The sequence below is a fragment of the Aplidium turbinatum genome, chromosome 1 (assembly GCF_918807975.1).
Source record: "Aplidium turbinatum chromosome 1, kaAplTurb1.1, whole genome shotgun sequence".
NCBI classification, from domain to species: Eukaryota; Metazoa; Chordata; class Ascidiacea; order Aplousobranchia; family Polyclinidae; genus Aplidium; species Aplidium turbinatum.
In genome coordinates this window covers 9,398,521-9,452,031 of record NC_137472.1, presented here as the reverse complement: position 1 = coordinate 9,452,031, position 53,511 = coordinate 9,398,521, and the positions used below count along the sequence as shown (strand labels likewise).

Below are 53,511 nucleotides of genomic sequence, written 5' to 3'. Positions count from 1 at the left end.
GATTAAAAAGTTCACGCAAGATTCAATTTAAGGGAAGTAAACCCTTTTTGCCTGTTGTCTGCTTATGGATATCATTGCTTAAATCAGTTTGGAGTTCATAGTGTTGTCCACTATGAACTATCATATAATTTTTGGAGTAATTGATCGACTGTAAGCTAAGCTTGTGTCATTTTCCATTGTAACCCGGCCAGATAGAAAATTCTGAAGAAAGCTGTCTCATCTGAGCAGCCTACTTTCAGCAGTTTCATATCTATGCTTTGTGATATTGTGACAATGTGTTGTTACATTATAAGTGGGAAACATTGTTTTCTGTCGTAAGCGCTGAACCGTGACTGTAGGCCTACTGGCATTCCAAATAATAGACATGAACTGACAACTGTGCATGTTTTAAGCACAATTTATGCAATAATAATGTAACATGATATGTAAGACCTTTCAACTGCATCTTGGCAGTAGTCTCACCATACAGTCGTTAGGTTTTTTGTATAGCAGGATCTTTCGCCAAAAGCCATATTTTACTTGCACAATTAAACTTGGCGAAAAACAAAACGAACTAACATTTAAATTGGTACCAGTACGTCAAATGAACAGCTTACCACATAGAATCTGCAAAAAATCCTTGATATTTTAAATGAAACATGCAAATGCACCAAAAGCGACACACCAAGTGATTACTACCTTCAGGGTGCAGTTGGAAAGTCTTACATATTACATTATTATTATGTAAACGGTGATCAACGTACATTCTTAATCTCTGGTTGAACAAGCCAAAAATATGTTTAGGTTCAAATATTGCTTATTTTACTTAGCCTACTACGGTATTGGAAATGGGAAAATGATAGGTTCCCAATTTTATTGAACTGCTTACGTACACAGGCAGTGCCGTTCGGATCGTGAACGCACGCCCTTTGGTAGGCTACTTTTGAGCGACAACCCTAGGGATTTTACTGTCATTACCCCTGCCTCACTTTTGACTAGGGTTGCCATACCGTCCGGAAAATTCCGGACATGTCTGGAATTTAGGGTTAAATTTTGCGTCCGGGAGGAATTTAAAAAAATGCTCAAATGTCCGGAATTTTATGATGGGCGTTTTTGGGGAATTAAAATTGCGGGCATAATCCTGTAAATTAGGGGTGTCCTAGAAAATTTGCTCAGCCAGCTCATTTTACTGCATCTGCAGTCGTTTGTTTATTTGTTTGTTTTATTATCTTTATCCTGCATTGCGGGAAAGCGGACTTGAGCGCTATGCATCGGTGTACGCCTTCCGAGGTACACCTGACCCACGCTGCAGCCGACTGCAATGTCTGTTTCCGATTGTCTACTCTGCGTATGACTTAAATTTGGTCCTACCCACTACTCGAAATCGATCATTGGGTAGAGGCAATTATCGTAAAGTTTCTTGCCCAGAGAAACAACAGCAAGTGCGAGTGGCTGGAGTCGAACATGCAGGCTCTCGACTGCGAGCCCAATGCGCTAACCACTCGGACACTGCTGTCCTTGAAAGTTAAAAGGCTTTTAGTTGAAAAAAGAGAAGAGGGATATGAAGATGAATGTAACAATTTTCTTTCCAAACCTCTATGAGAGATGCTTGGACTACCTGTGCATTTGTGTGCAAATGGATGAAACCAATGGAAGAGTTTGCTTGTTTCAAATGGATGACCTTGAACAAGATACCAAGTTGGAAGGATTTAGAGCCTTGCCTGGAATATTTGATTGGTAAAGGGGTTGATGTGGACGATGCAAAGTGCTTTGACCAAATCTGTAACTTGAAGCAGTTTGTGGAAAAATACCTACAGGGCGAAGAATTTGTTAAATTGCCAACGCATAAGAAATGGTGCAAATATTTCGATCAGTCCACGAACATCACATGCCACTCAGAAATTTTAAGGATTGTACAGTTTTTCTTTGCTGTTACATCCCACAATGCCAATGTAGAGAGACTCTTTTCACTGATGCAAAGTCAGTGGACTAAAGAAAGAAACAAGTTGAGCGTTGCGACTATGAAAGGCATATTGACTCTTCAATATAATTTCAAAGATATGTGCTGTAGGCCTAGTGAATTTTTCTCATTTTTGAAATCACACAAGGCCCTATTGAAGAGAATCAGACCTTCAGAAAAATATGCATGGTCAGAAAAGTAAATTTGTAGTGACTTGACTTACTAGCGTGTCTAACAAGCTTACAAGCTTAAAACAAGCTTACAATTTGTTTTAAGCATGTAATTGCTGTTCTTCCTCATTCGGTACAACCTAATTCTCATTATTATTTTTCACTGTAAAGTTGAGATTTTTTTCAGTGACGGTCCGTAGCTATATTTAGAGAGTGCTTACACTGCCTGGTGTGAGATTCTGCTCGTGACAGGACAATACTTTTCATTTCGGTAGCTGGCGCTTTAGCATGAGTATCGTGCAACGTTTGCAGCTTTAGCATTTCGGTAGTGCATATATATGCTTATATGGTCTCATGAAAATAGTCATGCACTGTCCGGAATTTTGCTTTTTCAAATATGGTAACCCTACTTTTGACCCCATATTGTGCTGTTTGGCAACCACATGATCGTGACCAACTAAGAAGGAATTATTGGTTCAATTTGTCACTTTCTCAGGAGTTTTGGAGTAGCCTACCGTAGGCTAAATGGATAGATTTTTACTTGCCAGGGCTTCAGGGCCGGAAAAAATGGTTAAAAATGGCCGAGAATTTGGAGCCTGGTCAATAGGGTGGGCCGTTTTTGACTTTTTTTCGAAATTCAAAAACGGCTAGTCATAAAAAGTGGCACATGCATGAAAAAATTACGTGTGCAAAATTTTGTCAGTTTGGGGGTGCATCTTCTGCCCCCGCAGGGGGGTCAAACTTTCAATTTTTTGAAAAAAATGGAAAATTTCACTTTCCGTTTTAACATAATTTTTTTTATAATTTTTCTACTGGCTAGTTATAAATTGTAAGTGGGATGTACCCAGAACTTTCCTATGTAAAGGCATGTTCGAAGCTTAAGGTTTACTGCCCCCGCATCGACGACCAAAATGCTGAATTTTCACCAATTTGAAATGCTATTTTGTCATTGCTCAATAAACAAACTTGTCGCAAAAGGGCGAGATTGTGTTAACGCTGTACGCTCATTTATGTTCTGTCCACTAACTTTGCAGGGTGATGCGAACTGACAAACTATAAGACGTAGTCTTGCTTAAACTAAAAGCAATAGTAGGCTAGCCTACGTTTGATCAGTTGCAGCTATAAAACGCAACTTATAATTTACTTCAGAATAAAAGTAATATGATCTGCAGGTTCCGTAAATGGAATGTAGCCTACTGTACAGTTCCACGTGAATTGTTATCATGATTTTGTTTACACAAATTTGTCATTTGCAAACATTTACAAATGTTTTCAGGATGAGGATAAAACGCATTCCTTTATATTACTTTGTTGAGGGTATTGGGGGTTTATTCGATAGCTTCTAAGCAGAGTGTAGAATTTTAAAGAAATGTTTTTGTCCATTAGTGAAATTGCTTTCCTTTACAATGGCAAACCATACTGGAACATAAACATTCATAATATAGTCCACACGTTCCACCAATACAGCTGACGCGTTACATGCAACATATAAACGTAGAATTCTATTGGCAGTGTTCAACCATCTTGAGTGGTTCTCATACCTGGACTCCTATATGCGAAGTGAATTGATATATCTCCAATTTTCACTGCTCTGTGCATGTATAGAAGATATTTTTGGTCAGTGCTGAGGTCATTTTCATCAATTTCAATCTCTGGTGCAGGAACCGCTTTATATTTTACAACATCTAGTTGTGTGACAGTGGCTAGCTGCTTTATAATGGGCCCAGTGAAGCTATCAGGTCTGCTAGTATTGCCATATCTTTTATAAGATGCCTAAGAGGCAATTCATTACTATGGAGTAGGCATATTAACCATTGAAGTGGCTTTTGGAAATGATTTTCCAGGAGCTTTATCACGACGCCTTTTTGACCTGTGTTTATTGCGGTTCCATCGCATCCAATCGCCATTACATTATCGTAGCTAATTTTATTGGATCCAAGATATTCAAGAATCCCGGTAGCTATTGACACATTAGATCAGTTGGCTGCAGTAAAATAACCAATGAAATGATAACTTGGCTCCTCAAGTAAAGTAATGTGTTCTTCAACTGAGAAATGTTTTCGAAGTCGCCCAGCAATTTCATTTTGTTTGATGGTTTAATCTTTTCGACCATCAAAATATATGCTTTGCAAATTTATGCACAGGATAGGCCTACTTTCCATTTGAGTTGTAAACCTCATTTTTTTTCTCGCTCTTCTCCCTTTGCTTTTATCTATGACTGATTGAGATTCGCTATCCGTTACAACTCCCGCATCTTGTAGAAATGATGAAGCAATAAGTGCTGCAGACCTACCTGAAATACCAGTACGATCGCATGATTCAGCAAATACTACTAAACTGGAAGTAACCTTGCTTTTTCTGGGGTTTTCCGAGGCAAAACTGGGATGATAATCAAAATCTTTGCAGCGTTCTTCATTGGATGACAAAGTTTCTGAGCTTGAATAAGTTAAAGGTGTTTTAACCAAAGCGCTACTTGTGCCTGCTCCTGGGTCTTCACGTAAAGAACGGAATTGTTCTGATCTTGCGACTCTCCTCGGAAAACGTTTAAAATTAGATTTTGTGGCCGATTTATCATGTTTATCAATCACCATTATGCGAGTTGTTCTTTGATCAAGAAGGAACTGTTGTTCTGTAACAGGGACACGATTTTCCTGCGGGCGAGTAGATTGCAGAAAATTGGAACACTTAGGCTACAACAACCGATTCCAAATATTTTTACTTTGCAGATTCTTTCATTTGGTCCAAATTTTACTGAAATTTAGGCCCACCTCTAGAATTTGACATCAAAAGGTTATTCATTTTTTTGTAACTCTTTATCATAAATATGTACTGATGTTCGTACCTCATTCGTATCATCCTGCAAAGTTAATGGACAGAACATAAATGAGCGTACAGCGTCAACACTATCTCGCCCTTTTGCGACAAGTTTGTTTATTGAGCAATGACAAAATAGCATTTCAAATTGGTGAAAATTCAGCATTTTGGTCGTCGATGCGGGGGCAGTAAACCTTAAGCTTCGAACATGCCTTTACATAGGAAAGTTCTGGGTACATCCCACTTACAATTTATAACTAGCCAGTAAAAAAATTATAAAAAAAATTATGTTAAAACGGAAAGTGAAATTTTCCATTTTTTTTCAAAAAATTGAAAGTTTGACCCCCCTGTGGGGGCAGAAGATGCACCCCCAAACTGACAAAATTTTGCACACGTAATTGTTTCATGCATGTGCCACTTTTTATGACTAGCCGTTTTTGAATTTCGAAAAAAAGTCAAAAACGGCCCACCCTACTGGTCAACTTGTAGTGGTGGGTTCTTTTCAAGACATTGGTAAACGTGGGAAGTATGAACTTGGGAGGGTGCATGAGATGGTCCCACAAATTACGAAAGGGAAGCCTGTGGTTCGGAGAGCTAAAGTTGCCGTTTGCAACTATGATGACAGTACGGGGGAAGTGAAAGTAGACTACGTGTTGAGGGATATTTCGTGCCTCGCCCCCGTAAAGAACACTTAAGATCGAGTTAGGGTTTGGGCCTAGTTCTGTTTGCGGTGGCGACATTTGTCTGAGCCAAGAACAATCGGTTATTATCGCAACCATTGTATATACCGTGTAGCCTACCTATGGTAGGCTACAAATTTCATGTATCGTCGTGTAGCCTATTATTCCTATATTGTTGTTCATTCTTTGCATGCCCTTTGTATTTGCGTATTAACCTAAACGTGAGTGATTCAAACAATTTGTGAATCGCGTGTTTTTCTTTTATTGTCGTCTATTCTTTTTTAGTTATGCCATGTCAGACTGTCATAACTAGGGGTTGTAAGGTTACGGACAATCGTTCCCCGAATGAAACGTCAAATAAAACCGTTAAGGTCTCTTACGTAATGGAATATTACTAAAAAATGAGCAGAGATTGCAAAATCTTTTGTAACACCTGTAAAACATTGCACAAACCGTTTCAACACCTGTGGGAATTGCTTCACAATGTTTATCACTGTTACGTCACAGAAACATGGTTACGTGCGTTGGAAATATTTCAAGTCAGTTTCGTCATTTTAGAATTGAATACGTGAATTCAAAAAGGGCCCAATTCCACATTTTGCCAATTTTCACTTTTTTGTGTTTTTCTCCTCTTCTTGGTGTCCTCTACATGATGCGTGCAAAAACAGCCGATTTACTATAACCAAAATGTGAAAAATGCTCGGTCAATATTTCTACTGAATGCAACAAGGGCCCAACTGGTGGAATTGGGCCCTTGTTGCATTCAGTCAGCTAAAGCGAAAACTATGTTGGCTTTGTGTAGTCTGCCGGACTTTGCTCGTGGGACTTTTACAGCTGTAGCTAAATATAGCAACAGCTTATTATTTATGTATTAAACATTATTTTTGCATTTTTAGATTACTTTCCTTTGAATAAAGATTAGTAATATTAGAATTGGCAGCACTAGTTTAGTTTGTCATACAGTCTACTGGTCTGTGGTACTGGTTGAGTAGCCCACAGCATCAGCCTTGTCGTTATACAGTAGCCTTCAGTTTATCTCTGAATAAAAAGGTTAATTCCTATAAAGATGTCTGAACCAACAGTTACTGATGCAACTTGTGAAGAAGCTAGTGAAGTAAGAGGAAGAAAAAGAATGGGGTCGGAATGTTGCTAAAAAAATGAGGGCTGAAGGGAAAAGTTACTCCAACAGCAAAGGAAAGAAGATCGATGCTAGAAAAACTGGAAACAACTGCAGGTATAATAACTTAATTTCTGTAGCAAAGAACAACTTATTGTTTATGGTTGAGTTTTTAGTTTTAGGCTAGGCCTAGCCTATAGCTTACTTAACATTACAGTAACTTACGTTGGCCTATGTCATGGACTTCTAAATAGTAGCATCTGGACTGAAAACTCAGTGGGCAACAGTAGGCCAAACAGTTGGTACAACAGTTGGCCAACAATGGGCCAACAGCCAAGTAACTAACCCTGTTGGCCCACTATTGGCCAACTGTAAGTTTCCAGTCCAGATGCTACTATTTAGAAGTCCATGCCTATGTGTTTAATTTGGTCTTTCCTTTCAGTACTGGTAATCAGTTTCAGCAATATTTTTTGTTTCTAGTTGTGCTTATGTATCATGGTATAGCCCTTCATGCAGCTATTAAGTACCGGTATCTTTAACTGTCACTACAGTAGGCTACTATTTGTTGGCACTGATAGGCTAAAGTGTTTGTTATTCTTTTATTAGATGCAAAAGAAGATGCATTATTGGGCTAACTGATGCCACAAAATGTTGGATGCCAAGAAACCACACCAAAGGACAAAAGAGGGAAGAATGGCAAACAGATTACTAAAAGTGATGATATCAAGCTGAAAATTGATACTCATATTTGCAGCTTCCCCTACCGGGTATCTCACTATGGTGGTCACGGGAACAAAAGGCGCTATCTTGGGTCTGACCTCAATGTCCTTAAGATGTATACTTTGTTTCTCGAGAAACATTATCCACAACATTATGCTGAGTACAAAGATGGTAAAGACCCACAAAAGCTAGACTGTGAAGTGAAGTATCAGTACTATTATGAGTACTACAAACTAAATTTCAACTATGGCTTTGGGAGACTAAAGACAGATGTATGCACAGTGTGTGCTGAGCATGAAGCAAACATAAAGCTTGAATCAAACGCTGCGGCTAAGAGAGCACTGAAAGTCAAACTTGATATACACAAGCAAAAAGCCAAAGAATTCTTTACGGCACTGAAAAAAAAACTGCACTGGTGAAAGACCAAGAGGACACAGAGTGTCTGTGTTTTGATTTTAAGCAAAATATGCCATATCCACACATTGCAACAGGAGATGTGTTTTATAGCCGGCAGCTGTCGTTATTTGTTTTTGGTATACATTTGGCAAAAACTGGTAAAAGTCGAATATATACCTGGCCTGAAACAGAGGCTAAAAGGGGTGCAAATGAGGTCTTGAGCTGCCTTCACGACTACATCACTAATCACCTTGATGCAAATGCACGCAAATTGCATGTATTTACCGATGGGTGTCGCGGCCAAAACCACTACAATACCATGGTGCAATACCTGCATACTTTAGTAGCCTATTGAATGGCAGATTTGACTCTGTAACACACCGTCTCCCCATGCGCGGTCACAGTTACCAACCATGTGACCGACAGTTTGGCATTATCGAGAGGATGCAGAGAAGACGAGACCATGTGGAGTTGTACTCCGGATGGAACGAAATGATACGCGAGCGTTTCCAGCTAACAGTCATGAAAGGAAATCAAATGAAAAATTTCAAAGCTGCACTTGGTTAATGCTACAAAACCAACGTGAAGGACTGGAAAATAACACAGTACAAAGTTTTTAACTATGATGCTCCTAACAAGCTACAAATCGTAACCTCTACAGATATGAATAGAACGATCGAACAAAAGTTTCGCCTTTTAAAGCCAGCATTCACCCGGGTGGAATACCCCACTGAACCCCTACACAGTGGTCCATGTTCAGTTAATCCTAAGAAAGTAAAAGATGTGCAGTCACTGGCACGATATCCGGGAGAAGAGGGAAGAGAATACATGAAGACCTTGAATATGCACATGCCTCACGGTGAACCTGAAGAAAAGTCCGATTATGAAGAGTGACCATGACTTTGAAATGTTGTAAACATTGCTGCATGATAGTTTTGCCTTTCTCTGTGTAGTTGAATCAATCTTATTATATTCTGTGCCCATTTTCTTATTAATAAAATAGTCAAAAAAGAGTTGGTAGCACATATAATCTTGTTGATTTGTAAAAGGGCCCAATTTTGGTGAATTAACTTCCCCACAGTTTCGTAGCGGAACCTCCCCCTGATGAAATTTTCATGCTTATTACTACTTACCAGTATATTTAAACATATAACCAATATTGAAGTTCCAGCACTAAGATAAATGGCAATAAAAAATAAAACGCGTTTATCTCAAAATCACATTTCTGGTAAATGGGCCCTTATTGAATTCATGTATTCAATTGTCATTTAAAAGGTTGGTCAAATATTAAAACTGTTTTGCTTGTGCTTACCCACTAGACGAAATTTCCGTTTTTATCCTAGTAATTTGTATTGCGGTGACAAGTTTTAGTGGCGTAGGAGAAGGTGGGGTAAGTTGAGCAGGTTTTTATAAAAGCGCGTTTCTTGCAAATGTGTCAGGCTTCAGAGAATATTTTTGTCATGGATGAGGTATGCTCATTGCTCATTGGCCCTGCTTCAAAGCAAAAATATTTTTCTTGTCTCTTATATTTCCTCTGATCTGAGTAGTTTTGTAAAAGTTGCTCAACTTACCTCACCCTTTTTTTAATAGGGTAAGTTGAGCAACACCATGGGGTAGGTTGAGCAATAGTGGGGTAAGTTGAGCAACAATGAATTAAGGCGTTGATTGCTTAAATTAATAAGAAATCAAGACAACTTCAATTTTTTAAGTTGCAGAGTTAGTATTATTACATGTTTTTATTTCAACTGAGCCATTGATTTACCACTCACAATATGTTTTTGGTTTTCGTATATAGGGAGGGGTGGTTGCCCCAGTTTTCAATATATCACCATATAAACTATTTAAATGTTAGTCTATAAGTAGAGAAAAATCTCTTGCAGACCGATGACGTATTGCGAGAGAAGAAAAAGGGTTGCACCTGATGTTAAAGATGTTAAGTTGGTTTTAACTGTTGTATGGCCTTGAGCTTTTTCTTTTCAAGTTTTTATTCTTTGCGTTTGTTTTGCAATGCAATTTTGCTTTGCCGTTCATGCCAGCGAGCTTTTATGGCATTTTTTTCTGTAGTGTCTGTTAAAATGGCAGTTTTTCCTCTACGTCGCTTCCTTTTGCTCTTTCGTGCTGCTGCCTTAGGGAAGGGAAATATATCTGATGGTGATGTATACACTGTTGTCTCAGTAGGCCTATCAGCAACTCCTAGACTGGTGAAAGGACGCCTATGAATGGATTCACTTTCATCAAGATGTGCTGCTACATCACCAGTTACATCATTGTTATCGGCTGATTCAGGCTCAACTGTGCAACTGTCAGCAGTAACAAGCCCATTTTCCTCATTGCTAAGTAACATGGCATTAGACTGGCCATCATCAATAGGCATAGGTCGATCAGTGACCATGCTCGAAACAAAATCTGCATCAGGAAAAATGTCCGCATTGAAGGGATAAATTCTTGTGGAATGAAAGCCAGATATAATGTTACTAGGAGTCATTGCCAATAAGTAGCCTAAGCAGATTTTGCAATTCCGGAAACATTATAAATTGTTTTGGTTTTGCCTGGATTGTTGCGAATCCAATTATCCATAAACCTGCTGTAGTACGATTTAAACGATCCGTAGCCTACACAGCCTTGTCTAGAGGCTGTAGTTAATGCGATGTGTGGGGTGGTATGGTTAGCAAAACCATACCGCTAGCTCTGCATAGCTCTACTGACTGAAGTCACATTAACGACAGTGAAAGCATTCTTCACTCGATTCATGTAACGAGTCAGCGTCATCCGTTTAATACCATGATCAATAGAAGCAGTATTTACGGATTTTCCATTTATAACATCATCTGCTGCACTCCTCAGCACAGCATCTTGAATGTTTCCCCTGTTTGTTTTTCTTTGATACCTATATTTATATAGGCCTAGGTGGCATTGTATTTAACTGACCAAGCAATATATTTGAAAAGGTAACCTGTACAATACATCAATTGCAGCTTTAACATGAAAAGGAAAGAAAAAAAAACAGATAATTAGCTGGCTTGACCTGATCAGCTGTCTTAAGTTATTTACTGGGGTCAGTTGAGCAACTGCTCAACTTACCCCAAGAGCAATTGCTCAACTTACCCCATCTCCACCATTTTTAAAAAAAGTTATTTTTTCAAAAATTGCTAGAAAACTAGATTGGATTATTGGCTACAAGCCGAGACAGATGCAACGGGTACCTCTATTGCAAAACGAATTTCATCTATCTCTACTAATAATTCAATAAACAGAAATTTCCACCGCTGCCGAATATTTACTCCTAAGCACCTAAACACAAAAAAGTGCATCCATTCCTAAACAAAGCTTCCAGTTGTTTAGATCGATACAGTGGCTTAAAAGGCATTATAGGTAAAATAACGTGGTGACGGAAAAATTAGTTTTAGCTTTTCCGTTTTCTCGGAAGTAGGGGTTGCTCAACTTACCCCATTGCTCAACTCACCCCACCTTCCCCTACCGCGTTGCGACTCCTTTTCGACAGCCTGTGGCTATTTTTTCTTGAAATACAATTCGTGAAAAGACGTTTTCAAAAGAGTATTTTTTCGGTATCATCGCATGCAGACGAAAGGATCCGGGAATTTTATGTTACAACTTTCCCACGAAGATAGGCTATTATGGTTTTCCGCTGTGACCAGCGTCCTCAAGGTAAAAAAGCATTTAACTTTGATTTTACATACTCATGCTTCTTGCATTTGGATGCAATGAACTCCGTAAAAGCTACAAGATAGACAGCTCTCTTTTTTAACACATAGGCCTACAAAGTAGGTGCTGTTTCGATCATCATGCTAATGGAGCCAGTTGTATTTTCTCTTACCGTCATCTCCGGCAACAGTTCAATTTTACGAATAGCCGCATCTTCTCCCTTCGCTGTTGGGACCTCGCCCTCCTGCATGAGAGAAGATGGACCGCTCAACCACATTTCCTTGGAGCCTGTTTTGGTGATGGCTTTCGGTGATGGCATTCGTGCCAACGTCTGCCGAGTTGAGGTAAGTCGGACAGAAATGCCATTTGCTAACATATGTAGGCTAGAACGCTAAGAAGACGCAAAACAACGTGTCGTACGTGTTAAACTGCCGAAGGCAAGAATGCGCTCAACTTATGGTGATTGGTGGCAGTCCCAATTCCTAAAAAGCACACAAATACTTGGAGAAATGCACAAATATTTGAAGAATTTCTAGCTAGCGCTTCAAATTTCTAATAAACGAAACCATGTCCTAAAAAAAACTGCAGGAAATGAAAGGCCTCCAGGTTTCGCAACAGCAAAACAATAAAAAACACATAAGAAGAACCGCAGGACGCTACAGTTCAAACAAAGAAAAATAAGTTGAATCGATTTTAAAATGAATTTAGGAAGGTTGCATGGCGTCAGTGGACGTTCTTCGGTGGGCATCTGGCAACACTGATTCCCACAGTCGCCAGGCAAACACCACTCAACTCAAACAGTTCCATTTGATTGATTGATTTGAATTTTTATCCTCGGACTGGGGAAGCTTCTTGCAGAGCTTAATCCTGGCAGTTTCGCATACTTGTAGAGGCTTTGAATCACTGACGCAGGCCCGGTCACCGAGATTGACAGAGTGAAGTTTCCGATTGTTGAATTCTTGTTACTGGGGAACTATTCCATCCATTAGATGCCGCTGAACGGAGAGCAGTGCGTGATAATTTAGTCCACATTTTCGCTGCAAGTTGGTAATGATCAGCTGTATTTGAAGCACCGCACTTGGAACCTGACCCGACCTGCGACTGCTGGAAGAGTTACACCGTAGTTTCTCACGTCTATTTTTGGTGTGTTGAAAGTCTTGGGCAAGATTGCACTATGGTATACAGTAGCCTACTGCACCAGCAATAAAGCTAACATTTTGGATTTGGTCAGGTCTCATTGCGCTCAGTTAAGTTTTAGGCACAGAAAATGTTTTATTAGTCAAAATTTAACAATGAATGAATCGTCCATGGATTGTCAGACTGTTCTTACTGATGATGAGGAAGTTGTCAAAGAATTCTGTGAGCTACTTGAATCTTCTAAACAACTTTTTAATGGATTACGGTAAGAAAGTATTATGACTAAAACATTTATTGTATAATTGTAGGGATAAGTGGTATATATGTCAGTACGGTACTTCGCAATAAAGAAGGTAGTTTAAAATCATGTCAATGTTCGATTTGCAAGGTCTTCTATGCTTAGAAACACCAATCTGTGACTCGCATGACTGGTAATGATAGAGAATTCCGACAATTTTGTTAATTGTGCACTTCTCTTGTTTGGTGATAATGTGTGTCTTTATAGTTGGATATGGCCTCATGCACAGTGAGCCTCCACAAGTCTACAATTATCTTCAGCAAGATTTAGGCTATCCAATGTCTATGGTACTGTCTAAGTTACCGTACATAACTACAGTGGTCTTTTAAGAGTGTCCTTGAAGCACTTCTACGGGCCTACCAACATTGCAGTAGCCTGTGGAAAGCCCTTCAAACAAGGTTTGATTGATTGCTTTGATCTTTATCCTCGGACTGGAAAAGCTTCTTTGGCAGCTTAGTTCTGGCAGTTTTGCATACTTGTACAGGCTTTGAATCACTGATGCAAGCCCGGCCACTGAGATTAACTGTGGAGTTTCTGATTATTGAAGTCTTGTGAGCTGGTACACAAGTCCCCCCCCCCCCCCCCTGGCAACTCATGACAAAGAGGAATTGACCAAAACATGTGGATTGAAGTGTGTGAACAGTAAAGCAAAGGTAAAGTAGTTTCACCCTTTATGTTTGGTTGAGTCCTGTCTTTGTCATGAGTTAGTAAGGGGGGGGGAGGGGGCTTGTATACCAGCTCCAAGTCTTGTCTTGTTCATTTATACCATCCTGGAAACATGACTGACCCAGAATGGAACCAGCAGCTACCGGTACGGTAGGCCTATGTCCTGGAAGTATTGAATTTGTCAGCACAGATGTTTTCAAAACAATTTCCTTTTTTGTTGTCTGGCAAAATTTTAATTTGTCATTTATTTTTTGAGTTGTACTAATATATTTTTATATTTTTTGTCAGAGATTTACCCCAATATGGCCAAAAACAATGGCAACCTTACTTTGCAAAAACATTTGAAACGTACACAAAGCTATGGAAGTTTCAACAAGAAAATAGGTGAGGATACATTGCTTTGTAGGCAAGGTTACTCACAAGCAACATATTTACAACTGTTTAGTGTTTACCACCGTAGTATTTAACAAAAATTATTTCCAAATTGTCTTAGTCCTTGTATTATACAATAGTTGCTGCATATAAGTACCACCTTTATTTCAGGAAAAATGGGTCCTACTAGTGGCTGATTCAATAAATGGAAGATCTAGTTATTGATTCCATATGACTTTAGCTGGGTTAGCACACATTGCTGTTGACTATATGATGTAAATAAATGTTTGAAATAACTCATAGAACACAAAAATGACATAATAATCACAACTCTTCAGTCTTCATTGCATTCCTCGTTAGGAATGGTATACACTTGAAATGCGTAAGATATATAATATACATATCTTGACCCAAAATGTGTTTTGTATATATATATATATATATATAGGTTTTTTATTTGTCTCGATGGCAGTCAATTTTTTCATCTATAGCTTGTAAACCGATTCACTTCTTGCAGTTTCTTTCCTTGAACTTTTAACCAGCAAAGTTTGCACAAATGCAAAATTACCTTTTGCACTACAAGTTTCACTGGACAGTCAATGCATGTTTTCAAAGCATACTAAAAAAAACTACAGTGTCTATTACTTTACACTGGCTTACTTGTCAAAGCAGATTAGATTGACACGAAACATTACAACAATTGAGGGAAAGCATTTTACTACATTTGAGCAGTTTATTACATTACTGCCTGCTCAAACATTGGGAGTAGATCTATTAAACCAGAACTTCCTAACTTAGAGGTCGTGACCCTCCACTGGTTGCACAACAAGTTTAGGGGTTGTAAGTGCACCTGTTTCCCATAAAGTGTTATATTTCATGCATGTTACATACAAAATTAGAGTTACCTACCATTATGTCTTTCTGGAGGACAAGTTCTTTATTTTAATAAAAATATTTTATTCTCTAAGGACGTTTTAAAGCCACCAAATATTCTTTTTGCATTTCAAATATTAGTTAAAACAGAATTCATCCAGCTTAAAAAACTGTCTATCAATATTTGTAAAAATGGAATCATAAAATGTGTAAAACAGAGATTTAAAAGGATTTAAATTTTTTTGAATTTAATGTTTAAGGTTAGTTTCCTTGGCTTGATGTTTGCGGTTTTGTAATAGTCTATTTTATTGTATTATTAAAACTTCTCAAAACAACAACTTATATATATAATCCAATTTTGCTCAAATAATATTGCAGCCTAGTAATTTTTATGTCTTAAAATACTGTTTTTATCAATGTAAATTTAGGATTGCAGAAACATTTTACAATTTAAAAAAATCGCAGGCCATTTGGGAAGCCCTGCACTTCCTCTCCTTTGTGTATGATGCCTGTTTCAGGTTTAGGCGTTCATGCATAGTTCTTTTCATTTATCCAGGTATTTAACTGTATATATCAAAAATTAAAAAATTGTTGTGGTTGTAACGTGAAGATGATCCTTAAGGCTTGAGAAAGTGAGACTCTGTTTTCTAGACTGCTCATTTTCCTTTGATCTTTCCACAAAAAGCAGTGTATTCTAATTGTTCTTTCCTATTGACATGGCCAAAAAATTGTTTGTTGCTTGATGATGTTTTTCAAGACAGAGGGTTTGTTGCCTTCATTGAACAAAGTATTTTGTACGGCGTTGATATGTAGAAATTCTGTCCTATGACATTTATTCACATATATAATAATATATATATATATGTAATATATATATAATAATATATATATATATATATAAAAAAACAATGAAAACTATCAATACTACAAAAAAGTGCTCAATGCTAAGCAAAAAAGCAAAGCAGAGCAAATTAAATCAAATATAGTTATTACTATCTGAAGCCTTTACAAATTGTTTCACCTAACGGATCATCAGAAGGTCTTATTCAAATAGAATCAAATAGAATCAAATTCAAATAGATTCTATTTGAATAAGACCTTCTGATGATCCGTTAGGTGAAACAATTTGTAAAGGCTTCAGATAGTAATAACTATATTTGATTTATATATATATATATATATATATATAATAATAGAATATATAATAATATATATATATATATATATATATATATATATATAATAATATAATATATAATAATATATACATATATATATATATATATAATAATATAATATATAATAATATATATATATGTGTAGAAAACTTAGGAACATACATTTTCAGTATTCTCGTTAAGAATTTTATGCATTGATTTTAATTGAAATGTAAGCATGTTTCGTACCTCTTTCTTTAACATGAAACTGTAGAAGATGCAACCTAAACAACTGTTTATGGAATGGTTATAAATTTCTTGCAATGTCTTTTTAGATGAATAAAAGTTCAGTGTTACAAACTTCCTCATCAAAATATTTTTTGTTTGTTTTCATGTAGATAGTCTGCCCAATTAGTCCATTGGTTGCATGGCTGAGTGGTGACAACATCTGTTTAACTCTCAAAAGGACTTTAGTTCAATAATTGTTCTAAAGCACATGACTGTGACATTTAATGGCTTGCCAAAATAATGGGAGCAGCTGGCACAATGACTACATGTCCCTTCTCTGCTTTCTGTTGCATCTGTGATCGCTGTGTACTGTATGTTACTGCTATGGCCATGAAGTCAAACTTATGATTCTTATTTTTTGTTAAGGTTGGCATTGGACAGGAGCTATCCTTTGAAAAGGTGGCAGATTGGAGAAATCGCTTCTAAAATTGGACAACTTTATTATCATTACTAGTAAGACGTTTTTTCAATTTTTGACTTTTTTCTTAAGTATACATAAAAACTACCGTAACCAGTGTGATCAACATTTAATGGAAAATTGACGTTTGGAAACGTCAATTTTCTGTAAAAATTGCTTTCTGCTGTTTCATAGTGATGCATTATTGAGTAGCTCAGTGGTTCTCAACCTTTTTACTTTCGTGGCCCTTTTTCACTGCACAAAAACTCTTATGGCCCATTAATTGTTTATGCAAGAAAAAACTGCAAAATAGATTTTAAAAAACACCAAAAAATATTCCAAAACAGATTATACCGTGCATCAATGAGATGCGTGCTCTTGAACATTATTGACCAATTTGACCGTGGTTCTCAACATTAATGCCGTATTCCTTCTTTGAAAGACACAACTATTGTCAATTTCTCCCCACAATAATTCACAAGAAAATACTAAAAACAGATCTTCACAAATTTCATATTATTAGAATGGAAATTACCATTCTGCAACAAATTACAGCAGCACCATTCATTGATACTACAATCAAAACAACTAAACAAAACATACAAGTGTAAAATTAACTGTAGTAGCACAAATGAAACTAAATTTTTTTTATTAACTGTGGCAAATTTTTAAATAGGTCTGTGGCCCACCTCAAAATCTTTCTATGGCCCACCAGTGAGCCATGGCCCACCGGTTGAGAACCGCTAGAGTAGCCTAATTGAGTTTTTCTACATAAAAAGGTGAAGGATTGAATATCCACAGCATACGCGCCGACTTCCGGGGGGCGGCGCCCCCCGTAGGTTTATGGTTGAGGTTGAGGGGCAACAAAAATGGCTATTCCAAGTGGTGTTTCAAAGACAAAATACTTCGCGAGAGATTTAGATCATTTAAACGGACTTAAAGAGTGCCGAAAGCGGAAAACAACCTGCGTTGCTCTTGCCCGCAAAACAGCAGCTGATCGCATGGCTTTCTCTGGAACGTGAATTACTACAGTACTGAGACGCGCACGGCAAGCACGCTTACAGTCACACACTGCTTATCTTCCCGCGCGTGAGGAGCAACTTCAAAGTCAAAACGCGTGGTAGCGTAAAAGCGAATGCGAGGGTGAATAATTATTCTCATTTCACGAGTTATCCAAACGTCCGTTAAACTTTTTGTGACTTCAAACATGAAATCGATTTTAGCAAACTTTATCGAGTTGAAACTACGACACACCGAACAATTACGTGAATACAGCTTGGAAATCATACCCTATGGAAATTTCAAAGTAGAGCGTAGAGCAACTTACGCTGCTGGAGTAGTCACGTAACTATTCACTGCAGCATTAAGTAAACACCACCTAAATTAGACGCGCTATATTCAACGAGGTCTTCTCTCTGTAAGATCAATTATGATTCAACAGAACGCATTGTTTTGTTCGAAATGTGTGAGAATTTTAAATCGAAAACCGATAAAAGAAAAGGTGTTTAATGGTCTTGGTCGCAGATATTGCCTGCATTAACGACGTCTCTTACCGCTATTATCACCTAGCCAACCTGACATCATTGTTTTATGCGGCCGCTAAGATTTGACATCGACTTTAACGATCATGGAATGTTACGTAATAAGAACGATTATATCCTACAAGCAAAAAAAAAAGATCTTTTAAAACAGCTCTTTTTGCTGTTTTATCTAGTGATCTTTGCATATTGCTTAAACAGGTGCATAAAGTTTAGAATTGACAAGAAATCATTAAATTTGAAAATTAAGTTTGAATCTTTGCAAACAAACGTATTCAAAACGTTTACTTCGGCTGACGCCATTTCACACTCCGTAATCTACGTCGGCAATCATTTTGCCGCAGCAAAAATGCGTTAATTTTGAAAACTGTCGAGCTGGGGACAACAGCTTGTCCCGTGTATAAGTTGAACCTGTCTTTTTGAGGTGAAAATCACTTGCGAAAATCTCGATCTATACTCGAGTATATTATACGGTATTCGATAAAAGACTATATATATATAGACTTTCGATAAAAAGTATAAGCAAAAACACTTCGGCGTTGTTAACGCTTTGAAGGTAAGTAATTAGCAAAACGAGCGAAACGAGGTTAATAAAACTGATATCGGGTTTCCACTCTGCTTGAGATCATGATTTTTTGCGTTTTATTTCGATAACTTCACTGTCTTGATCGTTGTTATTCACTCGCACGAAAAGGAAATGAATCGGCTTGTATTCCAACTGTTCCAATTATGAGCTAATAATATCAAAATTTTTACGACTAGGCGTACTGCATGCGTAAAACTAATCGTTTCAAGCAGCGGTTCTAATAAATTCGGTTTGCGACCTAGGTGTCAATATAAACAAGACACTAAGCTTAATCAAAGACTATTTTAGTTGAGTAAAATAGCGTTATAATTATGACGTCATCACCTTTCTCGCCCCCCCCCAAGGTTTTTTGAAATGTATCATATATATATATATATATAACATAATTCTGACAACAATAATTATAACACATGATATACCGGTATTATATAATAATAATAATTTATTTCACTCTCAGTTATAAGGTGTAAAATAGTGTCTGCAAAAAGTCTACATGATTAGCAATTTTCAGCCAACTGTCGGAGTTTTTCCGGGCTGTGCTTTGTGAGAGATCGAACCCTTCGCTTGAATGTTTCTGCCGGTCTTGGTTTGGTTGCTTGGTTTTGAATCTTTATCCTCGGACTGACAAAGCCTTGATAGGTTATTCCTGGTAGTTTCGTATACTTGTAGAGGCTCTTGACGCAGAGTCGGTTACCGAGATTGACAGAGTAATGTTTCCGATTGTTGAAATGTTGTTGCCGGGAAATTATTCCATTCACTAGGTGCCGCTGAATGAAGAGCAGTCCTGAAATGGGTTGCTCAAGCGCACACCCCGAGAGTCGAACTTGCGCCGCGTGATCTTGAGCCGGGCGCGTAACCACTGAGCTAACGGGGTGGACATCTATGTTGATTTCGTTTGCCTTTGATCAGTTTCAATAATAGGATAGTTTCATTATAAACTGTGTGTATTGGATGTCGTATTTTATGTCTCAACCAGGGAAAATAATCATAACAAATAGGTTATATAATGAAACAGCACTAATAGTAAGCTATGTATTTATGAGTGTCCTCAAACCAAAGAGCGTGCTCAAACCTTTATAGCTGTGAAGACTTTAGAAATCATTTTTTTAGACTTTTTGCATGACGCACTAGCTTTACATATTCAAGTGAGAAAAGCACACGATTTCAATTCCATGCAACCTTATTTTTAGCCTTCGTACCAGTGAAACAAATTATTTGAATGAAGCATATCAATTTTATTCAGCTATTCGTGCTAGAAATTACTACAAGAATGTTCACAAAGAAAACATGTAAGTGTAAATAAGGTATGGATGAATTTCATGTTGAAGTTAATTTTAGTGCTATGTATAATATTTATTGTATGCATGTAGTGTCACCACAGTGACATAAAGCGTTTACAATTCCATAAAAATTTTGTTGTAGGTCTTATTATATAATATATATATATATCCGCTAAATACATCAAATGCTGAATCACTTTTTCAGATTGTTTTTTTCTTATATTTTCTCTGCGTGTAGCATATGGTACGTCGTTTGCATGAGTTTTTATTATATATTTGGTTTCTGCAAAAAATTAGAGTTTTTCATAAATCACTTTACAGTACTATTTCATTTCATAATTATGATCTAATTTATTCCTAAGCTGCTGAATACTAAAATATAGCTACAGGTACACCACACTTCATTTAACGTGAGAAGCAACTTTTTTCAGTAGGCACACATAATTTTGTTGTTCGGTGCCATCTTTGAATTTTCCAATTGCAAAAGTAAATAATGTGCGATGACGTGTGAAGAGCTATTGCTTTTGTTTTGCTTAAGTTAACTAATTTAATGATGTTAAGATCCGAAATGTCCAACGACGCGGAATGGCCCGTTTCGGTGAGTCCGATTCGGTGAGTCCGATCCCTATTCGGTAATTTTTTCAATTTTTTTCTGAAATTATTGCATACCGTAGCCTAATTATCATTGCCGTTTTAGGGTTAGGGTTAGAGGTTAGGAACTCACCGAATCGGACTCACCGAATAGTAGCAGAGCCGTATTGGATATGAGGAAAAGATTAAACTGTTTACGTTCAAACTCTGTTACGTTCAACCTTAGTTTAATCTTTTCCTCATATCCAAAACATCGTGCTGACTGCTGAGATAGTTTTTCCAAAAGCAACGCATTCTAGATAAGCTTGTCGTCGTCGTGTGAGCCCCTGGGGCCGAGGGTCTATCCTTTTACCAACCCATATTCACGATGTTCCCGGACTAGAGAAGCTTTAAGCCACGGACTCTGCTCTGGTCAGAAAGAACTTCCCGCTTAGTTATTGTTAAAGTATCGTCCCCAATAAATAATTTCATTCCCTAGGTGTCGATGAATGTGCTGACGTTGAAGTGCGTTGCCTAACTTGCTACCCACGCTGGGAATTCAACCATATTATCATTATCAATACCATATAGCTTTATTATCACTACTTTTGGAGGTAGGGTTGCATAGTGGATAAGGGGTTGGTTTTCCAACTATGTCGTTTTGGTTGGACTCCAAGCTCAGCTGGTTGATGAAAACACCGCTCACCTCTACCCAGGGTGTAATAAATTGGGTGGGCGTAGTTACTGAAAGAAAGGCGGCCGAGAGAAAGGAGCTGGCCATCCTACTCTCGTTAGTGCTGAAGGCTTATCTCATTCCCTTGTTTTTATTACCACGTATGGAAGTATGGAAACCACCTATATTTTTGTTGGCTCAACTGCGTGTTTATTGATTGAGGTGTTGGGGGCGCATTTTACTAGGAGTTGCGTGAAGATAAGTTGTCTCCATGACTAACCTGCTACGAAATCCATAAAACCTCTATTTTTGCAATGTGTTTTATTCTTCATTTGACTTAGCTTGCAAACTAAAGTCTGAATAGGCCGTTCCCTTCACATTATTTTCCACGAGGCCGACACTAATGCATCGCGTGGCTGTCTCTGTATTGAAGTGCATCAATTATTAATATGTTTGCTAATTATCCTGTTATGCAGGCTACCGAGTGTTTGGAATCTTCGTTAGTGGCTACAAAGCTTACATGAATATGCTTTATACAAAATTCTTTAAACTAAATTTAGTCGAATGTTTTTCTCTGATCTGTGCGTTATTTTCGATTTATCATTCAGTTAACCTGCCTCTAAATGTGTTTCCACTAACAGGGTTTGCAACTTTGAAGTGCAAAATTAAATCGATGTTGTTGTTGTTTTTATGAAAACTAAAAGCTGCACGTTTTCTGTTTGAACTCATTTCAAAACCAAACCATATTTTTGAAGATTCTTCGCTATGTATAACTTATAAAGTCTACCGCTTTGGCATGGTTCGGCTGTAAAAACTATTTGTAAATATGTAAATTATATTGTTATAATAATCAATCCTGTTGTGTTGTCCCTTGCTTGTCTGTCGTAAGAAAAGAGAACTCTCTCTTGAAGCTCTTTAATAAAATGTTTTTATGGCCTCTTTGCTTTTCTTTATTGAAAAATTGAATGCAATCTTGTAGATTGTGCATCCATCTTAGGATTGCCAACAAGCTCTGTTGTTCTTAACTGTTTGTTTATATGCAGTGCTGATCTGATGTTGAAGAAACATCGTTATTGCGTTAGATTCATTGTGGTCTGCCTCCTTCTAAACCACAAGCAAGACGTCAACGACTTGATCAAGGTCGGTCGCGTTTATTGTCATTGATTGTTATGCAATAATAACGTTTGTAACCACTGGCGCCGACTTACGGGGTTACGGGGTGGCCACGCCACCCCGTAACCGCTGTGGCGGGGTGGCAGCCACCCCATTTAGGTTACATTACTTACTGCAAATAAATGTAATTTGAACGGACGTTTAAATCTTTTTTTGATCATTTGTTTTCGCTTCAAGTCAACGTAAAGCAAGAGATGAACCAATACAGTATTGCGAAGAAAATGATTGTTTTTGTCACAAGCATGATACTCGCGTAACATCAAGCAGGCTACGCGAAGATTACGCAACACGTGGCTACGAGTTTTTTCCTTGTTGTTGTTGTTGCGATCGTTTTATTTGTTACTTGTCATAAGTCATTGTTACACTTGTTAGGTTTACAATGGGATTTATTAATCAATAAAATACGATCTTTCCCTTGCCTCCCTCAAAAATCTTTTTTGAAAATTTTTAAACTGCTTATCATATCGCTATAAATTATGCCAGCTATAAAATACTTGGAAATAAAATTATCTCGATGATTGATAGCTCCACCCCCTAAATGAATATCAATTTTCAAATTTCATTAAAAAAATGCAATTTTTGAAACTTTTTGAGTTTTATTTAAAAAGTGCACTTAGTAAAGTAGCAGTTTTAACGTTCTGCAAATTTACACGTTTACATGATTCTATTCGAGGAAAGCTACACCCCCTGCCAATTCCCAATAATAAAAGCAACCTTTTTCAATTACTCAACATTTTGCATTTTGAATTATTTTCCGATTTCAATTGGAGTGTACTGTCATCTACTTCATGCTTTAATTTCTACTTTGTTATCTACTTCATGCAGTAATATTGCGTCACCGTCTCAATGCGTGACAAACTGTGAGGCGGGAATTTATTGGTCTGACACAGGAGTTGCTTGTTACATCATAGAAAAAATTACGAAAAGTCGTCCAGTAAAAGTTTTCGCCGACATTCCAGTTTTATTCAACTTAAAGATGCCACTGAAAAAGCGTTCAAAATTGCAGCCCTCCATTGAGTCATTTTTTGTTGCGTCTACCGTCTAGTCAGGATTTCAGCCAGCATGAAAGTGACCAAACGCCTGAACGAAACGAAAGTGTGCCACTGCCTAAAGGCGTTAGCATTATCAGGGAGGTGAAAGAACCGAGCACGAGCAGGATAATCGCTGTTGAAGGGAGGAGCTATCAAAAATCGTGGGAGAGCGACTTCCCGTGGCTAGAATACGATAGATGCAAAGATAGAGCATTCTGTCCGATTTGCAACTATGTCGCAACTGCTTGATCTATTTGTAAGCAATGAAACAATTTCATTAATGCTTCCAAACGTGGTCTGCATTGTGAAAATATACTTATCGTTGCCTTCCACCACCTGCGAGGCGATCGTTTAGTGCACTCAGGAGCCTAAAAACCTACTTGCGATCTACCATGACGCAACAGCGATTGAACCACGTCCTAATTGTAAATGTTTATCAAGCTGAAGCTTCACGGTTACAACTTGACCAGTTGATTAACAGTTGGATTGACAGAGCTGCTGTTGGCAAAAATACTTTTGCCAAATGTTAAGTGTCAGAGCAGCAACGTAACAATAAAATTCACGACATACCTCCTGTGCTTTGTTTTAAAGTTGCTTTGTAAATTATCGAGCTACAAATCAGGTGTGAAAAGACAATTGCATCTACGAAACAGGCTTAGTAAAAATCAAACAAAAACATGCAGTTTGAAAGTTTTTAGGTTGCCATATTGTGCTATCCGCCACCCCGTGCAAAAATAAAAGTCGGCGCCTATGTTTGTAACTACATAGAACATATCGAAGCAATGATGATTCATAGAATTTCTTCCCGTCTCCGCTTACATCAAACATGATCCCGTCGCTGCTTACATCTTCAGAAGCACTGTTCAGTTGTTCACTTATATACTTGATAATAACAACATCATTTCATAATTGATAGTAGCCTAGTATATTCGTCCTAGTTTAGTTGATACCACATGGGTTTTTCATGTTATTGAAAACATATCATCTTTTAACCTTTGTCATTTTGTTATGTTTTTTCTTGTAACATGAGTACTGCTGCACTATCATTGATTTGACGTATGCAACTGCACATTGTGACGTCATTGGTATTGTGTTGTCATGTAGGACCTGTCGAGGCAAGTTGATCAATATCGGAAGATCCTCTTAGACAACGAGGAAAATGAATGGGAAGTCGTCGTCAAAGAGATAAAGAACTTCCCCGATGTAAATTACTTTAAAGTTTGTCAATTTCTTTTTGGTGCAGCTTTATTAGAGCAATCAAAATGTCTTACACACCGTTGAGTAATGAGTAGGCTACCACAGCAGGTAGTTGCAAGATGGCGGAGTAGGGTGGTTCTCTTGCCAATAAATTGTGTGGGCTACAACAGTGTGTAGGGTTTTACGTTATGAACAGCAAACTTCAACTCAACGTGCACTTGTTGCCAAAACCTTTCAGCTGCTTCTGCAGTTTGACCGAATTATCCGCTTTCAAGTATTTTTCTGGCACAAACTACATTTGTTTACTTTGTAATTTGACTTCAGTTTGAAAATACCTTACCATTCTTTCATTAATTACATTATGTAATGTTTGTTGATTACGATTAACAGGCAGATCCGGTAGAGGTGGTATGTGCCAAGTCGTACCAGAAGTGCCAGCTTACTATGAGACTAATGCCAGGCACATTGCCCCACACCAACAAAGGTACTGATATCGTAATGCGGTTTTGAAGTAATTTATTCAATTTCTGAAAGCAACGTTTTTAAGCACTTTTAGATAATGCTAGATGGTGGATACTTTAAATTGGCATCCCCAGTAACTGCCTGCGACGCTGGTTCTATCTTTCATGTTTGCGAATTTATTAAACTTCATCTAAGGCGTTTCTCGTTTCGACAGCATGCATCAAAATGCATTGTTTATTTGTTTAAAGTTGTAGAGATCTATCATTTTTCTACCTCATATTGTGGATGCTTTCCGGACTAAGCTGGAAGGCTACTGTAGAGCAATCAGTTTTTTTGTTTCATCATCCAAGACACACAGACCTTCCGATCCGTTAGGTGGCTTAAACATGGTACAATCTTTGATGATCTGGTCTGCGGTCGACTCAACACCACACTACAAAATAGAAAGATACCACTTCCGCTGTAGTTAGTAGTAGTCCAGTTTTAATTCGGTGATGTTCCCGTTGTCGAGGGTGGCCGTTCCACCTCGATGTGCCGCAATCGCCTTTACAACCTGCCTCCACATCGATCAGTCTAACGCATAATATTATACACTTATCACATATAGCATCTTTTTATCTAGGTTTGCGTCCGATTCTGTCTCTCGGTGACATCATCATTGTTGGGAATTCTCCTTCCCAGTTGAAGTTCTCAGAACTCACCATCGACATGTTCAGAATGATACAAGTCTTGGAGAGAGCTCCTGGTTTGTTTGGCAACTCTGACAAGCAGACAAAGCCTGACCCAACACAGGTCTGGATTACACTTGAAAACTTTATCGATACTTGATGTATATTATGTATAGTATATATCTGTAATTTCATTAAATGCAGTCACTAATCTCTAAACTCCTTACAGGCTGTTTTACCATTATTTGGGATCATCAGAAGGTTTTTATTCAAACAAAACATTCCAAAAGATTCTATTTGAATAACAACCGTCTGATGATTCCAAATAAGATTGAAACAGCCTGTGAAGGGTGTTAGAGGCTGATGCAATTCACTCTGGTTGGCATTGAGCACGTTTTTGTAGTCTATTGTTTATTTATAATTTTGTATTTTTCAAATTTTTACAACGATCGTAGCTTATTATAGTTTAAGAAGCAATTCAGCCAGAATTAAACTTTCGAGTTGGAAAACACCTTGATGTCATTATTGAATCATACTGATCGATTATTGATTACAGGAGACGTCAAACTGCAGCATCAAGCGGGACAACCCACACAAGTATCTTCTCTATCGACCAACGTTTTTTCAGCTTCTTACATTTTTATCAACTGCTGTTAAAGTAAGTGCTTTTGCTTGGTAGAAATAAAAGTCTATTCGAATTTAACCAAGGCCTTGTAAGAATTTACGCTTCATCATCCTAAATTAATATATTTTTGTTTAGTTTTGAGAGACCATACTATTGAAAGTTTAGCACTGTTTTGTAAGAATACTTTCATACAAGACCAAATTAGTTGTCCAGACTCCAGAGCACTTAATCAGTTTGAAGAAAGAATTACTAAACCCAAGATGTAAAACTAAACTCATATTCAGCAAACAGTCGAAACTATACTGTTTTCATCTTCGGTACCACGTTTTTATATAGGCTATATAGTTTGTGTGACTTTTGCTAAACGTTCGTGTAGAGCAGTGGTTCCCAACCTGGGGGCCATGATCCTTTTTCAAGGGAGCTATGGAAAAAATGAAAAATAATAAAAAAAATTTATTTTATCATCTGTAAGTCCACTCCAACACTATATAACAAAAGAAATAAATTAAAATTTAATAAAAATACTAGTATATTTTGCCCAAATCTTCATGAAATGATCTTTAATTCCCGGTTGTTTCAAAAATAATAATAAAGATTTCTATGTAAAGTTGTAAACAGTTGCGGCTGCTGTGAGACTAATAAACATCACTGAATATTGCCATTAAAATGACGTTTCTTAATTTTTTCAAAAGGTTGAAACAAATAGGGTGCCATTGATTTTTCAAATTTTTCAAAGGGGGGCACGGTGTAAAAAAGGTAGGGAACCCCTGGACTTGTGTAGAGTCTGCATTTTGGGCTGTCCATATTTTACTTCAATTTTTCAAGTGGCATTTTTTCCTGCAGTTATTCATTTTCGTTTGTGGTCACGAGGTAATTCTGAACATCAAGTTGGAAACTTACTTTTGTAACTCACAAATGACCAGATCATCCATGCAGCTATTGTTTGTTATACGGAAGGGGTGCAAAGCCGCGGCATGCATTGAGCCTCTCGCATTGAGAGTCGCTTCTTGATCGCCGCATAACTGTTCATCGATTGATGACGTCACCTTGTTTCAGGAGCTCCCGTCCTCCGAGGTTCTTCTTCTCTACATCTCGGCTCATGGAAGCGTACAGAAGTCCAAGAAGAGTGAGATTCGATTACAAGGTCTGTTGCTATGGTGATCGGTTGCCTTGACGATACGTTGCGATAGTGATCGGTTTCTCCAACAGAACTGTGCATTCATTTTTTAGTCATTAAAGCGTATCTTACCACAATTACGGTTGACGTTGTTTGACTTACCTACATGCACGAGTAGTCCATGAAAAATAAAATAGATGGTATGATGTGAAAGTGATCTTAAAACATTTTGAATAAAGATTGAGCTGTTTGACGGTGTAATTTAAGTTACTGAAAATTTAAGTTGTAGAAATAAGTTATTAGAAATAGTAATAGTGGAAATACAGGATGATTGAATGACTGGATGATCTAAAAGAAGATGAAAAGACAGTCCGCCCCGATAGCGAAATTCTTTTTCCCACGAGATTTCTGTCTCATTTACATATTTTGGTAAAAGTTTGTATTAAAGCCGTGTGAATGCAACAGTTTCTCGTTGGCTCGGTTGGTTCAGTGGTTTCATCCTCTGCCTAGTGTTCGTGACAACGAGGGTTCGACCCCCGTCGAAGTCAAACTTTTTTTTTTTTTAAATTAAATTTTGCGGTGCACAAGAGCTTTTCAAAAAAAGTAGGGTTAGGGAAAGCTTATATTTTATTATCATTGCAGAATTTCATTGGCAAACAGTTATTTTGCAATCTGAAACAACCAATCTCTCAAAACACTTTCGGAAAATCTTACTTTTAGAGTGACTAGAATCAATGAGACAGAAATCTCGTGGGAAAAAAATTTGCGCCCCGATAACTCAGTTGATTAAGCGCCCGACTCAAGATCCCGCGGCGTTACTCGGTTCTTTTTGGGTGTTCACTTGAGCAACGCATTCCAAGGACTGCTTTCCATTTAATTCCCCGGAAACAAGTCTTCAATAAATAATTGGAAACTTCACTCTACCAATCTCGCTAATTAGCCCTGTATCAAAAGCCTCTTATCAGAGGCTTGTCAGTCCAACGATAAAGATTTAAAATCCACCAACCAACTGTTTTAGAGAAGGTTTGAAGCTGTGGGTGTGTAAGTTGAGGATACACAAAATAGCCCATTGTGGAAATTAAAATTTTCCGCCGGTATCGTGGGATTGAAACCATAGGAAGTATATGAAATGTGTTGCACCTGATTATTGATCTGATTTCACCAATAATCGCCTGTTTGACTTGTTCCAGGGTCGTACGACGGCGGTGGCGTGATCACTTGCGATCACAAGGAAGGTAAACCAGTCAAAAAGCAATCTACACTTAAGGAGATCCATTGGTAAGCTGCTTACTGTTGAAGTTGAGCGCACAGCGGATATGCTTACTACCAATATGATTCCGCTTATAAAGCTCTCTGGTTTGCTTTAGTATCAGTTTCGTGGTGAAAGCATTTAAATAAATTGTTGTCCTCAGCCAGCCAGCAACTCAGTCAATCTTTCTCTAGCTAGTGTGCAAAACATGATTCATTTGCTGGCTCGGTAGTTGACAAAGCATGCATCGTGCAGAATTGCTTCACACTGTGAAGTGACTGTGTGAAGTTCACGCAGTCAGTTTAGTTGTTTTTTATTTCTGACCATCATATCAAAAACAAGACACGTCAACATGGCAAAGGTCGAGAAAAAGGTAGAAGCGACAAAACGCGAACGTTACAACGTGCTTGTGACCGAAGTAAGTTATTGAGTTGAGAAATTTGGCACGGTCGCAGTCACTTGCGATGATTTCCTTGATGTTATTTGTAGTCTCCATCCAGCCGACTTGTATCCATTCATGCGGAAACCAATGATGATCATCATCGATAGCGACAACGCGTCTGCTTTCAGCAACCTACCGGATTTATTCGGCCAACCTTTGGTCTGCTTGATGGCGCCAGAGGAATTTCCAAACTCGATGAAAGGTTTGTGTGGCTGAGTGGGAGCGTGTCGAGACTTATTGAGACCAGGGTTCGTATCCTGGTCTGGGTGACAGCTTTTTTATTTATTCGTATCAAATTGTGTTATAACTTTATCTTTGTTAATTTTTTTCTTTATGATCACTTTGTCCAGTCTTTATGAGACCAGGGTTCATATCCTGGTCTCATCAACTTCTTTTTGTTATTATTAGTGATATAATTTTTGTTATAATTTCATCTTTATTACTTTTTCTCATCCAGATCACTTTGTCCGGGGGAGACTGATGACTAATTTTCTCTACTCCCCCCTGATGGCATTCATGTTGGTATGCGGCATTGAGCAGTCTAGCGATCAGCTTTACGAATCCTGCTCCCAGTTGGTGGACAAAGCCATGCATGAGATACAAGAAACGTACTTAAGTTGCAGAGCTGTAGGTGAGGTCTATGGATTGCCGTTGTTATGCTTTAAAAGTAGATAGATAAAAATTCCATGATGCAACCCCATGCAATATAATCCTATAAAATTAATATATTTGTAACAATCTCTTGAGTAACATATTCTCATGGTAAACATTACAAAACCATTATGGCAGGATTTTTTAACTTTCTGGGGTGCGCTCTCTTGGCACCACTTGTGAAATTTTGTGCCCTCCTTTTATAGTTATAGGCCTAAATCAAAAGTCAAACTACATAATATTTTACATGTTTTGGATTTTAAAACAAAGTTTATTTTCCACTATACATACAGTAATTCAAAAGATTAAGTGGAGCACAATCTACCTTTCCTCGCATTAATGAGATGGAGATGTAGCAGCTTTTTCGAAGCCGGCAATTTAATCGGTGGCTTAGTTGAAGACAATACATCCCATGTCAGGTTCTCAGTTGTGTCTTCACACTTGCAAGTGCAGCAAAGCAACTTTTACACAAAATACGCAACAATCATTCATTCTTACCGAACAATGAGTAAACAACCGTTACGTAAGAGTAAGAGCTGGGAAATCAACTTGGAAAATCTTCACGACCCCCAGTTTAAGAACCACTGCATTGTGGTAAAAACGTTGTAATCGCTTAGCTACCACACGACTCGTTTGTTTTGTGGTAGACTCACTCCTTTCTCATTGAAATGTAGATGATTAGATCGTTTTAGAAAAGTAGGAAAGTAAACTTGTTTTACCCTCCATGGCTAATAACTGCAGTGAAGTGTTTGCTCGTTTTAAAACTTTTCAACTCTGTTTATAGTTGTCCAGTACATCATCTTCCGTGTTTATGTTTCCAGACCACAACTTTCTATTATTCTTTGGAGATGATTTCCTTCGTCTGGTCCTCCTTAGGTTCGCCTTCTTCTACTGCACAGTGAGACTCCACAGAGCCTACAAGGTAGGGTGTGTGAACGGAATGACTCGATACGTTTATGATGATGGTGGTGGGTACAAGTGCGATCTTATATCAATAGGTTGATTCTATTTATATATATTTTTATATCCAGGCTTTATGCTCGGTTTAAGATTTAGATCAAGTAGACTGGAAGGCAAGGAAGCCAATCTTCGTGTCCACCTTCAGGCATGCCTTTAAGTGTCCTGCCAAAGACACAGCCGCATGCTCTTGAGCGGTATCGAACTGGCGTCCTTTCGAGTACCGTACCAAGGCTCTCACCATTCAGCTATGCAGCCGACGAGCTGGTACATGAATGTAATCAAAACAACTACACGTCAACAGCAAGCCGATCTGGTCGACAGCGTCAGTGGTTCGAAGCTTCAAGTACGTTAAACTGCCAAGATTTAACTTCCACAGAAGTTTTCTCAGTCCGAACATAAACTCTTCACTAAATCGGCTTTGGATTGTGATGTTGACCCGAAGTCTTTCGGCGCTTGTTACCTTTTATAATACTGATGACTGCATGCTTATGTAACCACGGATTAAACTGGACATGGTATGTACAGTATTTGAATTTCATTTTTACTCTTTCTTGTACGATGTTTGTTAAAGTTATAGGAAAAATATACTGTTGTGTCCATTTGCTATTTGTGAAGTTTGTGAAGCTGTTGATACCGTTTTCTATTTCTTCTTTTTTGATTTCCAGGATTCCAAGTTTTATCCACGGTCTTCCCCAGTGTTTCCCCTTGAAGATTTTGTCGGGAACTCAACGATTTCCAAGAACATTCTACAGATAGCAGTTACTCTTGGTGTCAAGGGATTGTTCCACGAGAGGAAACCAACATAAATGTCTTTGTTTCTTTACCGCATGTTCTTGTTCTTTAGTGTTAAATCTTCCACTGTCTTGTAATGTAATTTGCTGGGAAATCAAGAACGTATCGGGAAGCGCACCTTACGCCATTTTGATTCTCAGAGGAGTATGTGTTATAAATAAAGTGTTGCCAAAATTCCTGCCCATTTTCATACAAGAAGTTATTTTTAATCAAGAATTTCAAAAATCAGCCAATGATTTCTAGTGAAATCGCCTCGACTAAGATTTGCAACAACTGTACGAATTATCTAAATTTATAATTGATTCTAATGTAGTTTCGCATCCCTTGCTTCTAGAAATCGCTGGCATTTTGCTCCATAGATTTTAGATGCATGATTGTGTGTGCAATTGTTTTCATTCTGTCAGTGTTTTTGTATTTACTTCCACTGTGTGTGTCCGTTGCATTTCTTTCTGAAAGTTCGTTGTACTTTAATTTACACCAATCTGTTGTTTTTGAACCCTAGAAGTCGAATTATAATCTAAATTTATGGTCATAGCTTTTAGTGAAAGTTGAAAACTTCAAGTTCAGACAGAGATTGATGATACCTCAAAACATCCACGCGACACAACTAGCATATTGCCACTGTTTCACGACTTTCCTCATAATGACAACTTGTTTTTCTAAATTGTGAGACTAGGAATTAACTGGTTGGTTTTGTGTCACTCTCGTTTGTTGTATTGCTAACAGTGTTGCCAGATGTTTATTTGTATATTTCCGGCCCAAGTGCCATAAATAACACAGCCCCAACGCAGCCCAAATTTTGAAAATTTTTCTAAAGTAAAGTCATTAACCGAAGATAATGAAGTAAAAATGACGTTTGTTCGAAATGAAGGAAAACCAACGAACCAACCAAATCATAACTCGCAACTACTAAACTTTTCTCTCGACCTGTAACTAAACAAGTGGAACTGGCAACCTTGATTGTTAGCTCACAAAATTCATGGCTAACAAAAGTTTTTCTTTTTCTACATTTTTCTGTTAAAGCAATAACATGGTGTTTGAAAGATGGAGTTGTGTTCAAATCATTATACGTTGTTTATATGTTATTCGACGTTATTATGTTTTCACATTGTCACCGTGATTGAAGCAAATCTGAACAGAAAAATTCCCAGCCAACAAAGCAATTCTTTTTTACATTGATTCAACGTCTGAGATAGCCTAAGTCCTTTGCTGTGAAAACACTTATAATTGATGGACGTTGACTGTACGCAGCAGCGGGGTTAGGGGGTACTTTTGAACCCGGGCCCGGCGTAATTTTAGGGTGTTCGTAACTATGCCAAGGGGTCTGAGGGTTTGAACGAACCACCGCGTTGTTTTTTGGATGTGGTACGTTTCTCTTACAAGTGTTTCTCTTACAATTTCATTGACACCGATCCCTAATTCTCTTCCAACGATCCTTATTTCTCCTCAATATACGTCCCGGTTGGTTTATTGCTGTTTATTGATTTATATCATTTTTAATCAGCGTAGTTCATCTTATCAAAGCTGCCCTTACTGCACAGTGCACGTGTTACTTCGGCCACTAACATCAATACGCGATTTTAATTTTTTTTTAAATAAGCCAAAGAGACTCAGCCCTAGAGAGCACAATACGTCATCTTTACATTGATTTAACGTCTGCAGACGTCGAATTAATGCGAAAATGACGGATTTTACTCTCTGGGGCCAAGTAGAGTTTCCGTTTGCAGGCTACATTGTTTCAACTAGTAGCTATTTGGAAACAATTTGACGTCTTGTTTGCGTGGGTTTTCCGAAGATTATTATCGTTCTTTTGCCATTTAAGGTGTCTATCATCATTGTCAGTTGTTTCAACGTTGAATAAATGTTGTGTTTCTGTTATTTTGAACGTTAAAACTACTTCGATAGGAAGCGAGAATTTACCAAGAACTTCATTTGCATGTCCATAATTCTTTTCTTTTTTTCTGAGAAAGCTTCTTTGGAAGCTGAATCCTATTTATAAAATCATAGCAGTTTGCTTCTCCATTTTTTCGCGCCCTAAAATTATCCCGAGCGCAGAAGACCTCTGTTTACGCTACTGGTAGTTACTTTATAGGCTACGATCGACTCGTAAATGTGAACTCGAACTTGTCCGCTGCTTGAAACGTTCAGGTTTAGATAATTTTACTGTTGACGACGTTCAGTACAATCGTACTAGTCGTTGAAGCAAAAGTTTACTTCGTAGTTCATACTTCAACTTATCAAGCAACACCTGTATTTTTACAGTAATCCAATGTTTAAACACGTTGAATCAGCAGAAAAACAACGGATGGTTTGATCATACGTTACAGTTTGAACATTTAATCTACAGACTCACAAACAATACTTTAAGAAATGAGAAGTGTATTTTGCTTGATTAAAGGTTAGATTCCAATTCTACTAATTAAAGGTTCAATAAATGTGTTTGCATAAGGTTGAAACCAGGACGGTGGAGTCGGAGGGATGTCTGCTGCAGTTGGAGTCGTTAAAAAATGGCCGACTTCGACTCCTGTTTGATACAAAACGATTTCCAATAAAAATTTTGTTTGCCTTGTTTCAAAATATTGCTTCTTGTTCACTGTATTGCGCTCTAAAACTTATCCTGAAAATGAAAGTGTTTGTTCTTGCCAGTTTTTGAGAAAGTCGCCGTTTGAATACTGTTCGTAACTGTGGATAGATTAAATTAAAAAAAAACGAAAAAGACAAAATTTCAGAAAATCTAGCAACCCTAAAATATCTGGTAACGTCGGAGTCGGCCAGTTTCGGAATCGTAAATTTTTCGGCCGACTACACAGTCCTGGTTGGAATACGGAGAACTTTATAATTTTTATAGTTGCAGTCGTTGCTTATACAAATTGGATATATAATTATCCTACTCTTCAAACCAAGATACAAAAGGTATCCAGTAGGCTAAGCAAAACTCTCCGTCTTCACACAGTTTCAAAATCGAATAACAATGAAACAAGACAGCATTTAGTTACATGGGAGATGCCCATAGCGTACGTAATTTTATATGACAACAAACAGACAAAATACAACTTTGTCATCTGTGTTATTGGGTTAACGTAGGCACTTTAACATGAAGATATCCAATTCAACTGCGAACCAATCAGATGTTACGTTGTCCGTGATGTGTGAATCAGAACAATCATGTTTTAGGTGGCTACCGTCCATTTGTAACCATTCCAGCATTCAGCCAGAGAGTTCATTATTACTTTGAACTTTGGTAATTACAGAAAAAAGGGGCAATTCATGATGTCATCAAGGTTGCCTGGTAGCTTCGTGGTTGAATTGGATATCTTCATGTTAAAGTGCCTACCGTATTATTGCAACTACAAGATAATGGACGATGTGATGTTTTCTGCACTAGGCTATATATCAACACAAAGCTGGGAACCCACTGTGTCAGCCTACAACAACGAACATATGCAAATTAGCAGTCTTTCACGGAAAGAAGCTTTAAATTGCGCTAAGGATCAATATATAGCTAAAATATATGGTGTACTGGCAGGCCGAAAAGACGATACGTCCGATATATGATTAATTCAAGAGAGTTAGCCTACTGTTCAATTTTGCTGCATATTACTATTGTTCTCTCTGATAGCTCAGTGGTATGCGTCTGAGCTTACGAACAAAGGCACTGCAAGATAAATTTGGGCCGGTTCGACTCTCTGGGTGTGTGCTTGAGCAATGCATTTCAAATTCACTTTAAAGGAAATGCATTCACCTGCACCTATTCGATGGAATATTTCACAGAAAACAAGACTTTGACAATCAGAAATTCGCTATGTTAAATTTAGGAGACCGGACCTTCGTCAGTGGTTCAAAGCTTCTACAAGTAGGCTATCCGAAACTGCCAGGATTAAGCTCTCAAAGAAGTTTTTTCAGCCGGAGGATAACGATTTCCACAACCAATCAATTATACAATAACGTAATTTTAAAATGTTCCGTCATCCACTTTATTAAATTTGGCCTCTGCTCATTCATTTAGTACATGATGCATTAGAATTCAATGTTATTGCATAAAATTACATATTTTTGTTCAACATGAGAATGAAACCAATTCACAAATATGACTTCAATTCCCCTTTCCGCCTGACATCTGTTGTCCAACAGTGAAAAGCCCCTCCAAATGAATTAGCATGCCGAAAGCTTACAGGTATAGTTTCAATGCCTGAAAAGATGCTAAGACTAAAATATTGCCATTACAAATTAATAAGTCAAAACAGCACGTCAAGACATTTATAATCAATCATTTTAAATTACCAGGGATAATAGTACTACCGTAAATAGGATTATCATACCTAGGATACCTAAAAGCCAGGATTTGCAAAATATTGTACTTTTTAGACTTGCTTTTATATGTGAGTGCTGGCGGTCAAAGGGCTTAGTTAAATAGTTTTGAAGAGAGAATAACTAAAAATATAGATGATGATAGAACTTGTATAAGTTCAGTTGCAAACGAAGTACTGAAAGACAGCTGGAAAACAAACTAAGATGAAAAAAAAACTATTAAAATTTCAAAGAGAATACAATAATTTTGTAAGAAAAAATGTAAAAAAGATTACACGGCAAGAAAAGGAAAGAATTCAAAACCACAGTGTCGTTTTGATCCAGACACGTTAAAAAATGCGGAAAAAATAAAAGAAAGAGTCACAAATAAAAAAGCTATCAAGCATTTATTGATTTTAGAAGTTCAAGATTGTCTGGTCGAGTTGCCCAATAGCCTACACCCAAAAAGATGGATGAAGAAGCCATCGGGGAGTAGATGGAATTGCAAGATCTGTGAACTTTTGTTCGTTTGCTGTAAATGATTGGTGATTCGATTGACGTACATGACAGCGTCTTCTGGGGCGAAAAGATATTTTTTCACAGCGTGAGTTCCAAACACTGCCAATGTGAGTGAGGTAAACATCAATAAGATTTTTTAAACTTTAAATTTATGATTAGTTAAGTTTAGATTGGAATTTAGCCGCCTCCAACGTTTTATTGTCAGCAACTGTAGTTACTTGGTCCGTTTATCATCACAAATCCTTGGTATGAACGTATCCATAAAATATAGGCTACAATACAGGTAGCTTAAAAATTTTACCAATATTCTTAAAACTCAACAAATCAAAATGTGAAGACGAAGCGTTCTTCCCGGCCGTCAGCACAAGGCCGAGCACTCACTAGTACAGCGAGCAGCAGTTGCGTTTCGCTAACCATAACGGTGTAGCTTTTCTTTCCACAAAGATAAGAGTTAAACTGACTGGTAAAGCGGCGGTCGATTACCCAAGTAGCTCGGTGCGATACTGATAAGCCCAGCCTCATGGGCGAAACACGTGTCTATCGCTGTCAATTCTTGCTACAAATCGGCTGCCTAAAAACTAATCAAAATGTGTTACTTTAAAAAAGTTAATATTTTTTAATATTGGAACATATTGAGGTTTTCTCACCAATTCTTTCAAACATCTTCATTGTTGGAACTTCATCTTCCGCGCAAACAACTCGATTCTCATCCAACATTAAGACGTTCATGGAGAGCCACTTAGATGACATCCACAGGGGCCAATCTACGTGAACAACACCAGTAATTTACTTAACGTTCTTTTCTTGCAAGGAACGTTTGTGCCATGGTTTTCTCAACTGTTTAATTTAATCGAGTATTATTACAATTTAAAAGCAAAGAACGCACTGCAACTCTGGAAGGCTGAAGATGATAACCAAAATCCTGGCTCCACAAGCGGAGTTAATTTAAATGAGTTTAATGTGAAATACAACTTAAAATTTCAGCAGTAAGTTTATACGTTCACTGTGCTACCATTTATCGCAGTCATTTTAAGCGTTTTTTACGCCCAAGCTCTTTATGAAGTCAATTAAAAATTTTGGGCGTTATGTTAAGTTTAAATTTTAGCCTACAATACAGCCGTGGCCGAGTGGTTAGCGCGTTGGGCTCGCAGTCGAGAGCCTGCATGTTCGACTCCAGCCACCCGCACTTGCTGTTGTTTCTCTGGGCAAGAAACTTTACGATAATTGCCTCTACCCAGCGATCGATTTCGAGTAATGGGTAGTACCAAATTTAAGTCATAAGTAGAGTAGACAACCGGAAACAGACATTGCAGTCGGCTGCAGCGTGGGTCAGGCGTACGTCGGAAGGCGTACGTCGGAAGGCGTACACCGATGCATAGCGCTCAAGTCCGCTTTCCCGCAATGCAGGATAAAGGTAAACAAACAAACAAACAAATATAAATGTCTTGTACGTGTGTAGCAGTTACAGTAATTGACTCACTAACTCACATTCACCGTCATCTAATTACCTACCATCCGCTAGAGTGGGCTGCGGAGCTGTTACAATTTCCCATCCAGCTTTTTCAAACATATCAATCTGCAATAAAGCTTTCAGTTGGATCACAATGCAAAGGAAACAATTTACGTTTAAGTTAAACATAAAAAAAAACGTTTTTATTCTTCTGGTCAGTCATATTTTATTCACAATTAATGCGATACACGGTAGTTCTTAGCAGCAGGCCTAAAGTGAGAGTTGGACTTTTATTGATGAAGTTGTGCAATTAACCACTGTCAACAATCATTACTTGTCAACAATTCTTATCAACTAAAATTTGCGGAAAGGTACAACTATTCAAAAGATACAATTGTGCCGAGTTTAAGACCAGAAATTTTGTTGACTAAAGCCTAGAAGAATTCATTTTTAATGGTCTCAGAACTAATACAATGCTTTTCTATATTAGGACTAGTGTCTCCTACTTAGATGCATTACATCACCCTTTTTCTTCACCCTAGCTAGGCCTGAAGAAAAAGGGATTTATAATATATTGTACAACATTACAGACAAATGAATACCTGAAAATGAGAATGGCCCAAGTCCAAGTGATACTATTTCGAGAAAATCAAAAAAAACTTCACAAATTTTTTTTTTTTGTTAAAGATATCAAAGCCTGGTTAATGTGGGTAGTTAAATGTGGGAATAGACAACAAAAAAGCTGTATTGTGTGTTGCTGTGCGTTATAGTTTATGCGGTGCGGATCGTCAAACTCACTGGATTTGGACCCTTCTCATATTCAGGACCTCACAAATTTGTAATGCACTGCGCTTTGCTTGGATATATTGATAGATAGCACCTTGCCCACTGGCGTAGGAGCCCCCTGCAATACCTGTAGTCGCAGGTGGGCCCGTACCTAAAAAGCCCCACGTTTAAAGGCCCCCTCTTGAGGTTGAAGACCTTATTTGTTTTGAAAAACAACTTTTTTGGGACAAAAAACGGAGCATTTCTTAGCTGAAGATGCAGTGACAAAAGCCACGCAGGGGGGGAGAGGCGCTCTCGCTAGGTATGCCACTGACCTTGCTCCATTTTCATATCAAAATAGATTCATCATAAAAGAAATTTGATACTTTTGTTATGTACAGTAAAAGCAGTTTTTCAGTTCATTGCGTAAGATAAAAGCAGTTTGTGTAAAAAGTAACTCTTTAGTTTTCATAGTCTGAGTTTTGTGCATCAAAGAAAGCAACTTCCGTTGTAACGAGTTGGTCTACCATGTCTCTTGTTTTTTGGCGCGAGTATTTTTTCAGTCTGATAACATCTTGCTTCTTCGTGGCCTTAATCGGTACTTGGCTAGTATAGCACTGACTAACTTTTAAGGTAGGAAGCAGTGGCGTACCGTGACCACTTTGACAGGGTGTTCAGTGACGGCAAAGCAACAGCGGGGGGTCTGGGGGGCCTCCCCCAGAAAATTTTTAAAATTACCATTGAATTTCAGCACAAATTCTGAACATGAACAGAACTGACAAAAATAATGTTGTCGGAATGGAGAAGAATACAAAATAGATATTTATTTGACAGCGCATTGAATGAAAGACTTAATAATATCAAACATGAAGTTGCATTTTTAAAGTCACATACTTCAGTTCACTTTTTATTTCCGACCATCAAAACGAACAATATTACTTGCCATAACACAGCAGGAGTCTGAAAAAACCCGAAAGTTAAAGCGTGCTCGAGATGAAAATGATTTACTTCATGCAAGGATTAAGCACGGTCGCAACACCTTGAGAAATGTACAAGCGAATTAAAAACAAACAGGTGAAAGTTAAAACAAAAAACAATAGCAAAGCAACTCGATAATAAACAAGAAAAGAAAGTCGATTGCTATGTTGGTCGGCTGTACTTTTATCCGCCGTACTACTTAGTAAAAACGAAAATGTTTAACACCTCGACTACAGAAGGAAAATTCATCTATAGCATAATTTGATTCTTCTTGTTTGTGCAATAAATTTTTGAATTACATCGTCGTAGAAAGCTTGCTTTTGCTTCAGTTCTAGCAAAAGTTGTTTCCAACGCTGATCACCTCAAACTCTAATTCAACAAGCTAAAACTTGCTATTGCCTGGGATTCCCCCAATGACGCGCCAAGGTGTGCAGATCAGCGAGTGCACAGCCTGGCTGACCTAAAACCATTGCTGTTTTCGCTGCCTTGTGACGTCATTTTTCTTAATTGTTTATTTTAAATAGCACTCGCCAAGTTGTCAGTGCACACCCAGCTTAAAGGTAATGACAGAAAAAAATTAAAGGCAATGACCTCAAACGTTGGAGTATTAAAATTAGAAGGGGACGAGTTTTACAATTGAAAAGAAAGCAATCAGCATGCAGCAAGATGTTAGAATATCATGAAAGTAAAGAACATCGACAACCGATGGAAATTTTCTTTTTTTCTGGATTTCTTGGGGTGTGCAGTGCACACCTTGAACACCCTAAATATACGCCACTGGTAGGAAGAGCGTTAGGCTTAAGGACCCGAAATTTAGTTCGAACGAGTCCCATCATATTCTTTGAAACGTCAATTTCAAACGAATGCTCCTTCCTGAAACGGAAGCTTTTATATTCTGACACGAGATACTTCTCAGTTCCCCGTTTGGTCGCTTTTTTGAAATATTGAGCCAAGTGTCCACGATAGTCTTTTATCAAGTCTTGGGTAACTCGAACCACTTCAAACTGCTCTTCAACCATGTTGATCCATCCATCATACCATTCCATCTTCTCTCTCCGCCGCTTCATTTTCTCAATCGTAGCAAAATGTCGGTCACATGGCAGAAAGCTGTGGCCCCTTATTGGCAGATTATGATCAATAGCATCAAAATCTCCGTTTTTTACCAGTGTATGAAAAAACTGCACTGCAGTGTGGTTATGGTTTTGTCCCCTGCAACCGTCAGAATAAACCTTTACCTTCTTGACTCCGGGTAAAACATTGTTTTGGAGATAATGATGAAGACACGAAACTACTTCATTTGCTCCTCGTTTTGCAACAGTTTCTGGCCACATATACATCGTAGATGTTTTCGTTTTTGCGCTGTACACGCAAAAGTTATGCAGCCAAATTTGCCGCATGTAAAACATTTCTCCAACAGGAAGGTGAGAAAAAGGTATGTTTTGTTGAAAGTCGATAGCTAGTGTCTCCATTTCTGGATCGTCTTCCGCCGTAGCAGTGTCAGCTTTCAGCTTGTCATAAAAAGACTTAGCTTTGCGTTTGTGGAGTTTCAACTCTGATTGGAATTTTCTTCGCGTTGCTTGATGTTTTTCACTTTGTATCTTGACCTCCATTTCGGCGCATGTACCACATACATCAGATCGTGGTTTTCCAAATCCGTAGTTAAAATTATCTTTAAAGTAATTAAAGTATATCCTGTGTCTAACAGAGCATTGTACAGATTCTGGTTCTTTCCCAGCTTGAACCTGAAGGTATTCATCATCAGCGCGTTTTAGCAATGTGCGGAAGAATATCTAATATGTATGAAAGAATGGCCGAAGTCCTGGACTTGGGCCATTCTTTAAATTCGTTTGCCTTCGATAACACGTTTCAAAGCGTGAATTTGGATCTTTCTTTTGCTGATAAGGTAGCGCTAGGCGTTAGTATTACGATGGTGGGTATAACTCATTTTGCCAAAAATGTGGACTTGGGCCCTTCTCATTTTCAGGTATTCAAATATTTGAAGATTCCTGATGAGGGCTGAAGTTAAGCCGAAAACTTTCGACCGTTAAAACTAATTGTATGCCTAAACATATAAAATATAATCTTATAAAGCTCAACCATGTTTTGTTGTTGTGCCTTGCCTATCTGTGATATAAAGAAGAAAACTCTCTCCCGAAACTATATATAATAGTAGACAAATCGTTCATGAAATTATTTTACAAGAAAGTAAATTTTAACCTGGTTGCAAGGTCGATCTGGATTGACAAGAACTCTTCCAGGACCAATGATGTTGAAGGTAGCATCAATGTGCATCGGATTTGGATCCTTAAAGGAAAGAGTCTGGAGGTTGTACTCTGGTCCGAGATGATTTCTCATCCATTCTATTCCCATTTCATTGGTGACCTAAACGATGAAAGATTAGACAAGAACGTATGGATAAAGCACAACTTAAAAAGCAATGGATAAAGCAATGGTTCAAATGTGGCTCAAATGCAAAAATCAAAATCATGCTCAGTAATGTTATTAAAACTGCTTTCAGTTTCATCTTCTTCTGCTTCAGTTGCCTTGCCTGAACTAGGCGTCGACGGCTTCGAATGAGTAATTAGACCAAGTATTTCTATGACATGCTGTATGAATGATTGTTTCTGCCTTGTCATTAAATTGTTTCAGATGAGTTTGTCTTTGTTTTCTAGGTGCCCCCTTTCAAAAATTTTACCTGTTAAAGAGAGATGCTCCAGTTTTTATTTTCTTATTACATGGCAGAGATATATGTCTGTCTGTACGGGACAAATAATAACAAATTTCTTATGTGTAGGGTGTGGGCTACAAACAATACTAACAATACTTTCCGTCAACCAATTTTAAATTACCTCTCGAGTCTGATTTAAATAAAACCATTATTTGCCTGGGGCTCGTCGCTTCTTAATTGCGTTTTCTAATTTACGTTATGTGCTTGTATCACACCTTCTGTGATCTGTTGCTCGCAGTTTTATTTACTAGTTACCGGTACTAATACTATTCTTGTGTAAGTCATTGAGTTTCTGCTGTTTGATTTAGAATTACCGTTGGTTGTTAATGCGTAGTCAAATTAAACTTCTTAATTTCATTTTCATTTTTTATATGTATATTGCAGTTGTAAATTAAGCTATTCCTATTGAGGATAAAAGTATAAAAAAAAATTTTATTTTTGTTATATTATGTTTTATTTATGTTAACGGTATGTCCGTATATGTTTTCCGCGTAAACAAAAACGAACTATGTTAAACCCATTGGCGTTACTAAGTTTTATATGTCTGTGGCAGAACAAAGTAGCCTACACATTCTAGCAAAGCTTTAATGACAATAAGTGTCAAAAAGTTACGCTTTAGTTTTTAAAACTGTGTTGAATAGTTAAAATACACGTTTTTGGTTAAAATAATTCTGTTCTTTGATGAAAACTGACTACGATTTAATCGTCTGAAACTTACTGCTCTACGATACGATCAGGACACAGCATACATTCATTTTCTTAGACAAAGAATTGTTTAGCACAGTAATCACAATCTATTACAATCATGCAATACTCATTTATGACGGAGAGAGTTTGTAACTAATGACGTGACAATGACGTAAACAATGACGCTTGCCTGACTCCTCTGAACAAAAATGTCTCTTCCAGCTCTTATGAAGTCAGCAGCATCAAAGCAAGGCTCGAATTCTGTTGTGACAAACTTTCCTAGACTGGAGAGTCTGTGTCTATCAGCAACATCTTCGATGGGATAATTCTTGGAAGAAATAAATTGTAATTTATATTGCAGGAGCAATGAAACTAAAACTACGTCATACTATTTTAATTATTTGTTCAAATAAAACTGTTAATTAAAAATCTATTTCAAAGAATGTTTTAGCAATTACCGTTTTTGCTAAAACAAAGGATCAAAGATTCAGGTTAAGCGAGAAAGCAAAGAAACCAGTCTTTGTGTCCGCTTTAAGTCATGCCATTAGTACGTGTACTACGAAAGGCACATCCGCATGGTTGGTTGGTTTTGAATCTTTATCTTCGGACTGACAAAGCCTTAATAGGTTATTCCTGCTTGTTTCGAATAGTATACTTGTAGAAGCTTTGGACGTAGGGTCGGTTACTGAGATTGGCAGATTGAAGTTTTCCGATTATTAAAGTCTTGTTGCCAGGGAATTATTCCATCCATTAGGTGCCGCTGAATGGCGAGTAGTCCTTATAATGCGTTGCTCAAGCGCACACTCCGAGAGTCGAACCAACGCCGCTTGATCCTGAAGCTTCTTCGTCCACGCACTAACCAATTGAGCTATCGGAGCATGATCGTTAGTGGTGTCGAACTAGCACCTTGTCCGAGTTTAAGACAAAGTTTAGGCTTACAGATTCAAATTTACTTTATCAAAGAGTGAAAGTTAGCCCGCGCATCACCATTGATTTAACCAAGAAGAAAAAAACGCATAAACTGCAAAGGAAAAAAGACTGTCTTTTATCTCTGCTGTTTATTTTTCACTTTCTAAAATGTATTGCAAGTCTCTCATTTCATTTTCTCACTTTCGTAAACCACACTCTTTTTTTTCCTTACAGCTTGTGGTTCTTTGTCTTCATTGTTAAATCGATGGTCATGTCTTAATCTTTACCTTATCGAAGACTACAAGCTCAAACCACAAACCTGATCATATAACTCATCGCTCATGGTTGGCTTTGGAGCAGTGACCCACTTTGCGCCTGCATTGATGTATTCTTTCATTAAAGATCTGTAGGCGGTCCATTCATAATACCGGCATCTCCACGCCATTGGTGCTTCTATAATCTCATTTCCAATCGTTATGAGAATATCTCTGGGCATAGCCGCATATAATCCTATACAGAGAAAACAAAGGTAACTGATGGCCTGTTTATGACGCAATCTCACCACGTGACCTCTGTTGAAACAGTTAACTGCCAATTGTGAAACATCGTTACGGCGAAATGCTTCTTGTGCAACTTACAATCTTTTTCGTCCCGAACATTTTAATTACAACAAATAAATGTTGACAACACAATTAAATCATTGCAATTGCAAATGATTACCTTTATACTTCAAAACGTGGGAGTATTTAGCCCAATTGAGGAAAATAAATCTTTTAAAAACAAATTGAACCTTTTGATTTGAAATGTGGAGTTTCATAACTTTTTTTCCAGCTAATGACGTCAGGCCTGCGTACGGTGACGCCTTCGTGACGTAAGATATTGCAAAACTCTTCAACTTCTTCAACAGCTAGCTTCATATGCTCCCCAGGAAATGGTTGGCCACCATACTTCTGGTAAAAGGGCCAGTATTTTTCGCTGGTGTTTGCCTGAGTGTAACTAAAAGGTTAATTGTGCTTGTCTGACAATCGTACCATGGTACTGTGCGTTAAAATCCATGGTGCTGGCCAGAGGTTACAAACAAAATCGCCAGAGCTGTATGAAAGGGTTATAGTTTACTAAAAAACTATAGTTTACTAATGAACTATAGTTTACTAATGAACTATTATAGGATACTAAGTTATTTGTTTTACATTCATTGTTTGCCACTTTGACTTAATCATAGGTACTCTTATCATCAAACTGAAAGAGTATTTTTTGAAGCTGAAAAATGAAAAAAATTACGATGCTGTTAAAATGTTATTCCTGTAAAGCAGTTTATTAGGTGACATACATTAGAAATTTGTCCTTGAAACGAGTTGCTCAAGCACAAATTTCTACAGTCAAACTAAATTTATTAGGTTTTTCGGTTTGTCCTTTCATAAATTCGGCCGCTTATCAAATCGGGGTATAGGGAAATTATTTTTAAACAGTGGCAATGGTTTCAAATTACTTTTTTAAGTCTTGATAGTATCCAACAATAAAAACAAATTTTAAGATTTTTATTTTCAGACATGCCGCGCAACCAACATAGCAGCCTACAAATTATTTCAGTTTTTGTAATATTTGGTTATTGGCCAAATGGTTTCTGTTTTTCATATCTTTATCCTGCATTGCGGGAAAGCGGACTTGAGCGCTATGCATCGGTGTATGCCTTCCGACGTACACCTGACCCACGCTGCAGCCGACGGCAATGTCTGTTTCCGGTTGTCTACTCTACTTATGACTTAAATTTGGTACTACCCATTACTCGAAATCGATCACTGGGTAGAGGCAATTATCGTAAAGTTTCTTGCCCAGAGAAACAACAGCAAGTGCGGGTGGTTGGAGTTGAACATGCAGGCTCTCGACTGCGAGCCCAACGCGCTAAGCACTCGGCCACTTGGCCGCTAACCACTCGGCCACAGTTGACATGTTATATATGTTCTCTGGAATGGGTGAGATGAAACTACTTTTTTTGTTTCATTTTCTTCACAAATAATTATTCATTGTGCTCTCTTTCCAAGCCATGCAGCCTACTTTCCAAAAATCTTTATAGCATATAATGCAACGTAGGGCGACTATGAATAGCCTATCTCACACCGTGTATTTAAATCAGGTGTATATAAGATATCTTACTTTCACTTCGATAGTAAATTCAGGCACACAAGCACCTTCAGCTCTTCCAACTATCACTTCCTCTAGTTCACCCCATTCGTCATGAGAAGAGATCGGTGACGATGATTTTTCATTTTCCAAGTTCATCTCTTCCTGACAATCACATAAAAAAACGCTTGATTTTAATCGACTAGAAATCAATATTAGTGTATTGCTCGATAGTCATTTTTCTTGAGCAGTGACTTGCTTAAAAACTTAAGTGAGGTAGAAAATAATGTTATACATCACATATGATTGCCAAACCTTTTTTTCTTTTCAATATGTAGGCTATGTAATAAACGAAGTTTTATAAAATGAATTAAAATGCCAAGAAAAATCTGATAAAGCCTATTATGTAAAAATAAATTTAAGCTATTAAATAAAAAGTTAGTCTTTTTAATTCAGGAACCTATTTTCAGAAAGGAAAAATGAAAGATATCTTCTTGAAAGTCTAGGAAAATTTCTGTATCATTACTATAAAGTTTAATTATGCAACTTCTATACAATAAAATGCATATCACATAACTTTGTCTCCTGCATATTTTTGACGTATTGACGCATTTTTTGACGTGATGTACGTAACAATGTTTGTTTGTTAGGCGACGTCAATTACTAAACCAGGCCACGTAAACGTCACTAGACGCTGCTTTACCTCATCGGATTCGCAACAGTGGCACAGCGACGTAGCTCAAAAGAGAATTTTGAGGAGACAAAAGCAACTATTGGGAGAGCAATCGTCATTCAACTTGAATATTAGAACGTTGTAGAGAGAGAAAACTTTTATTTTGTCTGTTGCGAGAGTAGTACGGTACAAATACAAACAATGCAAATAAAATAGCATCATAGCAATCTAGATATCGCAACAGACAGAAAGTAGATAATATTATTGTAATATATTAATAATATTATATTATATATCAGGGGTGGGCAAACTTTTTATCTTGAGGGCCGCATTCAGAATCTAAATTTGTTCGAGGGCCGCAGTATAGTATAATTAAGATTATAAGCCAAAACATCAAATCTAAAATATTCAAAACACAAGTTTTTATTTATTTTTAAAGTGACAAAAAAAACGGAGATTTTATATACAGTAGGCCTACATGTGTTACATAAAAGATATAAAAAAATATTTATCTCAATTATTTATTTGAATACAACCCACATCAAGATAACACTTTGCCAGACGCACTTAGAGCGAATTAAACAGAATCGTGGCCTAACAGAATACATCTGTGAGAGAATTAACATAACCAGAAAAAATGTCGCAATCGCCCCTTTTCTCTCTACCAACACCAAGAGTCTTGGCCTTGATCCAAGACTAAAACGAAAAAGAAAGTCTCATAATGCGACAGGTTGAAGTCAGAAATTTCAATTGTGATGTAATCGGCTGTTTTTAGCAATGGCTGCTTTGATACTAATAATAGCCATCCATTTATGTAAGATCACAATGTGGCTGGGGAAACAAACTACTACAATGCGACAAAAAGACTATAATTTATCTTTATCAAGATGAAGTAGCCTATATGAAGAAAAAGTTTAATTAAGTCATCATAGTAATTAAAATTTTCAAGCAATTTTAAGATGATTTTTTATACAATCGCTTCAGGCTTTCGCGGGCCGCACAGAAAGTTGTTTCGGGCCGCATGCGGCCCGCGGGCCGTAGTTTGCCCACCTCTGTTATATATTAAAAATAATAATAGATATTAACATTTTAAATAATACATTACAGGAATGTAATCATATTAAAACATGTTTTGTTGAGAGGCAAAATAAATTTTAAGGAAATGATTAGTGGAAACTAATAATCTCTTTCACGTTTTAAATATGTTTCAAAGTGTTATTGAAGCAATTGGCTGTTACAGACATTTAAAATTTTGGACTTTAGAGATCAGAAGGATTTTTTGTTTTATATTGTTGCTTGGTAAATTGTATTTGTATCAGCTGAATAGGAAAACAAGAAAACAAGATTTCATGTCCTTGTCTACTTTTCATGTTCACCTTCAAGAATGCCACAAAGTATTTTACCAAAACACAGTCAAAATGTGCTTCGGATAAATGTGTAGAGCAGGGATGTTCAACCTTTATTATAGCGGGCCGCATTGTCACTTGAAATAATTCAATGGGCCGCAGAACCTACTAAATTTCAAGAAAAATGGGAAAATAAAGAAAAAATTGAAAACCATTAATTTCATCTTTGAAAATAGGAACAAATAACACTAGGCTAGCCAAGTACTAAACGCGTGCTTTAATTCTCGGAGTCTTATAGTTATATATAATCCTGTTGCTCCCATACTATACTATTACTGCACCCTTAAAAACTGACTGGTACATTGTAATTAGGCTAAGATTCAACGTTAAAAATATTAGGCTACTTGGAGTGAAAATGACTAGCGGGCTGCACAAAAATCTCAGGTGGGCCGCACTGTGGCCCGCGGGCCGCAGGTTGGACATCCCTGGTGTAGAGCGTCAGTATTGAGCTTTCACAACTTGTTACTTAGCTTAAAGCGTCGGCCACAAAGCAAACAAAAATGCGGCAAAATTCAAGTACCCACTTAACCTTTTTTGTGTCACGCGTATCCCGCGTGTTCAGTATTGATGACACATGCTTGCGAATTGTTTAGAACAGAGATTTGCAACCGGTGTTTCGTGGAACTCTAGTGTTCCGTGAAAGATCGTCAGGTGTTTCATAAAAAAATTAGTTATAACTATTCATGGAGCACAGTCGAAAATCAAACTTACAAGAGCTTAGCGTTTGTCTTTCTGCAATTCGTGCCCGAATATCAACTTTGTGCTCATCCAAACAGGCCTAGATGTCGCATTGACAAAAACTGAAATTAACTAAATTATTGTTGTGTTGTTTATTTTATTGCATCATTATAAAATTTTGTTTGATATTTCGCAAGATTATTTTGATGCATAAAGTGTTTCTTGGCTCAAAAGGGTTGAAAAGTACTGGTTTAGAAAGCCTTGATTTGTCTGGTATATTCACAAATCATCTTGAATGAATACACACTGCAACTACAAAAACTCGGTCCGCCCCGTTAGCTCACTTGTTACTCGCCAGGCTCATAATCCAGCGGCGCTGGTTCGACTCTCGGGGTGTGCGCTTGAGCAACGCGTTTCAGGATTGCTTTTCATTCAACCGCACCCAGTGAATGGAATAATTCTCCTGCAACAACACTTCAATAATCGGAAACTTTCACTCTGTCAATCTTGCTAACCGGCCTGTGTCAAGAGCCTCTACAAGTATGCGAAACTACCAGGAAGAGCCTAGCAAGGCTTTGTCAGTCAGCACTCCGCGGATAAAGATTCAAAAACCAACCAAACCAAAAACAAACCAATTTATCAAATGATTAATCTAGGACTAGGTCAACAGGTGCAGCTTTATGCTACTGTTTTACAAATTTGTTAAAAAAATATAGCTTTAAAACGACCAGACAGTAGATCATGTCGTCCATGACTGCCCAATCCATCAACCACCACATGGAGCGCTTGGACTGAAGGCCCTGGATGACGAAACTGTCGAGTGGCTGATGACATCATGCCCAAACATATAGTCCAGAAGAACAGCTCATACGACGAAGAAGAAGTTAAAAAAATAAATAAAAACAATCATTTCATGATGTCATCGAGTATTGTTGCAAATTGTCACGCAACACTGGTTACCTGTGATGCGGTGAGTGACGTGTGTTGGTGTCTTGAGGTGGAGTTTTGGCTAAGGCACATGTTTGCAAGGAATCCCTAAATACAAAGATTTTTAAAAAGTAATACATTATTCAAGTAAGTTAATCTTTGTCTGCCTTGGGATCGTTTCAGATCAATTTTGCCTGTGAGAAAAGGATGTTCTAATCTTCCTTTTTGCAGCAAGTGTTCTAAAAATTTAAGTTGATTTTCTTTGATATTTTTTAGTAGCTTACATTCTCTGTTTGTTCGACTTGATTTAAAACATTTTGGTTGCTTTTTCTGTCAGTACAGGAAATCCTCTGCATTTTTCGGAATGCCCACATTTCAAACCATTTATTCTTTTATTAATTTATTTGGTAATTGTCCAGGTTTTTGAATTATATTTAAAAATTGGATAAATGTAACACTTCAATACTCTGTATCTGGTTGCGAAAGATATATACTTGTTGCATAATATTAATTCCATTTGCTGGAAAGCAGCTTTTGCTTGAGCAATACGTATATTGAACTCCTTATCATCTTTGGCGTCCCAGTTTATTGTTGTCCCAAGATATCGAAAACTTTTTACTTGTTTTATAGTTGTTCCATTCATTTTAATTTGACAGATTGGAATTTCGCTTTCTTTTTTCTTTGTGATTGCCATCGTTTCCGTTTTCTTTTCATTCATTTCCCTTCCAAATTCTTTACTTCTTTCATTCACTTTGTTTAACAAATTTTGTAGTTTTGCTTCCCAATCAGCCATCAAGACAGTGTCATCAGCATATCACAGGTCATTAAAGTTAGTTCCCCCAACATTTAGGCCAGCTTCTTCTTCAAGACATCGGAAGATGATTTCATTGTATATTGAAAAAAGGCTTGGAGAGAGCACGCATCCTTGTCTAGCGCCTCTTTTGATTGATATCCAATCGCTGATGTTGTGTTTGATCTTCATTGCTGCAATTTGATCAAAGTAAAGGTTTTGATTAATACGTAGATCCTTATCATCAATTTCAATGTTATCTAGCATCTCCAGTAATCTGGTATGTTCTACTCGGTCGAAAGCTTTCTTATAATCAATGAAAGCGATGTGCAGATCTTGCTTAATTTCAATTGATCTTTGAGCGATATTTTTTAATACAAATACAACATTCCTTGTACCACGGTCTGGCATGAATCCATACTGTTCTTCAGCAATCTGATCGTTGATTTTGTTCTTGATTCGGTTCATCATGATGCGTAGTAGACTTTTTGTAATATGTGATGCCAAGCTGATTGTGCAGTGGTTTTCACATTCCTTTGTTCCAGATTTTTTAGGTAATGCTATAAAAATTGATTTGTTCATATCTGTAGGCATCTCTCCGGAATCATATAGCCTATGTTATTGAAGAGTTCATGCAATGCATCCACACTTACATGTTCCAGTGTTTTTAGCATCTCAGTACTGATCTCATCTGGTCCCACAGCCTTATTCAATTTAGTTTGTTTTATGGCATGTTCAATTTCACTTTTTGAATCTTTGGTCCTGACAATGGTTCACTGAATTTGAAAGGTTTTACAGTTGATCTGGATCGTCATATAAATCAGATAAACTCCTGCCACCTTCTTTGTGTTTCATTTTCTTCCATTAGTATTTTACCCGTTTTAAGTTCAGAAATCCTGACTTTCACGTAGAATTGTGCTTTGCAGTTAACGTTTTGATTCTTTGATGTGTTTCTCTTGGACTGAGATTATACATTTTTTCGCTGGCGGTGATCTCGTCATTCCAGTATTTTTCACAGGTTTTGCTGCATACTTTCTGTATATGTTTGTTCAACTTTAGGTATTCAGTTTTATTGTGTTTCTTTTGTCTTCTTTCTTCCATTATCTAGAAGGTTTCTTCTGCCATCCAGTTTTTATGTCGTTGCTATTTCTTTTTCGGAACTATTTGATTGGCTATATTAATTATATCTTTGATAATGCTAAAATGTTTTTCTCCTGGTCGTCGTTTCAGTTTTGTTTTCAGTATTACTGCTTGTCATTTGCATTGTGAAAGCTTGTTGGAACTTTTCTTTAATGGTTTTGTCTTCTCTGCATGCGTTCCAGTTGAAGTGAATCAACAACAAGATTGTGATCACTATCGCAGTCTGCCGATGCATTTATATCTACAATCGATTTTATTAGGTCTTTTATTAGGATTTTATTAGATTATTTTAGGCCGACCAGTCCTGATCTACAGTGCCCCACCATTTTGGCTGCTTCAGGTTAATCCTCAGTATTACTAGTTCCGCCACGTAGAAGCGATGGAGTTGGACTTCGGTAACCTACTTAAACCAACAAACCGACAAAATCAACACCAACATACACCTACAGTAGGCTAATACACAGAGCAAAAACAGAGAATCTTGGAAACTTTTCATGCAAGAGGCAGTCAATGCTGGGAATGAAATGCGACAATAAAAGAAGAAAAATGTATTATTGTATTCAAGGTAAATGCACGATGAAGTCCAAATCACCACGTTGTAGATTTATTATGATCTTGAGTACAACTTGGCAACAAGTAAAATACGAAAGTTTTTTTCAGAATGACACCAAACTTGTTTACGTGGGTGCTTGAATACAAATGAAGTTAGTCTACCACATTTTTTTTTGTAAGAAATTAAATAATGCAGCACATTAATGAAGCGGAAAGACAACATTAGCTAAATCAAAAAACGCTGTATAATTTACAAGTGGACTTTAAAAGTGAATACAACATTAGCTTTGTTTGAATAACAGCAATTACAGCATGCTAATTGCTGACAAAACAAGCCCAGTCTTTATGTCATCCCAGTGAGAAAACTAATCCTATTGCCAATTTAACGTTTGCAGATATTAAACCAAAGCTAAAAAAGACAACGTAGCAGACTGGAATCAGACTTACATAGCTGCACATTGACGGTTTCAAAATCTCACGTGCTGCTGTGATATAATCAATTTAAATTTTCTTGTGATTCTACAACACATTTGGTAACGATTTCTTAAACATGTCCAAATGCATGGCATATATGGTGTTTTCTACTGACATACTTTTTTCATTCAATCTTTTATCGGAACTGAGTTGATTTAAAAGCATGCATTAGCCTAAAAATAGCACATCCTTATGTAACTTACTTTCCTTCTGAGCAGACGTTTGTAGCATGTTTCTGCTAAATTTGTACACAATTTATGCATTATGTTGAATTTACAAAAAAATTGTTACATGCACACTGCTAGAAAAATACCAAGAATTTTTTAAAACATGCTAGGTTAACGCTTACACTTTACAGTTCAAAATTATAAACCTCAGTAGGTATTGGGCAAGTGTTTCATTCAATTGCCATTCCAAAACTAGCCTACAGTAGTTACAGTAGTTCAAAAATAGAACAACAGTAGAGCAAATTTTAAAAACAGAAAAGTTTTACCACAGCCGTTTAAACAAATACTGTTATGGTTTTATTCATTACTGTCGCTCTAGGACTGTCAAGGTCTTTTAGCGACAGGGCTCATGTTTAATTGTGTATCAGATATACGATGTCGTCACACCATTACCCAGCATGAGCTATTCATATCAATACTATAACAAAGTATAATTAAAAGTTTGCAATTAATTACAAAGCTAGAAAATATAACTATGAGTCTGTCCGAGGATAAAGAT

General features: G+C 37.4%; 2 protein-coding genes across 2 annotated transcripts; one reads left to right on the top strand and one right to left on the bottom strand.

Annotated features, from left to right (window-relative positions):
- The first annotated feature begins 12,775 nt into the window (after positions 1–12,775).
- LOC145769669 (protein SCAI-like) lies at positions 12,776–33,573 on the top strand. The gene is made up of 15 exons (XM_082581346.1): positions 12,776–12,901; positions 13,889–13,984; positions 16,657–16,743; positions 20,002–20,100; positions 22,378–22,474; positions 24,643–24,741; positions 25,126–25,219; positions 25,820–25,989; positions 26,422–26,523; positions 27,547–27,634; positions 28,798–28,885; positions 29,346–29,500; positions 29,756–29,929; positions 30,771–30,871; positions 31,575–33,573. The coding sequence occupies exons 1-15, from the start codon at positions 12,792–12,794 to the stop codon at positions 31,713–31,715; spliced, it is 1,701 nt and encodes a 566-aa protein (XP_082437472.1). The 5' UTR covers positions 12,776–12,791; the 3' UTR covers positions 31,716–33,573.
- Positions 33,574–34,048: 475 nt separating this feature from the next.
- Positions 34,049–53,072, bottom strand: LOC145769353 (glycine amidinotransferase, mitochondrial-like). The gene is made up of 10 exons (XM_082580968.1): positions 52,989–53,072; positions 49,863–49,937; positions 46,179–46,310; positions 44,815–45,010; positions 44,344–44,534; positions 43,306–43,443; positions 41,918–42,082; positions 38,020–38,083; positions 37,155–37,271; positions 34,049–35,890 (listed from the first exon to the last, which is right to left on the bottom strand). Exons 1-10 carry the CDS (start codon positions 53,046–53,048, stop codon positions 35,781–35,783), a joined length of 1,248 nt encoding a protein of 415 aa, XP_082437094.1. The 5' UTR covers positions 53,049–53,072; the 3' UTR covers positions 34,049–35,780.
- Positions 53,073–53,511: the final 439 nt, after the last annotated feature.

What these genes read in the sequence shown, in the direction of transcription:
- LOC145769353 (XM_082580968.1), bottom strand. Translation starts at nt 53,048, where the DNA reads ATGCATAAATTGTGTACAAATTTAGCAGAAACATGCTACAAACGTCTG. An exon ending in GCAGCCCACTCTAGCGGATG is followed by an intron (nt 37,272 to 38,019) that starts GTAGGTAATTAG and finishes TTGTTCACGTAG; the next exon opens with ATTGGCCCCTGTGGATGTCA. An exon ending in GAAGATGTTTGAAAGAATTG is followed by an intron (nt 35,891 to 37,154) that starts GTGAGAAAACCT and finishes GCATCTTTTCAG; the next exon opens with GCATTGAAACTATACCTGTA.
- LOC145769669 (XM_082581346.1), top strand. Translation starts at nt 12,792, where the DNA reads ATGAATGAATCGTCCATGGATTGTCAGACTGTTCTTACTGATGATGAG. An exon ending in CAAAGCCTGACCCAACACAG is followed by an intron (nt 25,990 to 26,421) that starts GTCTGGATTACA and finishes TATTGATTACAG; the next exon opens with GAGACGTCAAACTGCAGCAT. An exon ending in GACTCCACAGAGCCTACAAG is followed by an intron (nt 30,872 to 31,574) that starts GTAGGGTGTGTG and finishes TTTGATTTCCAG; the next exon opens with GATTCCAAGTTTTATCCACG.